This window comes from Prosopis cineraria, unplaced genomic scaffold (genome assembly GCF_029017545.1).
Source record: "Prosopis cineraria cultivar Desert tree isolate PC_DT_omini unplaced genomic scaffold, ASM2901754v1 PC4, whole genome shotgun sequence".
NCBI classification, from domain to species: domain Eukaryota; kingdom Viridiplantae; phylum Streptophyta; class Magnoliopsida; order Fabales; family Fabaceae; genus Prosopis; species Prosopis cineraria.
This window is the reverse complement of record NW_026555335.1, coordinates 40,227,855-40,298,336: the sequence shown is the minus strand read 5'-3', so window position 1 is coordinate 40,298,336 and position 70,482 is coordinate 40,227,855. Positions and strand designations below refer to the sequence as shown.

Here is a 70,482-nt window from a genome sequence, read left to right as displayed (position 1 = left end):
TAAATCAAATCCATTATTATTACTATGGTAAGCATTTACAAGTTGAATTTTGACTAATTACTTGTTTATAAGAGAAAAATCAATTTAAAAATTTAGAGCTTTACAATTAATGTATAGATCTTCTCATGTTATATATGGACATTTCATTATTCGTAAACCTAAAAAACTTGTATATTATATATTATTCAATTAAATTATATGGAATAGACATTATATTGTTAATGTATAGACCTTATCATATTATATATAGATATTCTCTTATTTATATACCTAGAGAGTTTGTATATTTCAAATGAGTCCTTATACCAATAAACGTATTTGCATATAAGGTTTTTGGACCTACAAAATAAATTTAGACTGTATTGGGCTTTAAATACAAATTATAAGTTTAGGTGCCAGTCTCTCTTAATTCAAAACAAAACATTTTCGTGACCCCTAATATAAGATATAGTCCTCTGCCAATTGAAAAGATTGTTCTCTCTCAAATTGTGGGAGATTTATAATGATCTTTGTCGAGATAAGTTTAATTTGTTCCATACACAAAAGCTGAATATAACATGTATTATGTTCAATTGACACAAGTTTATTTTTTGAAGTACAAAAAAACTTTACGTGATTCAACAATATCTATTGTTTTGTGTGTTTCAAAAGATTAATATATATATATATATATATATATATCAATATCACAGAGACAAGTTAGAACTTAATATTAATTGTCATTATGAATACTTAAGGGACCAAATTCAGTTGGGATACATAATGCAATGTCAATGACAAGTTATCTCAACGGCAAGGCCACTTCCCGGCAGCCGTGAGGTCTGAGATTCGAACTCTGCTTTGGCCCTTGAGGGCATGAGTTGTGTGCTTAAATTAATTACTTAAAAGAAGGGATACATAATACAAACATCAAAATTAACTAATAGGCTATATATAGCAATTTAAGATATAAACATAATTGAATGTGTTAGATATTAACTCTGTCTAAAATTTTATAAAATTTAATAAGTTTTTACCTTTACATTTATTATATACTTTTATTGTCAATACTTAATATGATATGCCAAATTCTTTAGATTAAATATGCTCAAGAATTGTCTACTTTACCAAAATAATTTAAACCATGTAATTAAACACATTTTAAATTTTATATATTTTTAATATATTTTTTGATTACTGGATGTGAAACTTCTTTATTTTTAATAAAAAATAAAAAAAATAAAATAAAAATTTAATAACTTGACTTATAAATAATATAAAAAAAATCTTTCCCTAGCTTACAGATGGACCTGGAGACTGGAGTGAGTAATTCTGAATTCTCAGTTTTATTTCATGTGATTCTATTAAGTTGAACAATAATCAAGGGAACATGTCAGGTGGGCATGGCTAATTGGTGTGCACAGAAAACTAGAAATGAAGTGTGTCCTTGTTGACGAGCCCAATGAGTATAGGTTTCCTTCATGAATTAGCGATCATTATCAGCATCACGTTGTACCTTCACTAAAGAATTGCAGAATCTGGAAAAGAAGTAGCGCACAAGCAATAGACAAGGGAGGGTATGTATCATGTGCTCAACCCTTATTAAGCTGTTTCCACACATTCTGGCTCAACGCAGGGATACATACCCGATTTAATTCATAATGGTTTCAGTAAATGCTCAATACTCCATGTAGCAGTATGTAATATTAATATTGCACCATGACACCATCTATTCTCTGCCACGCCTAGAATCTAAATTTGTATAACGTGGCCTTCCGTTTTCGCATTCCTCTCCGTGTGTCGTTCCATTCACCTCGTCTCTGACCAACCTTGCATTTCAAGATTCGAGAATGATTTTAAGAGATAGAAATGTGAGTTTTATTGAATTTATCTTCCTATTTTATTTAAATTTTTTATTGCATACATGTATTTTTTTATTAAAAACAGATTTATTATGAAGGTTAGAGTGCAGTTTCCAGAAAAGATCCCATCAAGAAAGAAATTGTAGAGGCCCATGATCAATTCCCATTCCCCAACGTACAAAGAGACAGCAAGTGAACAAGATATTTTCATGGGCCAGTGATACAATGACTCCTGTTATGGAAAACAATCCCAAGGGCGTGAAAGGGCCCGAGAGTGACTTCATATCTTGGGGTATGTTTCCTCTGGACTAGAGTTTTTTGTTTTGGTTGATAAAACCATGGGGCAAAGCCCAATAACTTTATTAATTAACTTTGGACTGGAGCTTTATCAGTTGTTGCTTCTGTTGTATCGAGGGGTTTCATCTAATTTTAATGCTTTGAAATGAAAACTTTGGGTAATGTAGAATATTTTATTCAGTTATATGTGCTGGGATATTTGGTGTGACAGGCGTAAGAAAATCTTTGATCCTGGTCAAAGAATACGGGGTCCGATATTGGTAGGCTTCAAAAAGCAAAGTCTGATCTCAACATATTACACATGCCCTACACTCTGAGTAAGCAGGATCAATGACGCTTAGATCGCTGGACCAGGACTAGATGCTGACGAGGTAACACTTGGATGTTGTGTTGACGGATCTGTTCGCGAAGGCTTTGGACGATGTGGAGGAGTTATAATCTGAGAGACCACAACGCAAAGTGGGTCTATGGTTTTAATACTTTTCCAGGTACATAACCTGTCGCTGTAATAACAAAACTACTTGGCATTTTCTATGGTCTTCATCTTTGCTGGGATAAAGGTTATCTCAGGTGAGGATATCCATTGATTATGCTGAAGCTCCAAACCTCGTTCACCAAAGAATTAGGGACTTGCATTCTTCGAAAGACTTGACTGATGAGATTAAATTGTTTTTTTTTTTTTTTTGGGTAGAGTTTGGGATATCAAAATGAGTTTCATGTTTAGGCAAGCTAATTTTTATGCTTATCTTCTTACTAATAATGTCTAGGATTACTTAGGTGTATGAACTATGAATTGTTTTTATATTAACCTCCACTTTATTGCATTAAGGAGGTGAATGATGAGAGGAATTTGTCTCTTGGTTTTTTTTTTTTTTTTTGATATAAACATTGGTGTTTTTGTAGTTCTTTGTATTTTTTTAAAAAAGAAATCTTTGGCCAAAAAAAAAAAAGGCTTGCAAATGAAATCCAAGGTAGTTCTCCTATTACAGACTCAAATTATTGTTCGGGAAACGAGGGAACGCAAAATAAAATTGACTAATACAAGGCTGCATTAAAAATTTTATAACTATAGTTATAATTAAAAACAATTAATTTTTAATTTTCAATTAATTTTTTGAACTCTAATTCAATACAATTTAGGGGTTTTAACAAATTTAACCAACGTTATATAGTTACATAAAACTAATAACTCACCTTTTTTTTTTAAATTAAGATAATGGCTGTTTTTTAATTTGCCTTTGATACAAAAGATAAAACTACCCTTTAACACCACAATATCCTAATTCTCCCTTTTCACATTGGTTTCACTTTCACCCACTTGAAGATGTGGAAATGACATTGCACTCTCAATTACAACGATGAAAAAATTGACAGTAAACAATGAAACAGCTCACACTGATGGATAAGCAGAGTTCGAGATTCAGTTAGGAGACTACGAGAACGCAAAGCACGACAGATTGGAAGCTACAAATTCGGGTTAAAAAATCATGAATCCAAGTTGAGGAAGTTTGAAACTGTAGCTTTTACACAAAGCCACACTAAAGCTGCAGATCTAGGGTAAGAAAGTTCGATCAGACTCTGTTACAAAAGTCAAAGTTCAAGCAATGGTTTCCTGAGATTTTATTTGATTTATTTTGAGAAAATAATTATGTGTTTTTCGTGTTACTGATCTGCGATACTATATCATTGATATACAACTGCATATCAATTATAAACAAGTTTATGTTTGATTGTCTGGTTATATTGATATGTTGATCTACAATAGTATATCAATGATATAAAATTATATATCACTAATATATAAGCCATATTAGTGATTTTAACTCACCAATTTATTTATCATTGATATACAACTGTATATCAATGATATAGTATTACATATTAGTAATGGAGTTTTTTTTTAATGTTTAATGCCCTCTTCATAATATCTAAAAAAATAAAGAGAGAGAGAAAAAGCTCTGCGATAAAGATGGTGATCTAAGAAAATTAGATAAAAAATTTTGATAAAAAAAAGCACTGTATAAAAGATGAATATGATGATAAAAAAAATCAGATTCAAAATATGATGAAAAAAATATTCAGAGATGATAAATCAAAGAGAGAACACGCACAATATGATTTTTGATGATAAAAATGACAAATCCAATCAGCTAAAGGTTAGTTAAATCAAATATATTTTATTTTAATAATAAATTTATTCTAAAGATAAAAAAGAAAAACACATCTAATTAATTTTATGAATGGATCATATTTTAAAATATTTAAAAATTTCATCTATAATTTATGGAGGTTGTATTTTTTGAAGTCATTGACTTAATTTTCCCTACAATTTAAGTTAAAGAATTGAAGGGAACGAAGTAAACAATTTCAGGCATTTGAGTTATAGGAACTATTTAAAATTATTTTTATTTTATTATTTTAAGAATTAATATTTTATAAAATATATTTTAAAAAAAAAGATGTTTTTTTATTCTTCTTTATTCTTCAGAATAATAATTTTAAAATACTTAAAAATTATTTTTATTTTTCTGTTATCTAAAATAATATTTTATTTTTATTTTTTAAAAATATATTATTAAATAAATTTTTTTATTTTCTCAGTTGGAAGAATAGAAAATTATTTTTAAAATAAGTTTTTAAACAGACCCATATTTTCCCTCATATTTACTACTATAACAAAACAAAATTTGTGACTGTGAGACCTACATGAAGCTGGCAGCAAATTGTCGTTTTCCCAATATATGATTCAAATGCAAAACGGCGGGCTATATGAAGTACCAAGGAGAGCTTGAAAGCCATTGCGGTCATTTTCTCGCTCTCATTTTTGCCCTTCTCTTCTCTGCTGCTGCTCGAGACCCGCTTGTACTTTTGCCCCATGTGCATCGATTTCGGTTTGGCCTTCTCCATGAAAGCCATTTCGGTTTAGCCCTCCCATTTCGTCGTTCTTCTCCTTTCATCTGTCCTTATTTGTTTGATTCAGCTATTTATCAAAGCATCTCTGCCACCTTCTCCGTTTTCCTTCTTCAAGCTTGCATTTCGCTTCGGTCGATTGTTTCCTCCTCTCTACGGTCAATAGAACTGCTCTGAACTTTTTTCAAGAGAACAAGGGAGGATTATACGAAAAAAGGGCGAAACTACACCGTTTTCGGCGTTTAGTTAGCTAGTGCAGATGGCAGAATCAGTGCGACAGAAGATGGAGTCTGGCCGCTTGATCTGCGATACAGAGATTCCGGTTCTACAGCACAAGATTGATGTTTTTTCTTCTTCTTATCTGAAATCCCTTGAATCACTAAGGGCAAGATCACAAGAAACGGCTCAATATCAAGGTGAGAGCTCCCGAATAATTTACTTTCAATTTATTGAACCCCTCCTTTCTCTGTATCTCCCGTGGAATTTGGGTTATGGTTATAATAAATTAGGGCGCTGAGCTTTCACATGTCTTCTGTGATTCAATCTTTTGTCCAGTAATTTATGCTTTAGAATTATCATTTATAATGCGAATTGTAGGTTTTGATTTATTCTATGGCTTTCCAGCTAAATCAGAAGAGGCTAAAGCTAAGTTGAGGGAGGTAGAGGATGATTTGGTTAAAGCACTGGGAGGTTCATCTTTACTCTCGCTTTACATCTACATATTGATGAATTTTAATTTTAATTTCTCTGGAGTAAACAGTGTAATATCATTGTCGCAAATATTTGAACGCGATAGCTTTTTGTTACCAAGCGTTAACTTGTTACTTCTCGCAACTCTTAATTGCATTTTCTCACAGTGAAGACTCGCAAAGAGGCTAAGCGTATGGCTCTGATGGATGCTGTTGCTTCCGCAAAGACTAGAGTTGAAGATCTGAAGAATAGTGTTCAGGAGCAAAGAACCAAGAATTGTGAATGTGCTGCAATTTTATCTCAGCATTCTCTTGGTAATAATCTGTTTGTGAATCTACGCTTTGCATTCACCTCATAGCAATCTTCTTAACGTTACTAAGCTTCCAGCTAGCTGTTGACTTGTGGGCATAGTCTTTACCCTGTTCAAATCTGTTTTCATATGCACTCTTGTCCCTGTTTGACGCTCGTTTTTTTTTATTGTGATCCTGTGGAAGAGGAAAGGTGAATAGCATTGCCTTTATTAGTTTGCCAGCACTTGAATTAATGATCATTATTGATATTTCCATTAGAATGAGACATGGATGTTGGAGACTTTACTCCCATTAGTCAGGCATATCTTTCATAATGATGCTTGCTTGCATGTATAGTTCTTTTTTTATTAATGACGCTTTAATATAAATTTAATATCATTATGTCTATAATACCCATTGGGGCAATTGGAGAGCCAGATCAGCTGTTGGTAAATTGGAAGCCAAGTTTAATAAATCGTGACATTAAGATGCCCACCATCTTTTGTGAGCTGCGAAATTACATATCTTTGAAAATTTTGTTTGAAACTAAAATTGTTGTTAAGAGCTAATTTGGCACAATACTCAGTATCCAGCACTCTATATTTAGTCACATGAAAGCAACAAATTTTTAAAGAGAAGGATTATGCGGTCTTATCAGTTGATTTGAAGTACCGGTATTTAGTTTTATAAATAAATACCTCATTTTATATGATGCTTATGGTGACAAACATTTGGGTGTATGTTTTACAATACTTTTTCCCCATTTATCCCTTGCTTCTACGAGGAAACATTTTGTAATGCTGGTGGTTTCTCTCACTCCCTTTTCCATTCCTCAAATTTGCATTCTGTTCATTGGATTTTTATGCTTTATGAGAAATACTGGTATATTCTAAACCCTTGGCAGCATCTGAAGGGACAATGGATGGAAGCTCTGAACAAAAAGATGAAATACTTGAGGCCATCTCGTGGTACAATACAGTCCTTGGCTTCCATGTTGAAGGTGGACATGGTAATTTATGTTGTTCATATTGACCAAGTTTTATCCTTCTTCATTCTTTGTTATCCTTACAAATTCTTCTGCACATTAGGGGTCAAGTTCACCTTCAAGAATATTAATGTGAACAATCCCAGCGAGGAGTGCTTTTTTACCATTCGTCATGAAAATGATACTTACACACGTAAGAGGCATTTTTGTTTTGTTCTTTTTTTTTTTTTAATAATCTCAAAACAATGTAATGATGTGCTTCATAAATCTGAATTTGTTTCTTTTCTTTCAGTATTGAACTGTAAACCCTCCCTCAACGGAACCAAAGAGTTTATCCATGAATTAAACAAGACAAATGGGCTATTTAAATATGTCAGAGTTATGAGGAGAAAGTTTCAAGAAGCAGTAGCACAGGGTATGACGGTGGCTTTCTATACTAACATCATCGTAGATGCATAAAATGGGGATGCTTTGTGTCCTGTAGCCTTAGTTCCCACACATCTATAGATTTGATTTCTGTCGTCCTGGAATTTTGCTTTGTAGCGGGAATTGGCATGATATGCTTATTGCAATGGAAATTTCCACTTATTTTCTGTACAGTGTAATGTTGTTGAGGTCATCTACTTATTATGTATGAGCAGATGTTGGTTTAATAATAATGAAATTTTTTACTTCATTAATATCATTTTCTATAATGTCAACTAAACAGGGAGTGTAGTATCCTTAAATAGTGAACATCAGGAGTCTGCTATTATCTCTACATCTGCTCCAGATTTATCTATGTCATCCTTTAGAAGTGATTCCCCGTCCATGAAAAGTGAGGATGAAGTTCAACCTACAAAAGGTGATAGACCTTCCAAGAAACAAACCCTCGGAAGACGAGTAATATCTGCTGCCATTTCTCCTGGATCTGCCTCATCAGTTCGCCAGTCTTCTCGTTTGAAGGTATGAATCTAATCAGTAACTGTGTGCCTTGGATTTAACTCTGTCAGCACTATCTGTTTTTATTGCAAGGTTGGAATTTTCCCAGAAGAAATTATTAGCATGTAATGATCACGAGGTTATTTTGTAGTATTTTCACCTTTTCCTTGTAATGAAACTATTATACAAATTTTAGGGTATGTAAACATTGTTCATGTTAGACATATTGCTTCTGAATTCAGATGAGCTTTTTCTATCTTTAATGTTGAGCCTAAGATGAGGTTGTATGAGTGGACAGTGGAAAATAATTTTCAGACTTAACTAATGACAAGCTTCTAGCTGAATAAATTTAGAGCCATTCTAAGACCATATTTCTCTGATAGACGTGCTATAGATGTTAGAGCCTAGAACTGGAAGTTGGTGGGAGTGAATTTTTTGTTTCTTTGTTTTTTTTTTCAAACATCATGTGGCAAAAATCAATATGTTGACTGAAGATCTAGTGGTTTGAAATTTGGCTTCTAGAGATTGTTAGTTTGCCTTGAACTTTTGGTACTGTTAAAAGAAGACATTCTGATGAACCTCTTCCTTGACCAGCTTAGCTTTGCCTTCTTTCAATTTTGTTAAGACCCTTCGTCACCTAACATGTGCGACCTGGTTCTTTGTTCTCCTCAGACTAGAGAGTCAACATTCTATGAGTTGTTGTAATTTGTGAATGCTGAAGCAGTTGCGGCAGTTTTCTTTCTGTAGTGAATGTTTCTCTTCTATTTGGACCATGGGTTACGAATTACTCCCTCCGCCATTTCTACCAACCTCATCAATACCAATACAACAAAGGTATAAAGAATAAAATTTTGTAAAATTGCAAATATAACCCTCAAAAAGTAAATAAATTATATAATATTATTTTTCTGTTTCTCTCTCTCATACTTTTTAAGGGTAGTTTAGGCATTTCATTTAAAATAAAACATCACTATCAATTCAATGACTTATAAAGTAAACCACTTTACCCTTCTAGAATGTGACCTATAAAGTGGACTGGAGGGAGTACACAAGATTTTCAGGGACTGAAACTAAAACATAAAACTGAATGATAATAGTGACTGGCAGTTTGTTGGCTGTGCTTAGTAAGTTAATGCTTCTGATATTAAAACGATAATAAGATTTGAAACAATACATTCTGTGATGATTTGTTCAAGGTTTGATGTATGTTGTATTCTGTCAGGGCATCAAATAAAGGGGAATCGTCATCTTTAATCTTTGTCTTGGTATAATATATTATTGTATAGAAATTCAAATGGCTGATTATTTATTTGGTCTTGATAGTAAGAATTGGAGCACAATGGCGTCATATAATCCATGTAGTCGACCTCACCTAGTGGGATGAGGCTTATTATTGTTGTTGTTGTTGTAGTAAGAATTGGTATGATTCTTGCGTGTATGTTTTTATGTTTTTGGTGACGCTAAAGCATTGGCATGGATGCAGTTGACAATTTTCTGCTCTTGATGTGCAAGGTCAATTGATTCTAAGATCTCTTGTATGACAGGCTAAGAAATCGAGTCAAGTGTAGGCTGTTTTGCTCCCATACGTTGTTGGATGAGAAATGCTGAGTCTCTGTATGACTCGGGGTCATAACTAATAACTGAGGCTGCTAAACAAGTTGACGCATGAATGAAGACATATCTGAGTTGTAGATGGCTGAACCTGTATCCAAGATATAAGAATGGCTTTACAAAACGTGTGTTTTAACTTGAGGTCGTATGGGAATGTAACTTGTGTGGGCCAGTGGGGGCGCGCGCGCGCGCGCACTTTTGAGGCTATTGTATTGTACTTTTCCATATATTTTGTGATGATTGTGTTTTCACGTTGCTTGTTTGGTTTATTAACAGCTCCTCAGTTGATCATGCTTGGGTTTGACGATGTAAATAAAGCAGCGGATATGTAATAAGTCCTCTTTTTACCCCTTGTTATAAACAAAATTTTGGATGATGACCAAAGTGCGTGCGGCATCTTTATGAAAGACATACGTTTTCCTACACATGGGAACCGAACTACACACTGGCAATTATTCTTTCCTGGCTCGTGTGGTTGTCCACAAGCTTATACATTGTTTTAGGTGTGCTTTGGGAGTGAATTGTCTTTATCTGCGAATAATTCTATTATTACTTGTGTTTCTTCTAAGTTATTCGTGTCTCATTTAGTATTGGTGAATTTATTTTGCAAACATTTTCTTTCTGGATCCAACTATTAATGTGAATGCCTAATGGTGATATTGTAATAATTGACACTTGAAAGGTGGTATTATTCCCGTGTATATTTTAGGATGCGAATAGCTTTTTCACGGGAAACTTCAAAGATAAGAATACCTTTTAGCCCAAAGAAAATAATTGAATATTTAAATTTGGCAAGAAATTATAGTCGGGAAAAAATTACAGTAATAATACACTTAAATTTGTATGCATGTTTATTTGTGAAATGAGTCAAAGTGAAGCTACATTTGGAAGGGGCTGCATTATAATATGCTAGGAGGGTTGAGATGTAATGTAATAGTCCCTAACGTAAACAGAAAATGTTGAAATATTTATATATGTTTACATACATGAGTGGGAGGGTTTGTAGGCCCAGGAAGGAGAAGATCAAGAACCGGCTTGACGTAGTCGTTTATGAAGCAAGGCTCGAGTGTTGTTCCACAGCTTCTGAGCTTCTAATTCGTCATTTGCTACACTTGAGCAGCTGCTCTCATTGCAATCTGCGAAGTATTTCCCACTCAGCCCTTGCGTTTGTGGACTCACTGCCACGTAACACGTTGTTGCCGCGCCCTTTACGTTTCATATAATTCACTGTCATTCTCTACTCATTTTCCTTCTAATTCTTTCAATACAAACACACAACTCTGACACTCTTTGTTGTTTTAATTTTTTTATTCATAAAAAAACAAACGTGCTTCTCTTCCTATAATTTCAAGAACTGACAGGGATACTTCTGAACAAACCTGAGATGTTGATTTGAGCAACTTGGACGCAATGAAGAACAGGGAATCTGCGTGCAAGATTTTAAGAATATTTAGTAATTCAGCTTCTAGCTATCTGATGAACCCAACACAACCTTTCCAACTTTAGGTTTTATGTAGATAATTTTTCCCCGGCATTCAAAACATAATAAATTATGATAATTTTTTAGTTTATATCGATAACTCCTATCGTTCATTAGTTTTCAAGTTTTTAAACGCTTGTTGTTACCTGTTATTAGGCCTTTATGAGCTCTGATAATTCCTGTCTTAACAATCCCCGGATGAACTGCATTGACCGTTACTCTTGCATTCCTCGCCTGACATTAAAAAAAAAAATGTTCATACAATGTTTTAACTCGTAGTAACATGACATTTTGCCAGAAACAATCTTGTCATGTGATTCCTGACCTTAAGTTGTCTGGCCAATTCCTTGGCATGCAAAATATTGGCCAATTTGGATTGAGAATATGCACGTGTCCCATTGTAACTGCGATTAGATTAAAGATGTAGAGGTGATCATTAGTGTATGGAAGCAAAGCCAAATGTGAATGCAAGCAATGAGATTAGAATCAAACGTAGAGTTAGGAATGTCGTGAGAATAACATTGTACGTACTTTGTTCCATCGAGCATTTGGTGGAAGCGAAAAGCATCTCTCTTCACCCAGCTATGGATCACAGAAGACACATTTATGATCCTTCCTTCAATTCCACTCTCCTCTGCCGTTTCTATCATTTTTTCTAGCAACATTTCTGTCACCAAAAAATGTCCTGCAAATGCAAAATCATTCCCAAACCTCATCAACAAATCATAATTATATGTCATTTTATGGTTTATTTGCGGTTTTTATAAAATATATATATATATATATATATAATGATTTGATTGAATTTGTATTTTTTTCTGGTTAGCTCGGACTACTAGAAAGAGTGACAGGTCAAAGCATCTTCAGCAAAAGCTTTGCACTTTAGAAACAGACTGCACAGTGCAGAAGCTTTAAACTTGCAGCCCTTAAAGAATAACGCATGCATGCCTGGTGGACCAAAATGAATGAACGATATATATATATCAAGTCAAGCCAATGCCCATTGACTCAAGTGAAGCACACATCATAAACTCCTATAAGACTAAATTTTAATATATCAATTATGCTCATTTTTTCACATAATTATATATATATTTCAAAATATAAGGATGGTGCACAGCGTATACTTAGTCTAATAATATTTCAAATTTTTTAAAATTTATTGAGAATTAAATTGCAAATAATGAATTAAAATTTAGGGAATTTATAAAGATAAAATGACTAATATTTTCTTCCAAATACCAGTCTGGACTTTAATTGGAACCCAATCCTAAGTGAATGAATATATCTGTAGGATGGGCAAGAACTTGAAAAGTACCCAAGAAATTGGTGGCAAATGTCATCTCAATTTTCTCTTCAGAGAACTCCAAGTTCTGAGAGAATATTCCAGCATTGTTTCTGTCAAAACTCAAAACATATTCTCTCTTTCAGAATGATTTTTTTTTTTAAAAAATAGTGGAATCAACAAGATCATTTCATATCAGAGTATAACAAACTTACATGAGGATATTGAGGGGAAGCTGTAGAGCCAAAAACTCAGAACAAAATCTCTGTACAGAAGCAAAAGAGCTGAGATCAATTTCCAACACTATAACCTCAGCGTTTGGACTTTCTTTCAAGATGTTCTGTCTCACTTCTCTCGCCTTCTTCAAGTCCCTCGCACCAATCACTACCCTCACTCCTCTCTTCGCCAACACTCTTGCTGTTTCAGCTCCAATCCCAGAAGTCCCACCTTCATATATTAATATTTACATAAATGCAAGATAATCCAACGTTAATAACATTTTCTCGAGATTCTGCAGTTAATCTTCAAAAGAAACAAAGTAAAGGAGGAGAAAGATCGATGAATATTGATAATGATCAGTCTTTCTTTTTCTGGCGTCGTGTTATAGTCTCAATTGTGAACCAAAGAAAGGAAAAGAATTGTACAAAACAGAAAAGAAAAAAATTGCACAGAAGGAGACAGAATCATGTCTTGCGTTGATGCTGCTATAAAGCTATCACCATTCTTCTTTATGGTACATTCACGGGTGCTATATACTGCCAGCCTAACTCCCACTCTCCTCAATCCCACAAAACACACTAACGACAAAAAATAAATCTTCATGCATACTCAATATCTTCATTCTTTCAACTGAGAGAGACCTATTCACTGTCAGATTTGGCTGATTCCTCAGCTAATAAGCCCCATTTACCACAAATACAAAACAAGACATGACTTGTGGGCAAAGGTGTGTCTATACACTGCATACTCATAAAAACAAAACATTTATGCAGCTAGCAAGTGCTTCATCATTCTAGTCTTTGAAGTGTGGGCACTTTACAGTTTTCTGAAGTTAGACCAGGAAAACAGATCTATCTAACTTTTCTGTCAAAAGGAGAGGAATAACAAAGCTGCAGACTGAAGTGAAGACGGAAGAGTGATGACAATCCGGCACTCATAAATCTCCTGAATCAAGTCATGGACACTCAAAGGGAGGAAAAAACGAATCAAACCAACCACAGATGGCCCTTATAATATTACCTGTGATGAGAGCAGTTAGATGAGAAGAGAGAAAGAAAGAGCAATCTTCAGTGACTTGCTCGGCTGTTGAATTTGAGCCATAACCACTGGGCCCTGCCATTCCTGCTAAGTATCTCAGTGTGGCCTTCATGCCTTTGCCTGCTTTCACTCTCTTACTACCACAAAGAAAGAGCATTTCAGAATTCAAACTCAAAGCCACACAACGAGATATATATTTATACATAGAGAGAGATAAAGTCTGAATAATGTTAATCACAAAAAGTCACTGTATATAAATATATGTTTAGAAAGAGTAAAGAATGTAGACAGGATGAGTAAGAACGGAGGGAGTGAACTCTATAAAGTTACATTTGTTTTGTGCCGTTCTTTCCCTGAAGATTTATTTTGGACGATGCTATGTTCAGCTAAATCATTGATCGAAACCACACTTACATCCGATGGTCCACAAACTACGTGATTAATTTAAACCTAACAGAACCGCTTGACATATATATGTAGTATGTGTTTTAAGATTTCTATTTGCGTTTTGAAGGACGCAACTTTTTCCAAATGTCTTCATTTCTAATAATTACCACCGCTATGTCCTTATTAAGTGGCTTGCATTTGCTCTAGTGGGCTGTGACCATTGTTGATTTTTTTTTTTTTTTGGTTCTCTTTGGGAAAGTTTTTTGAGTGCATAATTATGCTTATGTAGTAAGTAAAAAAAGTTCTTGATAAAGCTTGATTAAGTGTAACCATGAATCATTATATGAAGATTAACACTGAAGTTAAACCAAAATTCTTACGTGCTAATGATGTTTGACAGTTGCCTCCTTCCTTTTGTTCTTTTGTTTAGCTCACGGATTCTCTTTGCTTTCACCTTTTTTCTCCTTAGGGTTAATTTGTGCGGATCTAACTCATTGCAGTTTTGAGATTAAAATTTTCTCCTTGTCATCTTCCACCTTAAAAAGTAAAGGTATTTTGGGTTGCATTAAGAGGTAAACGATATATAAATTCTTAACCCCCACTGGACATGCCTGATCAGTGTGAGAAAAATAATGGGTGGTTGGTGACAGCAAAGTCGTCTCTCTAAACCTTTATCATAATTTTGGTAATTATTGCCACGAAAAATAACGAAAAGTTTCCATTATTTGATTAAGACATATATATCAACATATAGTATATATTATTAAATTCAATTAATAATATGTTCTCCCACTTGATTGAGTAACATATTTCTAACATTTGCACTGTGTATCTTATAATTTGTATACGTGGCTCTTAGATTCAAATAAAAGAAAAGAGAGGATGATAAATAAAAACCTTCTAAAAAAGTTAAAATTCAACTAGGATATTAAAAAAAAAATTCTATGCTGAAACATTGGAGGATGAATCTCAAATTTGAAAACTTAAATTATAATAAAATCCTGTGATTTTAGCTTTCTTATAATTAAGGTCCTTGATTGTCATTATTGAACTGATGAAAGTAATAACAGCATCAACACTTGAAAAATAGCCTACTTGTATGACTTGATTTTTGTTTCCACTATTTGTTGATGGAAAGTTCAATGGGAAAAGTAATATTCCTTCAGAGAACTTATTAACTTATGTCTGTTTCATGCAAGAGACAGGACAAAGACAAGATACTGATTTGCCTAACATCTTGTTTAAGTGCCGTATGGACACTTAAAAAATAATTTTTTAAAAACAAACAAAATCAAAAGGCAATCATACACGATCACATAATTCCCGCTAGTCATAAATATTGTGCTCTTTAATTTTTAGCCTCTTCCGATCGATCTCAATTATTATCGTCGAATTTTGACTAAAAGTAAGCATTTTTTACATTTGATTTTTGACTAATGTGATACGCACGAACTTAAACAAAAACAACTGGTCATATTAAAAAACTTGGATTAGATTGACCACATACGTACTAGACAAAAGTACTTCATCATGAGAATGCGCAGAATTTTTTTTTTAAAATATTAATCGTGATATATCTTATCATAATCTACGAGAGTTGTTTAAATAATTCAGACTAATATCTATCCATCAGTCTGCACCAAACTTCTGAGAGGAGAAAAAGTAGATTCCTCATTTAATTCCTTGACTGACTGGATCAATCTAGTTTCTTAACCACAAAGGCACAAAAGTTGATTGCCTTTGAAGCAGGAAAATCCGAGATTTGTCAGGTATTTGAGAACAAGAATTGGGAGCTAGACAATAACATAAAGAAATGAAAGGCGGGTAATTCATATTTAATATGATACTATAAGAAAAGAAGTGGTTGCGTTATGATTGAGTTAATGGGCGAAGTGCATGCATGAAGGAGCAATGAAAAAAGAGCAGGCACGTGTGGATGTAAGAGTCAATCATCGTAGGAGATGCATATGCAAATCATAATTACAATTAAAAATAACTCAAACACAAGTTTTTGTTAGGAGCATTCTACATTTAATTAAAATAATTTAATTGTTTAAAAAGTTTTTTTTTTATGGAAGCATTGCCACTAATATTGTCACACTTTCAAAATTTAAACTCAAGACATTTAGTCAAATCCATATGACTTCCTTACTGGTGAAACCCAAGACACTTGAATTTTTGAATTACAAGAGAAAGAAGCAAAGAAGAGAGAGAGCACCGCGGAATAGGGTGCATGAGAGCGCAGAGAATAATAACATTGAGTGAGGTGCTGGAAAGGGGTCGTTGGGAAATAATGGGAGTGTTGGGGGATTGGAGGGCTAAAAGACAAGCAATGAGGTTGACCCTTCAACCATGGCTCCCTGCATGTGGGTCCCATTCTGCTTCCCTCTTTCCTTACACTCTCTCTTTTCTCATCATCCCACTTCACTAAATTAAATAATAAAGTAATACATTATACTTTCTCCCATCATATTTATATTTATAAATTATTTTTATCAAACTCATCAATATTAATATAATAAAAATATAAAAAATAAAAATAAATAAAATTTTAAATATAACTCTTAAGTAGAAAGTAAGTCAATCATATAATATTATTTTTTTATTTTTTTCTTTAAATTTTTAAAGATAATTTAAAAATTTTAATTTAAAATAAAATAATTTCATCAACAAATAACTTATAAAATGAATCAAATTATATTTTAAAAAAGTAATTTATATATTGAATAGGAGGAGTATGCTTGAAGTTTTTGTATAAATTTTATAAGTTCATGAGAGAGCATATCATTAATTTTTACTGTCAATTGTACGTATAAATTAGATCCTTTTTATACAAATCTCATTCATTCATGTATATATAATTATTCATTTAGTTTAACGGCATAAATTTACTGACACTAAATTAAATATATCATTCATTTAATGATTATCATAAAAAAATGTTATAATTTTATTTTTAAAAGCATTTAAGTGATGATATAATAAATATATTATCAGTAAATCAAATAAATATTTAAATAAATATATATGAAATTAAATATAGAGAAATGTATTAAAAAAAAAAGTATGAAAATGATAGAAATTCATGTATAGGGTACAAAAATTTAGAGTTGATGCATAATTTAAATGATGCGCGTGTGACGTAGATACATCAACATGGTTGTAGGGAACAAAAAGGGTTGATTCCCATTGTTGAAAAGTGAAAAGCGAGTTGTCATTATGACTTTTGGCTTCTTGTTTTGCCAACAATATATGGGCAAAGTTGATGCGTTTGGACATAGGTCGGTCTGAATGTTTTCACTTTTTACTTTGCCATAAAGTTATATATTTCATACTATAAGTCTATAACCAAGTATGAAACTGTAGATATATGTGTTAGATATGTTCATCCACTTCCTTTTAAAATTATAAAATAATTTTAAAAATGATTTGATATTCAAAATATAAAACAATTTGATAAAAATAAATTTTTAATAAATATATTTTTTTAATAGTATCCTTCCCTTCTTGTTATTCTCTTCCTAATCATTAAAAGTTATATTAAATGAAATATATTTTTAAAAATTTATATTTTTATTTTATAAAAACAAGTATATTTAATGAACTTTGTATTTGACAAGTATAATTTTGTCTAAATTTATCTTATAAATTAGGACAGAGTGAGTAATTTTCTTGAAAATAATTCTGTCACTACTTTTATTAATTAATTATGATTATGATCATTGGTTGAGAATATTGTGCCTGAAAACATGGGGAACATACGCGCGGCATAATCCTCAAAGATCCAAACATGTTTTGAGTTTCTAACCCCTTGAGTGCATTTGAAGCGATCAATGAAACCACCCAAACTGGAAACTTTTCAGGTTAATTTAATCCCGTTTTAAAGGAAAGATACTAAAATTCTATCTTGTGTAAAAGTTTTTCATCATCGGTTAATCAGGAAAGGGTGGTTGTGATTAAATTGAACTCACATGTCATGTTGGCGGGTAAATTGTGACTTGATCCTCAAGCAAAGCCCTCAAAACTATGCCACCTACTTCTACTGTTTATATGTTTTTGCGACGTAATCATCTCATGATTAAGTGATTCGATAATTAATTGCCAAACCTGATCAAATGACATGAGAAAACACTCTCGTTTTTTGTTGGGACATGGAAATGTGGGATTTTTCGAGATCTTGATGATACCTAATTAGATCTCGAAAATTGAATTAATTATTATTAGGTGATGCGTTGCTTTTCTAGTTTTAAAATGTTTTCTCTTTTTATTCTTTTCAATGGGTAGATCAGACAAAATGAGAAGCCATTCACACTATTAGGTTTGTTGAACACTCTCACAAAAATATTACTTTAAAATTTCTTCGGGGACATCTGATCAAACTGGAACGATATAGAGAAAATAAATTAGCATGATCTTGTGGAAGGATGACATGTACAAATAGAAAAAAAAATACTACTTTAAATAAATTTTCTATTGTTTCAAATTTTATTGTTATCCTCTAATTTTATATAATGCCAATATATTATAATTTAACTAATAGTTAACAGAAAATCAAATGAAATTAATGGACCAAATTAAAGTAAAACCAGGCGATGTTAAATTTTACCAAGTCAAATAAGAAATTAAATTAGAATTAAATGGTGATAAGAGATAAACTTAACCTACGTAACCTAAGGCAACCAAAGAAGATCATGGTAATTTTCTTTAAGTAATCATGTTTTTTAAAAAATTGATTAAGATTAATATATAGAGTAATTACTGAAGGCTGAGAGACAAATCAAAATACAAGTCATGATGAGGAGGGGCAATTTTAGCTACGAGGAGCAGAACAATGAAATAACCCTAAACGACCTTAGGGCCCTCTTGTGTCCACCTTGTCCCCTCCATTGCACATAATTTCAACCTGAATCGATGCCTTCCATACACTTGTCATTAATTTCACACTGCCGACAAGCCCCACTTAAATTTCCATCCACTTATTCCTTTTAACCACATTTACATTTATTTAAATTTAAATGTGATGAATGGAGTGGCGGAGAGAACAAATGTGTAATAAGATGTGAAGATGTTACATATTAATTTAAAATTTTAAAATTTAAATTTATAAGTTCTTTCATATTATTATATATTTAAGCTTTATTCAATTCAATATAAGGTTTTTTACATTAATCCAAATCTATTGACACTTGAACATCCTAACATAACATTCCTCAAACCAAGCATGTATTACCTCATAGTTAGATGCATTTTTGCTCGTCTTTTATATACATAATAATCTAATTGTTGAATTAAATTTTAGCATCATTAACTTTTGAATAGTGGTAATTCTCAAGTCATGAATTTTCCGTGACTAGGTTTCACACTTCCACTCACTTCTTATATAACAAAAATCATGTTTAAACATTTTTATTCTTGATAAAAATAAAAAATTACTTTCCTTTTTTATACAGCAATTATTTTTTTTTAAAAAATTCTTCTGAGCTTGTAAATTGAAGCATGTAATTAAATATAATCAACAAGAATAAATTACTGAAACCATCAAGACATTATTGATCTACATGTAAAAGATCACTTTTTATTTAGTGCATATCTACAGCGTCAATCGACCAAGTGTGATCCCATATCCATGACATTTTTCATAGAAATTAGTGCAAGCTAGGGTGATACCTCTTAGGATGTCAAAAGAGGCCAATATAATCCTAAAAGTTAAACTTCAAGTAATTATTTTTAAACCAAAAAAAAAAAGGTTTACCATTAATTCAAACTCTTGAAAGAGACTTAAACCCATGCATGCTAAGAGTCATTATTATGGTAGTCTTGTCGAATTAGTTCGATTATGTGAGCCAACTCATGTCAACTATGAATGGGATAACTTAAACTAAATTGAGCCCTTCCCATAATTCACATTAAAAAAAAAAACCTTTCTGAGAAAAAAAAAGTAGAAAAAATACGATTAATAATTATGCATGAGGTATGATTTTGACTAGATGTAGCCCCACGTGTCAAAGGCCAATAACATGTCGACATATGGCCCTAAACATTCCGCACGAGCCAATCACGGAAGAAGTGGCGTGGGGCCCAGCCTAGACTAATTTTTCTGCTTTTAATTATACCTCCTCGATGGCATATGTACTTATCATTAACCACAAGACATAATTAACAAGATAATCTAAATTAAGTAATGACACGAATTCTAAACTCTTTGTTATAATTTTTTTTTTTGGCTTTAATAAGACTTGAAGAAAAAGTTGTCTGTCTTTATCATCTTCATGCAGCTACCAAGTATTACCAAAAAGAATATATACATAATCCAACAGCAAGAGTTCAATTGTTTTCAATTCATTCAGTGGCAGCACTTTAATGCCTTGATTGAGAATGATGGCCATACCCCCTTCATGCCAACACGACAATAAAAAATAATGTAATAATTAATTAATAGCATTTAATTGTTTAAACCTCGTGATTATTTCACTTGTTTGAATTTTTTAATTTAAAAAATTAGTGGTGGACAAACGATGCTTGTGAAACGAGGACAAACTTATTCGAAGACAATATTATATTTATGTTTGCCATTGTTGGGGAGTGGGTTTTCCTGTGGAGGTTGTATGAACAAATCATGCAAGATTGGGCTTTACTATTTTTTTATTAACTGTTAATTAGTATTAATATTTATTACTTTTTCACGTCTTTCTTGATCCTTTCTAATAAATTCAACTTTGTGAGATAGATATTTTATTTGAAGTTTGTCAGTGTATCAATTTATTCAATGATAAATCCAAGGATTCACACGTATCATCTTCAGGTAATTGTTTTTGTCTTTACCATTCCCCCAACTAAAACTTGAAATTAATATTTTTTTAGTAATGCATGCTATAAGAATTATGAACTATGCATTTGTTTCTATAAATTAAATATATATTTAAAAAGATTTCATTTTGATATGTTCTCTTATTTTAATCCCTTTTAATTTGTATTTCATTCACAAACCCTCTCCCCACTAATTGTGTCTCCCAAAGGATGCCTACACCAAATCCAAAAAATAAAGTCAAAATTGGTGGTAATGCTTTTTTATTATTATGCCTTTTAAAATGCCCAAAATAATGACAATTAGCTTTATCACCAATTGATTTGACTACATTCCTTTATTAACCTATATGCTATTTGCCAAAAACATGATTGAATCCTGGCTTGATGTTTTCCCCCTTCGAATGGTTTATTTCATATTCTAATATTCTTTTATACAAATATTTGGTAACAATGTAACTTTGTTAAATTTAAGCATTGTCATTTTTTTTTAGAAGCATTGTCATATTTAATTAGCGTCAACTCTTATGACATGATTTTTTTATTCATGAAATTTAAACTCCCAATCTTATTTAAATAATAGTATAGACTTTTTTATCTCGATTTGATGCATTCAGGTAGAAGAATGGAAAAATTATACGCGTTGAAGCCAAATTTTTTTTTTTTAATCTTTTTTTGGGTTTTTTACAAGTATCATTGTATTAGAGATATTGCCGGGTACTAAATTAGGCATTTCTTCTAAAAAAACTTTAAACTTTAATTCATTACATTATAAGGAACTAATCTCTTTTACTAAATTTAATAATTGTTAAAACCAAAATTGATGAGGCCTTAATCCTAACATTAGGCTATAAAATGTCCTTCTTCGAAGACTCCCATAACCTTAGGCCTAGGCATGTAATAACTAGCTAGTCATCAATAAACTTAATAGATAAAGCTCATTGTCAGAATCCTTTGAAAAAACTTGGTGAGATGGATAGGGAGTAGATTGGGAGTAGAATCAGGTGGCAAATAAGCTTGCTAAGGAAGGGCTATCTTATTCTTCTTTATTCAATATTGCTCCCATGTAATGTCTCCTTATTACCTTTGTAATTAGTCAAAATGCAAAGTCTCTCTTACTAATCACCAATTAACTCCAATTTTATGGTAATCAAGGGATTATTCCACAAATATTACTAAGTGTGTAAGTTCTATAAAACACGGATCCCAAGTTTTTTAAAATTAAAACGTTACAATAAACTTTTGTAATTCAAAATCAAAGTAATTTAATATATGCATAAGTGTAAGACCTCTCACAAGTTAAAGCACTTACATAAAATATGAAAACAATAAAAGTTGTGCAGAAAAGTAGACGTGCACCGTGGCTTATCATACACACAATGAGGTTTGTATGCCTCTATACCATGCGCCGTAGCTCAAGTGCCATACACCACGATGTATTGCACATATTTGACAGCATTGCTGATTGTCATTTGACAACAATAGGGGCAAACTTCCAACACATCTTATTTCTCATTTGATATCCTATTAAAGTGATCTAGGTGTCTAAAGAGAACTTTCTCCTAACTCTAACTAATGACACTGATTTCACAATCATAACACTTCTCAATCAAAATTTGGACACCCATTTTAAAAACCTACTCCTTTTCAATCTTACTGCACAACTTAAGTGTCTAATTTACATTTCAAGTGCCAGAAGCCAAAAACACACCTTAGATCTTACTTAAAAGACCAAAATGAATTTGTGCACTATATCGTGTCTCACAAATAATAATTTCAACATATTTTTAATGCTCAACCCCTTAATTTCACAAACAGAAGAAGGAGCCACAATCTCATAAATCATTGTACCATGTCAAAATAAATTGCATGTTTGATCATTTTTCACTTGTACTAGTATTTTAACCCTTTTATAAAACTCACAATGAATACATATATATCCTAGGGCTCAAAATACACAATATAATACCATAATCTCATAGTGCAAGTAAACCAAAAATATAAATTTTCCCTAGTTGGCAATATCACACAAAATTGTACACATTAATAGTAAAAAAAAAAGAGGCCTATGGATATATAGGATCGTAATCCTATGCCTCAAATTGTTTCCTTATGTCTTGTCTTGTTGAGTTAGCTCTTATAATAGTGAAGATAATGGGGTGAGTGTAACCACTCAATAACTAAAATTCCTTTAACTTATACTAATGCATGTCAATTAATTTAAATGTAAGTAGTAAAGATATCATTCTTAAATCATTTAGCATGTTTAAGAACACCATTTATATTTCTCATTTATAGTAGCATATAATCATGAGATAATAACTTAATGACACAATTTCATATAGACCTAGGACTAATCATATGGTTTTCATCTCTAGGATCATAATACAAACAATCATGTGTCCTTTTATCACTATATATATGATCATACCTCCCTTATATCCTCCTTATGCGTCTAACACAAAATCATGGGCTATAAGTGTCTATGAACTGAGACTATCCTAGCCATTCAAACATGAGAGGCTACTCGATTAAGGTTGTCAATCTCACTTGTGGTTCATAATTTCTCCCATGTCTCACATTATGGGGTGTCATTTTCCCTAGACTAACTTCATCATTGAACAAGTGAAAAACTGGTTAAGTTTGAATTCCTCATAGAATAAGTAGGACAATCTCTCATCGAACAAGTAGGATAATAAATATAATAAATTTAGGCAAACCATCGAGCTCTGATAGTAGTCTTACTACTTAGATTTTAACTCACTACTCCTCTTTCTAGGCAAACTCTCGCCTCTCATGATCATGCGATATATAATAATGCAACGTTTCATGGCATGCGATTACTTAAAGTACAGGCATGCAAAATATCATAATTGTACTCAATTTATAAATGAAGATCACAAAAACATGCATAACTAAGTCATTGAACTCCACTTTACTTCATATCATTGAACTCCTTACTATACACATTTGTTGAACTCCATAAATAACACATCATAGAACTCCATAAAATACTATTTCATTAAACCTTTCACATGTCAAGATATTAAACTCCATGTGACATGTAATCATTGAACTATATTAACAAACCACATCATTGAACTCTTAATAAACTATGTCATAGAACTTCACTAACACTTTTTCATAGAGTTTTGTATGTACCACGTCATTTAACTTTACAAATTTATAATAATTGTTTTTCAAGTAATTTATGCCACACTTACACTTATAACAATTTCACACACTTCAATTATAAGGTATAAATCAATAAATCAATTAACAAATAAGAGCAAAAGAAAGATTCCCTTAATTACCTCAAATCTTTAACAAATTAAAGGTTTACCCATCAAATTTATACTTTCAAAACTTGAATGGTGCCAACAGGTAATGGGTCTATAATGCATCATGATGTAATAGTCAATATCCTCTTTGAGGATAATTTCTAACACCTAGTTCAACACTTTAACACTCTTAAAACTTAATCTCCTTAATTACAAAGATACTCATAAGGTTTATGAGCTTTCTTTAACTTCTATTAACTTCATTGAACCCCTAAATTATCATTAATGGAGCCATATTGCTCTAACTACCTCATCTATGGTGGATTCTTGGGTATTTATTACCCTACACCCACCAAAACTCATAACACCATAAAATGCTAGGTTTAAATAATTTAAACAACTCCCATTAGCTTTATTTAAGTCAATGAATTCGGACTCATAGGTCCTATAGACTGAAAATTATCATATTCAACCAAACCCTAACTCCCAACGTCAAGAAAGATAGAAGAGAAAGAGAGATTCAAGCTTATAGAACTTATCCTTAGTATTTAGAAGCTTCAAAATATTAATAATACTTTCAAACCCCAAGCCGTAGCAGAGTTCCTTACATTCCTTTCATTCACTCTTTTATTTCTCTTCTCTTTTGCATCAGCTTCGTGTTCTTATTTTTGTAAATTTTGTACCATGTGCCGCGGCGCTTGTCTCCATGCGCCATGGCATGTGGCACATACTCTTTATTTTTCTTACTTTTTCATGCCTAAATGACTCGACCTTACTTTAGACTCAATTCTAGATCTGAAACCACAACCCAAAACACCTTTTACTCTATATAACCACACACCACATTAATTTACATAACTAATCTCATTTATCTAGCTAATTAGTAGTTAGATTTTCCTCTATATTACATAAAACTTTTATAGGAAGTATGGATTAAACATATGATTGCCAAACGATGATTATAGACTTTAATCAATTATCAAAAGACTAATTAACTTTAGTAGGAAGGGAAAAAAAATCAAAGGTCTACTATAATTTAAAAGGTTTCAAAACAAGTACTAAAATATTCACTTCACATTTCAACAACTTTATTTGAAAATATAAAGCTTTCAAAATTGGAATCCCAAGTTTAATAACTTAAACTTTGAAACCATATATAAACTAATTTAAAATAGATTATAAACATATACGAAAGAGTGAAAATCATACCACATAAGGTAACAAATCAAGTTAAAGTCAAAAGAGTCAAAATTGACATAATTTGCCGTAACATAACATTTTATGCTGCAATATAAAATGTAAAACCCATGACATGCTGTCATGGTAAACTTTCTAACCAAACTTTTGATGTACCTCAAATCTTCATTTGATTTCTAATTTAGGTGATCTAGGTGTTCATAAAAAGTTCTTTCAAAATTCTAACTAATGGCAGTGATTTCATTTCCAAACTCTAATTCAATCACAAATTAGAGTCCCAAATGCAAACTAACATATTTTCACTCTTAAACTACAAGCCATGTGTCCAAATTTCACACAAGTGACAAAAGCACAACCCAACACCTAGACTATACTCTATAGACTTGAGACAATCTATATAGCACACCACAATAACTAGATATCACATATTTCACAAATTTAACCCTTAACCTCGAACTCATCAAAAGTAAAGAGGGAAGCATTTTAACATCAAATCTTGCAATCTTCAATTGTAATCATCTTAAACTCAAAGGCCATACTTGCACCAATATTTTGAGCCTTGTTTAAAAGTAAACATAAACAATGAAATGGTGCAAGAAATATCAAAATATGTATTTTTCTAGTTAGCATTATTAAATTAGTTATGCACACACATAGAGATAAAGAGGCCTACATTTCTACCAAAAAAATAAATAAAGAGGCATGCATTAAAAAACAAGATTCTTAAGCCTTTAGTGCTTTCCTTTTGTTTTGACCGAAGCTAATGCTTGTAAAATGTTAAACGAAGGGTAAGTATAATCACTTAATAACCAAAGTATATCAAACCTATACTAATGCATTTTAATTAATCATAATGATATAAATGATATATTCAAATGAAACATATTCATATATTAAACCACCCAATTCATATTATTAAAAAATTAACAATTATATAATATTAGATTATTTAGCATGGAAGGGTCATAACACTAACAATCATGTTCTCTTTATAAAACGTGTAAGATCACAAAAGTAACAACCATGTACCATATAATGATATGCATGATTAATGACAACCTTACACCCTCTGAATACCTCCAACATGAAATTGGTGGCTATTTAGTAGGCTACATTCATGAATTTGAACTATCTAAGCCTTCCACTGGTGAGGAGCTTCTTATCCAAGGCTATTATTCTCACTTGTAAATCATTATTTTCCCCAATACTAATAATTGTAATGTGTCGTAACCCTAAGCTAGTCTCATCATAAACTAGTGAAAACTAGTTAGGTTTAAGTCTCTCGAAAAATAAGTGGGACAGTCCTTATACAATAATGTGATAAAGACTACCTCTTGATTCTAATGATTGACAGTCTAGCTAGCTTTTGATTCCAACGATAAGCCACCAACACCATATGGATTTATCACTATTTCTCTCCCTAGGCAAACTCCCACAATAAATTATAATTTCATGCATAAAATCATCATAATTAGTATGCAATTTATCATCATCATTTTCATCATAATAACACAATCATCATATGTTTCTCGCATCACAAATTAGCACATAATTTCACACTTACTTATAATTTTCTTTACATAACTTCACATAACTCATCAATTTACCATCATCTTGTATGACTCATTTGAGACATGAAACAACTATAAGTTTTGCTTTAATTTGTCTATATCACAACAACTATTCCATTTGCAAGTTCATACACATTTATTTTTAATATCTCATAAATTATAATATATGATTTTTAGATATTTCATGCCACACTTGCATGAAAATACATTCACATATCTTGACAATAGTTTATAAAAACTAAGTAACTAATTAACACGTAAAAGTAAAAGTAAAATTTCCTCCTGCTACTTCAAACTTTTGAAAGGTCAAAAGTTATCCCTTAATCACAACTTGTTTTTTAAGCTAAATTCAAGCTCACCAGTACTTTATGAGATTAGTCTATAGTTAGCATTAATATCCATCACTAATAATTATTAAAATAATCATACCTCCAACATCTGATGAGTTCATTAGCTCTTATTAATTTTATTTAGCTCTCAACAACATAAATAATTGTCAATATATCATCTAACAATCCAAAATTATCATCAATGTCACAAATTACTCATTTTAAACTCTTAAATTTAAACACTTTAATCACCTAAAGCTTTCAACTCCTGAGTTTAATCATCACATTAGATTTATTAATTTCTATTAACTTTAACTAATTTCATTAAACCCATCTACCACTATTAGTGGCTTCAAACAACCTAAACTTTCATAACTAATAGCATTTTAATGCACAAATTCATCCATAATTGAAAGCCCATTCTTATAGGCATATAAAACCACTATTTATAAGCATAGATACTTCTAACATCTCCCATTAACTTCATTTAAGTCAATGGACTTGGACCCAAAGTTCTCGAGGTCTAAAAATATCCTCTAACTACAAATTGTAACTTAAAAATGGTGTTGAGAGGAAGAGGAATGGTAAGAAAGGCTTACCTTAGTGATTAGAATATTTAAATCTCCCCAAAACACTAGCAAAATCATGAGCCCTTCATTCTCACCTTTTTCTTTTTGTTTTCTCAAATGTACATGCTTTATTGAGTATGATTTTCAATATATGCACAATAAGTTAAATTTTGATTCTCCCTTCAATTTAAGCTCGAATGGTCCAATTCATTTTTAAACTCAATCTAATAGTAAAAGTTAAATCCAATAAGCTTACTAACCGTCTCTAACCATCTTCAAACTTAATTATATTTAAATTTAAATAATTATCCTTCATTAGCTTAATTAATTAATGAAATAATTTTTAAAGTGTTACATCCTATATTTGTACGAGCCTAGTGTCTTTTTATAGTTTGAGACCTCAATCCCCTTTTTTGTAATTCTTACTTAAACATTTGGGCCCTGCCCTCTCTTTTACCATTTTTTTTTAAACTTGTTGAGATGGAGAACTTGTTTTGAGTTTGTTTAAAAGTTTATTCAATGATAAATATAAGTATTTGTTATTGTTATTTTAATTTATATACAATGTGAGCTACGTGGGTTACGTGTCTTTTAAAATCTTCTTCTATTGTAAATGGCGTCCACGGCTATTATAGAACTTTAGTGATAAGAACTTGTTTGATTTTGTATTCATTTTTTATTTTTAAAAATATTTTCTAAGCTACTTTTTTAAAATTGTTTTTAAATCAAAACAAAACAAAAATCTGTTTGATCATGTTAATTTGAAGATAATTTTAGAGTAAAAAAAATTGGACAAATAGTGGTAGTAGTGACCAATGATTAATGATTATGGCTTATAATAATGATTGGCTTTGACAATAGCTTGTGTTAGTTATGATTTAAAAATTTAAAAAGGATCAATATTTTGATTGACTTTTTATAAATATGTTTATATAACTTGTACTAAAATATGCTAGAATACTAAAACATAATATATTTTACCTCTATCTTAAAATAAACTATAAAAAAATTTGTATTCCACAAACCATGCTGTATTGCAATTTGTATGTGATAACTATATATTGGTGGTGCTTTTTGGAATTCATATACTTGTATGTAAAGGCTCCAAGAATGATTTACTCCAATTTTATGAAATTCGTTCAATTTTTCCACATTTTACGGTAATCTTTTTAAAAATAAGATCAATATAGTAATCTATGTTACGTTATATATATATATATATATATATATATGTTGTTGTTGTTGTTGTTCCATAGGTGTCCTGAGTAGTCGGGCAATAATGCTATTTCATTTGAGACAAATTTGCCTGTCCTGGTCCTAATTAACATGACGACCCTCCACAATAATTAGTTAATGTACATTTTTTTGGGCAAAAAAGAATTCATTTACTCATTAACCTAGGTGCTGCTTTGCAAAGCAAAACTCATGATTCAAATCAGTTGATCGCGTGATGCTTGCGGCGCAAAGGAATCGCAATATTCAGTTTGTTTGAGCCTGAATGCATATGGGGTATGGGCTGTACTTTAGGCCCAAAGCATTAGGCCCATTTTCAGAGAAGCATGGAATTGGATGGACATTTCCGATCCCTCTCCAAACTACACTCCCTTTACATTGTGAATTGTCGCGGGAAAGATGTGTCATTATAATGCTTGCATTTAAGGTAATTATTTTTTAATAAATATATTGAATTTAATGTTAATATATTGTGAATATATCTTTCAAAAAAAATAGTAATTAAGAACCTTATAAAATTATTAATTATAGTTAAAGACTTTAAATTATTAAAATCTCAGTAATGAATTATAATCTTAATTTAAAATAAAAAATATATATGAGTTTAACTCATAAAAAACACATACCAGTTTACAAATTTACCATCACTTGAAAAATAAAAAAAATACTATTAAAATTATTATGATAAATTATAATTATTGTTAATATTAATTTTAATTGAGAAAATCATGATTTACACTAAAAAATGAGTTATTTTTTAATATAAAACTAAAATTTATTTATAAAACTTTTAAAAGACACTTATAAATATAGGGTAGTAATTAAAAAATTTACTAAAATTAATTTTAAATATAAAATTAATTATTTGTGAATTTTTTTACTTGTCAATGTTAATATATAGATAATTACTTAAAAAATTTAAAAAAAACTATTAAAATTATTATTATGAATTAAAATTTTTGTTCATTCTATTTTTAAATATGAATTTTAATTTTTTTAATTGAAATTAATAATAGTTTCAAATCTCGACACATGATAATAATAATTTTTGCATTAGAAAACAATTTTATAAACTCATATGTATTTTTTAATTTTAAATAATGACTATAATTTATTATTAAAATTTTAATAATTTAGAATTTTTAATTATAATGAATGGTGTTATAAGATTTTTAATTGTCATTTTCCCTGTCTTTTATTCCAAATGATAATTAACGTTCAAATTTTCTCACCTAACGTAAAAATGTTGTATCTCATTCAACTTCAATGTTGAAAGGAGCTGAATGCTAACGACCGCGGGTGATTATCAGTCCTTTTCCCTCCCAGAACAACGCATTTCCAGCTTCTTCAATTCGCTTGCATCACTGCTCTCTCAGTGTCTCTGGGATTTCTAGGGTTGCAGTTCATGGCTTCTTCTGCTCATTTCGACGATGTAAGTCTAAGAATTCGCCATTGCTCTTACTGAATCTCTCGTATGGTTTGTTCATCCATGTTCTTCCAACTTAATGTTTGCTTTTCTCAAGCGTAGGAGTTTGATTTTGAAGGCGGATTTGGAAGGCACTCAGGTTTTTCGTCTTTGTCAGACACTTTTTGAAAATTTAATTGTATTTTCCTATCGTATCGTTCTATGGAAGTGTAGGTGATAAGAGGTCATCTCCGGACTACGACCATGAAGATTATGACGGTGATCCTTTTGCTCCTAAGAAGGTTATCGTCACTACTACTGTTTATATATGCAGCGGACATTTATCTTGATCGGTTTTTTTCGGTGCAAGACATTTATCTTATTTTTCACTAAATAATATGGATATAAGCAAATTTGAGGCGAAAATAGAACAATAAGAACATGTATGGTTTCCATGGAAGGTGGAAAGGATGATGCGCGCTGTTCTTCCCTGATATGAGTACTTGCTAATGAGAGGTGTATAAATTGTATTTGAAACACAGAATTTGTTTTCCTTCAATGCAGGCCAAATCAAAAGCTGAAGAAGCTGCTCCGGGTGTCACTACAGGAATGATTTTGTCTCTTCGTGAGAGGTATGTTATAGCATTGTTGATGTGGAACATATTGCTGTGCTAAGGTTGTAGTAAATTATTTTAGTCTAAAGTTTATTTTGCCACTGTTTTTTTGGCAGTCTTCAGAGTTGTAAGGACACGCTTGCAAAATGCCAAGTAAGGTTTCCTTCTAACAAGTCCATGACATTATTTTCTTGTGTTTGTTGTATTTTTTTAAGAAAGATTCTCACTTTTGATCTTTGAGATAAGTGGATTACTGTCTTATTTCATTGATCGGATGCTGATCGGTGCCCTTTATAAAAGCTTCATTGTAATTTTTTGACGTCAACAGTACAAATTATTTTGGAATATGTTCAAGTTTGTGCAGGATTGAGAGTTGTCTATGTGTAATGGCTTAAAGTTCATATGATAGTCATATTTGATGCTAAAATATACCTTTTTGGCCTTTTCATTTCTTCAAAATGTTTACCTGGTCATTTCATTTTCCAGAATGAATATGAGACAGCAAAATCTGAGATTCAGAATTGGCATTCTTCATTGCAAAATGAACCTTTCTTACCCACTGGGACCACTCCAGGTCAGTTTGTACCTGTTTTGTTTTAACTATGTGACATGTATTTATTGTTCAAACAGAAGCTCTTTTGTTCTCTATTTTAATATGTAGCTGAACTATTATTTTGTCTTTCTTCTCTCTAGAACCCAAGATGGTGATTAATTATCTTCAGGCCCTGAAATCATCTGAAGAGTCTCTGAGAGAGCAGGTTTAGATTCTAGTACTTGTGGTGCTTTAATATAAATAAACATCTATTTCCAAGGTTCCATTGACCCCATTTATTTTGTTGTTGGTTATCAGCTTGAAAAGGCAAAGAAAAAGGAAGCTGCTTTCATTGTAACATTTGCAAAACGTGAACAAGAGATAGCAGAGTTGAAGGTAATGTTTTTGAGATATTGCTTTTGTTCTTGGTAGCGTGAGCACTCATATTATCTTTTGGATCAATCTCAAATGCTGATGGAATCGTCTGCCCTCTTCCACTAAATCAAGATAAATTATGAAGTGAATAAGACGAAAGGGAGACTGGGATCATGCCTCCTCTCTTATTGTCCTTTACATGCATCTAAAGTAATAAAAAAAAAAAAAACATTGAGTCACCGTCTGCATGAGCTTCATTTTATTATTGGAATCATCAATGCTTTCCTTAAATGGAATTCTCATAAAATTTCATTATCATAAATCAAGAGTTCCTTTTCAGTTGTTATATCTCTTTTGCTGGCTAGTAGTTAAAAAGTGTTTGCATTGCTGACAAGTGGCTTGCCTGCAGAAAAGTTGAGCCTGGGTTTATTCTGTTTAGTAGTTAAAAAAGAAAGAAAGAAAGAACAGTCATGGTTAACGAGGCCTGAAATGACTCCTTAATTGTTCATAAGAGTCAATTCAGTTAGTGAATAGTGTAACAATATGAACTTATGATATATATATATATATATATCTTATATATCTTTAACTCCTTGTAATCTTGAGTTTCTCCTTCTGTTAAACTAGATATGCCCCTTCAACTTCTGCTGGGGTGCTAGCTATTAAAAAGTAACGGCAAAAGGTTAGAGGTGAGGGTTTTGAAAATAATTAGCTAGATAGAGCCCTGAATAGCTTTCTGAGTTGCAAATATATGGCGTGATTTAACAAAAGTTGTGTGAAATTCAGAAAACTTTCTGTTACTTGGTTTTTGCCATTTTAACCTTGCCCATATCAGTGTCACAAGCCTTATCTGGACCTGAAAGCTCAAGACAGCTAGCACTTTAATGAAATCAATCACTGATTTTCATGTTTTTTTCATTTTGGTGGTTGTAATGATAATGAGTGTCTTAAGATTTCAATATTTTTTCAGTCTACTGTACGGGATTTGAAAGCACAACTAAAGCCGCCATCACTGCAGGTATACTGTGTGTTTTCTAGTAATATATTTTTTAGCCTTGTAGAGATTTAATGTTCTTACTTGCATATATTTCACTGTTTCCATTCATTGTATATCACTGCATCGTTACTTTTGAAGAACTTGTGTGCTATGCTATGTGATTCAGTAACAAATCAAATTCTCAGCATGGATGTAAGCTGCATCATTTACCAGTCCTCAATCAGCTTGAGTTCTGCTTATTATCATCTTTGGTAAACAAATGTTGAAGGTTTTTCATTGGAAAGAGTGGGATTATTTTTTGGAGTGGAGGGTAGGGACGCTAGCTCCCATTTGTGTGGCATCTGATGAATTGAAACAGAAGAGTGCAAAATCTTTTTTCTGTATTTACCTCTTTATCTTATCTTATTTCTTTGTGATTTAAACCAATTGCTTCTTGTTTATCACTCTGGTTTCTTACAGTCAGTTTTATAATGATAAAAATGCTAACTTATATGTATCAGTCTTCTTGCATGGTATCTTTTACTCTATCTCTTTCTTTTACTTATCCTAGCTCCCTAGACTTCAATGCTTTGGTTGTGGGTTTAATTTCCTTGATATTTGTTTTGCAGGGAAGGAAGTTGTTACTAGATCCAGCTGTACATGAAGAGTTCACTCGATTAAAGGTTTGTTATTAAAGTTGATAATGACTTATGCTTAATCAACTCTACTCTCTCTCACTAAGACATGCTTGCATTGGGATGTGGAGTTTATTAACTGTATTAATTTTGGCCCTAATAGAAAACGGTTAGTCTAAGCTATTTCTTTGGTTTCTTTTGTCCTAGTGATGCCTAAGAGTAATAGATTGTTACTTGATGAAGAATACTCCATTTACTGCAAAGCTCTAGTTTTATTCCTTTGTTAAGTATTGTTAGTTGTTACAAGAACCTGCTATTTTGGAGGTTAGAATATCAAGTGGAACCTCATTTAGACATAATGAAAAAAAGTGGCCAAGCTTCTTAGTGGGGAATTGTGATACAATGTTGGGGACAAAGGATGTTTGGTTAATTGTCTGCTACTAAGAACCGGAGCCAGAAAGGATGACTAACGGTGGCGCAGAGGGTGCTCAGATACATAAATGAGAATTTTAAAATAACATTTATGAGAATTGATTTGTGCCTTCAAATTCCAGAGACATATCCGTGTGCTTCGATATTCATGCTGTGTCCAAGATGTGCTTGTCATTTTACATGCATCACCATCTGATTGCGATGTCTTAGAGCCCATGTTTAACATTATCTTGATTTATTTTTCATGTTGGTTGAGGCAGGTTATCCATTGGTTTTAGTTTGGTTTTAACTTTATGTATGCATTGTTGATTACTTTTGAAAGGAAGTTCTTTCAAGAATTCTAATTTGATGGCAGAATTTAGTTGAGGAAAAGGACAAAAGGGTAAAGGAGTTGCAAGATAACATTGCTGCTGTAAACTTCACTCCTCAGAGTAAGATGGGGAAGATGCTGATGGCTAAATGTAGAACACTACAGGAGGAAAATGAGGAGATTGGGAATCAAGCTTCTGAGGGAAAGGTGCTGCTATATGATTTGCTTTTTGTTTCTGTTGTTTTATTTATTTTTTGGGAGTTTAATTTCTTTTTATTGAGCTGTTGGACATGAAAGGGACTAAATGGTCATCACAAGTATTTTGACCTGAATGTTTATGCATTATGGACATATATTAATGAATGCCCTTGATAGCATTATATGAAAATGCGTGTTCTGCCAATGAAAAAGTTGGGTGCGTAAGGGAAGAGTGTGATAGGAAAATAAGAAAAGTCATGTATTATTTAGGTAGTTGGTGGTTATTAAGGGTAGTTAAGTCATTTGTTATTTTTGTTTGACTGCTCTACTTAAAGCCTATAAATACTAGGTTCCTCTTAATTATAATTAGGCTGATAATCATAATGAAAGTGCATTATTTGGAAAACCCCCTAATTCTCTCTCAATTCCTCTCTGTTTCTCCCTTCTTCCTGAATTCTCCTTCTTCTCTCTTCAAATTCTATCTTACTCCCTCCGTTTCTATATATAAGGGAAAAAAAAACTATATTACACAGTTTAAGAAAATTGGTTAACCATAATGATCATGTTTGAAAATAAAAGAATTAGACTAAAATGTTCTATATTAATCAACGTAAGCATGTGTTAATTATTTCTCATTAATGTAAATTATGAGAAGTGATTTAGGAGATGTGTAATAAATACTTATTGAAATAGGTGATTTTGCTTATATAAAAAAAGTAAGTAAAAAGTGATAGTTTCTTCTATAAATAAAAACGGAGGGAGTATCTCTCTTCTATTCTACTTCTACCTTTTTCATATTAGTGGTACTAGAGCCTTTGTTCCTTGGCCACCCTCTTTTCTTCTTTTTATCATCTTGATGGTACATGGTGAAGACCCATAATCAAACCCAACAAGAGATGGAAGAAAGACTATATGAGATGGAAAGAAGACTTATGAAACTTGATTTAGTGGATACACTTGGCGAACAAGTTACGGGTTTGTCACAATAGATGGAAGCGATGATGCAAGACAGAGAAGAGTTGACCAATCACGGTTGATGCATTAGAGATGGCAGAAATGGGCATCATCGTTTCCATGAAGAGGATGTGAGACATAGAGAAGAGTATCGACGGCCCACCCAATCGACAAAAATGGAATTTCCCAAGTTCTCTCAGTCCGATGTGTTGGGATGGATCATGCGATGTGAGAGATACTTTGAACTTGATAACGCGCTTGAAGAAGAAACAGTGAAGATGGCATCAATCTGTCTGGATGAAGAAGCATGGTCTTGGCATACGGCGATGGAAAAGATCTACTTCGGCGTTACCCCACCTTGGGAGGTGTACGTCATCCTTTTTAAAGAAAGGTTTAGACCCACACACGAGATGCCAATGGGTGATCTGATGCAGCTGAGATAAAAGGGTTCTTTGGCCTAGTTTAATGATACTTTCGACTTCATCCCTTGTAAGCTGGATCTTTCACAAGAATATTTAGTCAAAGTTTTTATGGAGGGACTAATGGAAGAACTTACGGGTGCTGTAAGACTTTTCAAACCAAGGACTCTTCAAGAGGAATGTCTTTAGCTCGTATGTAAGAAATAACAATACAACATTTGGTAGAAAAGAAAACTAGTGGGAAGAATAGTGCACAAGTGTCTACATCTTCCAACACCCCCTTGTAGGTTCTATAGAACACTTGGGCACCTTACAAAAATGCCCTCCTAAATGGTGGGACCTAATAGAAAGGGAAGTTGACACTTGTAACCTAAAATAATCTTAATAATGTTGCTAAAAACAGCTCTAACTCTTCTAAAATCTTATCTGCAAAAGAGGAAGCAGAACACAGAAGCAAAAACTTGTGTTTTTATTGTCATGAAAGGTTCTCGCATAATCACAAGTGCCTGCAAAGGCAAAAGATGCAGCTTCACTTCATTAAATTGCTAGAAAGCCAAGAAGACCCACCGGTTACAAAATCTGAAAGTGATGAAGTTCTAGGGGAAGAAACACCCCTAATTTCACTTTATGCCATTGAAAGAATTGAAGGGGCTTCATCAACGAGGGTTGTAGGGCACTGTGGTGAGAGGCAGATTCAGATTTTGATAGATAATGGTAGTACACATGATTTCTTGGATCTGGAATTGGCTAAGATGCTTGGTTGGAAGTTTGATTGTTTAGTGTTATCTTGGGTAGAAGTGGTTGGATGAAAAAAATTACAAATCCATGGCATATAGAAAAATTTTAAGTGGAGAATGCAAGGGTTGGTGTTTGTTTTTTATTTCAGAATACTTGATTTGAAAACTTATGACATGGTTTTGGGTCTCAACTGGTTAAAAAGCATCAAAAATGCCTTTTGGAATTATAAGACCCTCACAATGTATTTTGGGCAAGGAGACCAACTATGCAAGTTACAAGCCACACCACCTAATTTGTGGATGGTGGTGCAGCCTAAGAGAATTGAAATAAAAGGGGAGAGAGATGAGCAAAGGTTTCTATTGCAATTGTTGAAATCCACAAAAGAGGAGGCCAATTGTTTCGCTGTTTTAGAGGCATTAGAAGGGGCACACAAAGGAATTCAACAAGTTCTAAAGGCTTTTCCTAATGTTTTTGAAGAGCCAAAAGGGGTGCCACCCATGTGAGAAAGTCATAACCATGCCATAGTCCTTCAAAAGAGGACTGACCCTATTAGTTTAAAAGCCCTATTCCTATCCTTCAACTCAAAAGGATTTGATTGAGAAGCTAGTGGGAGAACATCTACAATCTGGAATTATTCAAGAAAGTTCTTCTTTTTAAGCTCCAATAGTGTTAATAAAGAAGGATGGTTCGTGGCAGGTGTATTGATTACAGAGAGCTAAACAAAAGGAATATTAAAAATCAGTACTATATCCCTCTTTTGGAGGATACATTTGATGAACTAAGTGCTGCAAAGTGGTTTACTAAGTTGGATTTAAGAGCTGGATATCATCAACTTTGCATGGTACTTGGAGATGCTTACAAAATAGCATTTAAAACACATTTTGGGCACTATGAGTGGCTAGTTATGCCTTTTAGCTTGACCAATGTTCCTACCACGTTTCAGGGAGCAATTAATTCTATCTTTAGACCCTTTTTAAGGAAGTTTATTCTTGTTTTCTTTGATGATATCCTAATATACTTTTCTTCTCTTACAGATCATGTGGAGCATTTAACAAAGGTGTTGGAAATCCTAAGAAAAAATCAATATTTTGTCCAAAGGGGGAAGTGTACTTTTGCAGCAACCATCGTTGAGTATTTGGGTCATATCTTGGGAAATGGGACCATTTCTACAGACCCTAAAAAAGTGGCAGCAGTCCTTGAATGGTCAGAACCAGCCAACATCAAGCAATTAAGAGCTTTACTTGGCTTGGCAGGATATTATAGGAGCTTTATCTAGCATTATGGAGAGATTATAAGGCCTCTCACTGATTTGTTAAAAAAAAAAAAAACAGGGAATTCCTTGGTCTGATATAGTGACAAAAGCTTTTACAAAATTGAAGGAAGTATTGGTTTCAACTCCCGTGCTTGCTTTACCCAACTTTAATAAAGTTTTTGTTGTTGAAACAGATGCATGTGGTTTTGAGATTGGTACTGTATTGATACAAGAAAGTAGACCTGTTACTTTCTTCAGCAAGGCTTTGGCTCGTCGACACTTGAAATTATCTGTCTGCGAAAGAGTTGATGGCAGTGGTTTAGGCAGTTGAATATTGGCATCAGTATTTGGAGAGGAAGAAGTTTATTATCAAAATTGATCAACAAAGCTTGAAGTACTTATTGGGGCAGAAATTAAAAAGTCCTTTTCAAATGTATTGGATAGCTCATTTGATGGGCTATGAGTATGAGATTTGCTACAAAAAAGGAAAGGAAAATGCTGTTGTGAATGCTTTATCACAATTGCATGGACTTCAATTGTTGCAAATGGCACTTGACGCCACTTCTCCTGAGTTACTTCAGCAAATTAGGGAGAGTTGGGATGCAGATGTAGATTTGAAGGCCATAATTTCTGAATTGCAGAAAAAAGGAGGTGATATTGGCAAGTATGTTTGGGATGGACAATTGTCAAAATGGAAAGGGAAGCTAGTGGTTGGTTATGTTGCAGCTGTTAGGCAACAAATCCTTGAATGGTTACATGCTAGTCCACAAGGAGGCCACATCGGGGTGCATGCTATCAAAGGGTTAGAGGGTTGTTTTGGTGGAAGGGGATGCATAAGGATATGCAAGACTTTGTAAGAGAATGTGATACTTGTGCTCGTTGCAAGCATGAGACAACAACTATCCCTGGTTTATTGCAACCATTGCCTATTCCTAATAGAGTATGGGAGAGCATAGCAATGGATTTTATAGAAGGGCTGCCCAAATCTGGGGGTAAAGAAGTAATATGGGTTATTGTAGATAGAACGGGCAAATATGCTCACTTTTTGGCTCTTTCCCATCCCTTCTAAGCAGTTACCTTGAGTCAACATTTTGTGGATCATATTTACAAGTTATATAAGGCTCCTAATGAGATTATTAGTGATCAGGATCCAATTTTTATCAGTAATTTATGGAGGGAATTTTTGAAGGTGATCAAGGTTGAGAAGCTTACTTCTTCTTACCATCCTCGAAGTGATGGGCAATCTTAGGTGTTGAATCTTTGCTTGGAAACATATGTTAGCTGTATGTGTTGGGAAACTCCTAAGGAATGGAGCAAATGGTTACCCTTGGTGGAATGGTGGTACAATACAATTTTCCACACTTCAACCAAGACAGCACCCTATGAAATACTTTATGGACAAAAACCACCAATATATGCTCCCTATATACCTAAAGAAGCTGTGGTTGAAGCTTTAGATAGGAGTTTTGCAGCAAGAGAGCATATGATAAATGTTTTAAAGCATCATCTCAATAGGGCAGCCAACCGTGTGAAGCAAAAAGCTGATTTAAGAAGGTCTGATCATGAATTTGAGGTTGGTCAATGGGTTTATCTAAAGCTGTGACCTTATAGACAGATTTCAGCAGCATCTATAAGTTCTCAAAAGTTGGCATCAAGGTATTTTGGACCTATAGGGTGTGGAAAGGATAGGGAAGGTTGCATACAAGTTAGAACTTCCCTCTGCATCTAGAATTCATTCAACTTTCCATTTTTTTTGGTTAAAATTATGTCCAGATCTCTTGGTTAAGCAAAGGCATCCTCCTCAAAATTGGCCAGAAGTTCCAGCTACCCTTGTTCCAGGGGTGATCTTGAATAAGAGAGTAGGGAGACATAGGGGAAGGGTTATTCCTGAAGCTTTAGTACAATGGAAGGGCAAACCTAATGAGGAAGCAAGCTGGATGTCTTTGTTTAACTTCCAGGAACAATTTCCAGATTTTTAAGTTCCAAACCCTTGAGGACAAGGGCTGTTAAGGGGGGTTATTGATATGAAAATAATAAAAGTCATGTGTTATTTAGGTAGTTGGTAGTTATTAAGGGTAATTAAGTCATTTGCTATTTTTGTTGACTACTCTGCCTAAAGCCTGTAAATACTAGGATCCTGTAATTGTAATTAGGCTAATAATCATAGTGAAAGTGCATTATTCAGAAAACCACCTGATTCTCTCTCTCGAATCCTCTCTGTTTTTCTGTGCTTCCTGAATTCTCCTCCTTCTCTCTTCAAATTCTATCTTATCTCTCTTCTATTCTACTTCTTTTGCCTTTTTCATATCATAATGATCTTTCTGTTTTTCATTGCAGGAGAAAGATATATGATATTTATTACACCTCTATAATTATTATTCAAGGGCAACTGTATTTTTTGTTATTTTTATTTGGGAGCACAGAGATTTTCAAACTACAAAATCACTTTTCTCTTTCTATTTCCTTTTAAATCATATTTTATTTTGCATAACAGCATTATATGGTATTCACGTATTTGAAAGTGATGTCGAGGTAGAAACACATTAGCACAACTTTAATTTTTAATCTTCCTCATGGTTACTGCTTAAGTGTTGTTTGAAAGTTTTTGTTCTCTTTTCCTCCCCCTTTGGTTACACAGATGCATGAACTAGCAATGAAACTTGCACTGCAGAAATCCCAGAATGCTGAACTCAGAAGTCAATTTGAAGGTAAGTTTGTTGGGTGAATCTTGTACAATTAAACCATACCAATGTTTTGGCTGCAGTGTGTGGCTAGTTTGCTGTGTGACCTTTCTAAGATTCATTAAGCAAGTTATTCACAAATCTGATAATCCTTTGAAAATAGATGTGCATAATCAATTTTATTATTTTTACACCATCTAATCATTTGAAGCAGTGTTTGTCAATAACAGCTGCAATGGCTGTCCCAGTTATCATCCGTGGTGATTTTTGGCATTGCTGCCACAAATCATTGACAACTGTGATTTTTTTTTTTTGGACTGACATTGACAACTGTGATTTGATGTATGCAATTTTTTAATGAATATTGTCGTGCACGAAGTGTTGATCTTGGGACATTTTTAAGGAGTACAAAATTACCAAGGGAGGAATTTTAGACTGTAGGATGGAATGAACACTTGGAGATTTATATTATGTTCATCCATAATCTGTTATTAATGTTTTTCATTATGTTTGCAATGTATGTAATATTAATCTTAAACATTGGTTACAGGATTGAGGAAATTTATGGAGGGGCTGACAAATGATGTGGAAAGATCCAATGAAATGGTTTCACTTCTTCCTACTGTCATATTTTGATTTTAATCAAGGATTGCTACTCATAATTTCAGTTATGCGTTAGGCAGCCATTATTTGGCACTGAAAAATGTTTTCTGAAGGAAATTTTATCTGAAAAAAAATATTTTACTTTGAAGCAGGAAAAGAAGTGTTTTTCTCTTACGCATTATGCTTTATCGATTAGTATATCTGCCAACACAAGTAGCAGCAGGATCTTTCTGTTAGGTTTTATGAAGTATATGATTAGGTTGTTAGATTAACCGGTGGTAGAGCCATAAATGCTTTTGATGAAGTCTCTTATTTTTCTCAATATTGTTTTACTTCGTCAGGACACAAGCTGAATGGATTTTTCCTGCAGGTTGTTATGATGCAAGAAAAATTAGAAGAGAAGGATAAGGAGATCCAAAGACTGAAACGCGAACTGCAACAAAAGAGCTCAATAGAGGATGAGAAAACAGACGCGGCATCTGAGAAGAAAGACAGTTGCGAGAAGATATCTGACGAAATTATCAACTAATTCAAGCTTTAGATTTAAAACGGTTTTGGAGGAAACGATCGTTTTTCTTCGCTGTCAACGCTAATCGTATATTTTGTATGTTCAATTTTTTTTTTTTGGCAGGCAGCAAGGCCCAAGGTCCTATTTTGGTGAAACTCTAGGGAGTGATGCCCTTGGGCCTTGGGGTACTGGAGATAAAACATAAATTTTTCCTTAGTTTGCTCCACATAAAGGTTTTGAATTGAATTTGGCTCCCGACCATTTGCTTGGGAATGAGAACTTTTCCTATTTACGCTAATTTGAGTTTTTCTTTTTTTGAACATGCAAGTGAAATAATTTGACTTGTGATCTGAACCCAGTAAATCACCTCATTACGGCCACATGAAATTAATAAGAATTTCTGAAAATTGAAAGCTATCATTTTAATATGGAATCGACGCAAGAAGTGTCAGGCACGATTATGCATCATTGTAGCCGGTGATGGTGGATGGTGTTATACTTTGGCAAGATAGCCACTTCCTATGATCACAACTCACAAGTCACCCAGAATCGTGCTTTTTACTCGAGTTTTGATTTAAAATGGGAAATATCTGAAGCCTTCTACTTTTTCCTTAGATCATTCAAATTTAAGATGTTTGATTCATTACTTTCCCAAAATCTTCACCTTCGGCATCTCTTGAAATACTGCCAAAAGAGGGGATCTCTGAGGTTACAAGCAGTATAAATTAATACCATGTTCATCAAATTCTTCAAATGGAAGGCAGCACATTTTCTTCGTCATTGGACCCTCTGACCATTGAATTGTGTTACTACCTGCTAGTCTGATGCGATTCAGTGAGCACCACGTGCTATTACTTATCATGCACAATACTATTTCCCTTCGATTTTTTGGTTTGTGGTCCTCTTTGTTTCTGTTTTTGCTGTTCTCATGGGAAAACTTGCGAGAAACATCAACGAATCTAACGTCTGCAATACATTCAAAGATTACTATTTGGATTACATATCAATTTGAAGTCAAGCAAATGTAGGCCTAAAGCAAATTTTAGATTTCAACCTCCTCTAATTTGAAGTTGGAGCCCTAAACAAAAATCCCTATTTCATGAAACTCCTCAATGGTGGTAAAAAGTATGAGACTTGAAACTCTAAACAAAAATTAATTTATTTGATATGAATTTAACTCATAACTAAAGTTGAAGATTCAAATCTCACTACCTATATAAAGATCTTTTTTATAGACAATCTATAAATATATCTATAAACTATATGTGCCTTTTGAATATAAAGATACCTCTTAACTTTAACGAGTAAGTAGAACTTAACTCATATAAACTTTTAATTATTAAAAAAAACTCAGAACTGTAGATGGCTGTTTCAAGACCCTTCCATCAATACATTTGGATGTTTTAGTTTTATGGTTCAGCCTCATCTGTCAATGCAATTTGCCGTCATGGTTTTCCAGTTCAACCTCCTCCATTGAAGCTACATATAAAGCTATGGGGCACAAGGTGATAGCAGCGAGGCATTTGGGAGAGAGAAACGACGCAGCATGACCAGAGATGCGAAAAGCTAATCCCCATCCCTCTAAGCTTTATTTCTCCTCTATTTTTTTTTCCTTCTCAAATCAGGAGCTTTACTTCATAGGATCTTATTTTCTGAGAGAACGGGTACTAATCCAAATAAACCATCAAATATTTTCCCCCCAGCCAATTTCTCTGACCTTTTCCTCTCGACACCTGATCAATGTCCCGCTGCTGAATTACTTGCCCAGGACACATGTAAAACTAGCCGTGGACCAAGAGAATACCCAATGCTCATTCTGACCCAGAATTACTCTATTCTGATTTCCATATTTCTGATGAGAATATTGATCATTTTGAATGAAGCCCGCCTCAGCTTGATACGGATTTTGGTCTTGACCAAGAAATTCACGATGTCGAAGACGTGCATGTTAGAACCCCGTAATAGGATGTATAGATGGTGCCATTCCTTTCTTATTTCACTTCTGCACACTCTTCTTCCTGCCAACCATATCCATCTAGCCTTCGTGCATCAGATATTGCTCTAACAGATTCCCATGTCATTATAAGAAAACTATCCGAGTACCGAAGTTTGAACGGCAGCAATACCAAACACAAACAGTTAATAATAGTACAGTATGGCTAGCGTTTTTTCCCACGGTGAGACCACCCCAAACCTGCATTGCCAATGTTTCCAACAGGTTGAATAGGTTCCAACAAGCCTTTTGTGGAGCTGCCAAGCCTTTCTCCCTGAAACAATCAAAGGTATAAATGAATGAGAAAATAAGAAACGAAAGGAAACGCAATGTGAACCTTATAAAGGGCCAAATGGCAGTCAATAATCAAAACGCTGCAAGATTTTGAGAACTTTGGATTTACCTCCTTCCAACCCATGCTTTTCAAAATTTTTCTAGCATAACTACCGGACCCAAATGATATCTCCAGAGCCTCAGCTGCAGCTTCTTGTGGACAATTACCAACGGGTGATGATGGGGTATCATTGTCACTGTCAACTGGATTCTTCTGTCCTGGACCCACACTAAATACACCATGCAACATTCTTCTTTCAGCAGCTCTATCTCTGTACTGACAGCTTCTTTGCTGGCACAGCAGTGAAAATGCAAACAACTTAAATAAGCTTTAGAACTCATAAGTCTATTTCTGGCACGACCTTTTTAGTTGGCACTGACATCTATATCATCAACTAAGTTATGAGTTTGGCACACTTTTCTATATAGTCGAATGGAATGCAAGGATTTATCAAGTTTTTAAATCAAAACACACACCTTAGATGCAGCTAACTGATTCGGCAACACAGGCAGACCTTTTTCATTGCATACTCCACCAGAAACTGATGCAGAACTTTCACTGGATTTAGATATATGGGTGATTTTCCAATCAGATGATAATGGAGGGAATCCCCATTCTTTTGTAGGATTGGCAGAATCATATGTTGATAGTGAAGCTAAATAACTTGCATTAGGATTTCGCAGTTTGTATACTTGTCCTGGTGAAAAGCAGCCATGTTTAATCCCAATATTTCAGACTACAAGAAATCCCAATATTTAAATTTTGCCACATAAGCTGTCATTCTTGACTGTTGATTCCAGCTCAACCATGATAAAGAAATTCATACAACAAATTCTAAATAAATACTTAGCTTTCAGTAGGATATTAGAATTGGAACTTTGTTATTGCAGACAGAGCTTGAGCATATGCGTGGAAAAGAGTGTAAGAGAATTTCAAATTAAATGCTCATCACCTCTTGTATATAACATACTAATAATTATTTCTTGTTTAACATGGTAGTGTATAAAATTATTTATCCATAAAATTATTTATCCAAGATCAAAATGCAGACCTGTTTTGACTCGTACCAGATCGAGATGAGCTTCACATATAGGAGCAGATCTTAATTTTCCACCACCTGAAGGCATAGAAGGGTGAAGCTTAATGGACCGTTTTACTAATCTTCCAACCAACCTTGCCACCTCATCTTTTCCATCTTTTCGGGATCCTCGAACCATTTCCCATTCCCACACGTCCACAGCTGGAAACTCTGAAACCACCTCTTTTCCTGAATCAATGACTTGACCGTACTGAGCACGCCATTTCTCTTCATCTGTTGAAACATTTGTAATGATCCATACCAACTAAATGAAAATAAATATATGCATTTTCAACCACGATTTAGCCATAGCCGTGAAGTCCTAAACTGTAATGAAAAATTGTTACACTTCCAAAGCCAAAGTGCTTTTGTTCACTTACAAAAGCTTCACCAAACAGGCAACTAATTGCCAGATATACAAGTGATAAATAAAGACAGAAAACATCTCTGCTGCATTCAGAGGTTTGTGTATGTGTGTGCACTTGTATATGAAAGAAGAGAGTACCTTCATCTATGATAGTATTAGCTATACCATTTTCATCCTCTGGGATCCATTCACCTTCTTCCAATTCATAAGTATTGTTATTGTGTGTACCTAGGTGAAACAGGTCCATTAGTAGCTTTCTAGATATCACATTTTTCCTGTATTTTTCTAACAAGACTATGGAGATTGGAGAATGCGAACAAACCATCAGATGCTAACTTAGCTTCATCATCTGTTTCCAAGGGCATTACTGCTGTATCAGCTTCACTTATAGCAGGGTTATTGTAGCCAGACAAGTAAAGATCAATTAATGTGTCCTCTAACCTGCACTTAGTGAATGGACAATATTTGGTGCAGAACAATACAAGGGGAAAAATGAACAAGAAGGATGTAGAAGATGCATACCACTCAGATGGTGGTGGAGGAGGTTTCTCAGAAGTTGGACTCCTCATGCAATCCCTGGGATCTGTTAAAAAGATAACTACTTAATTAACTTGGGCTACTCACTTCAATGAGAGCCGCATGTCTGGACCAAAAATGTAGATTCACCAAGGGTAGAAGAAATGAAATTTTCTATGTGCATTAAAAGAGCAAAGTGCAGATGTCAGGGACATGACTGGGAGGCACTTTGCAGGGGTATTTGACCCTGGCTATTGCAGAATCAGTTTCATCCCATCAACGTACAGTACTACTGTTGCCAGAACATATTCCAAAGCTATCATAGATAGAATTAATAAATAGCTTCATTTCCAAATAAAGTAAAACAGTTGTATTTCTCACCATGAGAAACTTCATCAGCCGTTCCCATCTGTTGATGACATTCTGATATACTTTCAGCAAAGGTAGAATAACACTCGCCATTCTCACCATATATTTGTTGACAAGAACCATCTGGTAGAGTAGGGTCTTTTGGTGCAACATCATTGGAAGGGAATGTTCCTCCATCATCAGCCTGGGTGGGACAATATGCAAGATAACTTAAATCATGAAATTAAAATGATCATAATTTAAGATTTGTTTTAAGAAAACATTAACTGAAGAACATTTATAACAAGCATGAATTACCTCATTAGAACTCAGAAGTACGTAATTGCCGTCCTCAAATTTATAATAAAGACCATCCTTGCTGCTATAGTACCAGCCAGCACTAGGGTCATGGTAAAAGCCACTACTGCAGGAAATTAGTCATTCCCCAAACAACAGAAAAAAGTTAGTTACCATAAATTTATAAGAGAAAAACAGTCAACAAATAGCATGAAATTAAGTGAATGAGACATTGATTGTTAAGCCAGAATGATTTTTTTTTTTTTGGTGTTTAGACTCTTAATTTTATCGAAATTTTGAAAATAGCTGAATTAATAGCTCAACAGAATAAAACACTAGTACGAATCAAACAATTGTTCTGCAATTGTGAATCACCACATAAATAACTAAAGCGTCCTAAACGGCGTTTCAAACGAGTTCTACCAAACCTAAACATCCTTGTGCTTGCGAGATAACTAGGAATAAACATAATACCGAATCAAAAAAAGAAAAATCATAGTAGACAAATATTGTTCGAAATTCAGAGAAAACCTGGCGTGGAAGTAAAGCTGAGAATTCTCATCCCAAACAAAGACAGAATCATTATCGTTTTGAAGATTCTCAGGATGATCTGACTCCATGACTTGGGCTATTTATTTGCTGCTTCCTATATCCGAATTCTTCAATGTTTCATCACAACGACGTTCTGTTTCTGTGACCGCGAGACAACAGGCTTCGCGGCCGATGCCTATAGGCGCCAACGGCGAACACGACCCCCATCGTTCTTCTACCCAGCCCAAATAGTCTAGGATTGCTTTTCTTCCATTTTGTGTCTTCGGTGAAAATTCCAGGATTACATACTCAGAAGCATGTGGTAAAAAAAAAAAAAAAAAATATATATATATATACAAAGAATTATGTTTGGTCCTGGGCTTGGCCCTCTTAGTTACCAAAATCTGTAGTGTGATCCCGAAAGCATGCCTTATTTTAATGAGCCTCAAGGACCAAACTTGATAAGGTAAAACAAATAAATTTTGCTATGATATGCAATTAAATAGGAATGCATTTTTGTTTAAATTTTTCACAAAATAAAGATACTAAAAATAAATATATAATGTAAAAGATAGGTGAAATTAATTGTGTACGATACAATTTACAAAAAAACAGATATAAAATGAGAAAATTCGACCAATGTATTAGCAAGAAAATGAATCTTATCTTGTTATCCATTATTGTACATTTTGTGTCACTGACTCTCTTGTAACTGATTGTGAAATTAAAACAGTGTAACAACTTATTACTTGCCCCATATTGTGAAATTAAAACAGCAACTTTCCAACTAGGGGGTACCAAGGCATTAGAACCGGATGGTTTTCGTAATAGATTTTATTAGAATTCTTAGGATGTGGTGGCAGAGGTAGTTACTAGTATGGCAAGAGAATTCTTTTCGAGGAAGAAGTGGTGACATTAGCAAACTGAACAAGACAAACTAGTCTTGATTCCTAAAGTTGAAAAGTTAGAGATGGTAAGTCAATTTCGACCTATTGAGCTTTGCAACTTTTCCTACAGGATTATTTCTATGATTCTTGCAAATAGACTCAAGCCATTGCTTGATAGGTGTATCTCAGCTAATCAAAGCGCCTATCTTCCAGGTTGGCTAATTCATGACAACATAATTATAGCCCATGAAATATTCCATTATCTTAGAAGGAACCAGGGGGTAAATATGAATTTGCCTTGAAGGTGGATATGAGAAAAGCCTATGACAAAATAGAATGGGATTCTTGCAAATAGACTCAAGCGTGGCTTGATAGGTGCATCTCAACTAATCAAAGCGCCTTGATTCCAGGTAAGCTAATTCACGACAACATAATTATAGCCCATGTAATATTCCATTATCTTAGAATTAGCAAGCGCGGGGTGAGGGGTAAATATGAATTTTCCTTGAAGATGGATATGAGAAAAGCCTACAACAAGATAGAATCGGACTTCTTACAAGATACTTTATTGAAGCTGGGATTCTGTGCTGCATTGGTAAACTTAATTATGAATTGCTTTTCTTTTGTACAATTGAATCTGCGTATATCAAGAAGGAAGGTGGCCACTTTGACTCTGGGTAGAGGTTTTAGACAAGGAGATCCTCTTTTCCTGTACCTATGAATTCAACTAGTTGAAGTCTTATCATGCATCATTAATAAAATCATTGATAGTGGAGCCCCGAAAGGGTTAAATTCTCAAATTCCTGCCCAATTCTATCTCATATTGCAGATGATGCCCTCTTGTTCATGAATGCAGATGTCAATAATTGTAGAACATTTCACAATTTGAACTTACACTGCAAAGCCTCAGGACAACAGACCAATCTCCAAAAATCTGGGCTAATTTTTTTCCTAGAAGTACACCTGGGGAGATCAAATTGGCAATCAGTGAAATCTTGAGTATCCTTGACGTCCATGAACCTGGAAAGTATTTAGGAATTCCCAATGTTTGGGATAAATATAAGCAATAGGCATTGGTTTATATCAAAGAACAAGTTGCTAAGAAAGTTCAAGGTTGGCAAAGAAACCTTTTATCTTTTGCAGGAAGAGAATTCATGATTAAATCGGTGGACAATACCATTCCTATCTACCCAATGAGCTGTATCAAGTTTGCTAAAAAAACTTGTAAAGACCTTAATCGACTTATATCTAATTTTTAGTGGGATGGCAGTGTAAAAGGAAGGAGTATTCATAGATAATTTGGTGAAACCAAAGAAGGATGGGGGCTTGGGCTTTCGTGATTTTGAGATTCTCAATGATTCTTTGTTAGCCAAAATTGCATGGTGTCTAATCCAAACCTTGAGGCACTCTGGTGCAGAGTAATAAAAAGTATTTACTTCCAAAAAAACCTTATTTATGACTCCTGAATAAGGTTACAAAGCCTCTTGAATTTGGTCTAGCCTACTAATTAGAAGAGAGTTGCCGAAAAAAGTTTGGGCCTGGATGATTGGCAACGAAGCTTCTATTAATGTTTGGAAAGACAATTGGATTCCAGATATGAAAAATATTACCTTACAGCAACTTATGTAGGTAGATAATGTCTCTAATATTACTGTTGATTCTTTAATTTATAATGGCTTGTGGGATTTATCATTATTACCTCAATATATTCCTAAAGAGGTGATCATGTCAATTAGAGACATTAAACTTGATAATCTCTCCCCTGTGGACAAATTAGTTTGGACTGGTGCTAAAAATGTTGACTTTAATGTGAGAGCTGGATACACGATAGAGTTTAGCACAAGTAGAAAGCTTTCTTATAGGCCTAACACGTCCTTTAGTTTTGATTGCAATTTATGGACTAAGATTTGGAAGGTTAAAACTCGTCCTATAATACAACATTTTATTTGGCACAGCTATTCTAAAACTATTCCCACTAATGATGTACTGTTTTGTAGATATTGTGCCATTATACCATTGTGTCTGATTTGTATTGGTGAACCAAAAACACTTGAACATTTGTTTTTCTTCTATTCATGGGTTAAACGTCGTTGGTTTGGCTGTCAACTATCTCTTAGAATTGATAGACTAGGTATCCCGTCCTTTGAGGCATGGTTTTCAGAAGTGTTAGCTAATAGATTTGCTATTGACAATATTGAGTTGTCTTTGTTGGTTTGGCTTTTACAGCTCATTTGGAAGGAAAGCAATGAAGTTGTGTTCAATTTAGAGATCCTAATCCTATTTCTGTCGTACGTCCTCACTAGAGCCACAATCGGGTGAAGGATTTTTGGACAGCTTGGCAAAGAGAAGAACCTATTGGTGATACGACTACTAGTGTTCAAAATCACCATTGGCGAGCCCCACTTGCAGGTTTTATTAAGATAAATTGTGATGGCTCTTTCAGTATTGTTGATGTCTTGTCTAGTATTGGGTTGGTTTGTAGAGATGGTACTGGTAATTTCTTGTGAGCTTTCGGGGAGAATGTTTTCTGAAGTTCAGCTTTCTCGAGTGAATTATTGCTTGTCCGTAAAGCTCTTCCGTTGATTGTGGAGCTTAATTTTAGTGTTATTATTTTTGAAAAAGATAATGCTAATTTATATGCGTATTTACAAAATGCTTCTACTGATAGATGTGAATGGCAAAGTTACTATATCCTCCAAGATGTCTTGGATTTGGTTGCATTACGTGTTGGTCTCTCTTTCTCTTTTACTAAAAGAGAAGGGTAAGTTTTCTACTGATTATATAGCAGTTTCCATTCGTAAGAAGTTTTGCTCCGTGGATAGATGGACTCACGAACACTTTCTCTTGATCTCATTTTAGATCATGATGTTGCTGAATCAAACTCATCTTCTGGTTAGCGAGAAGGCATTAGCCAATGGATTCCTATAGGCTCTTTAGTTAAAGCCTTGTTCTTTTGCTGTATTTGTGTTTCTGTTGTTAGATTCTTGCTTCGGTGTTTTGAACTGTTCTTTATTGCTTTGTAGTGTTGGGTTTTGCTTCAGTTATCATAAAAATATCTTTCAGGTAAAAAGAAAAAAAGACTCTCCTGTACATGACAATCTAACTTTTTGCTGAGTATTTTTTTACCTTAAGTTAAACTTGAAGTAATAGCATTTAAAAATATAAGAAATTGTACGTAAAATGAAACCAATCTACAAAAGGCTTTTAACACTAGCGAGTTCAGAATTTTCAACTCTCACGTATTATATGGATCTCGCCATATATTACTAGCGAGACTGATAAGTAAAGTTTAATTTGTTGCACAGCACTCATATTTCCGTCATTCTCCTTGTGACGAAGAATAAGTTCCAAAATCAACAAGCTTGAAGTGAAACCTCTTTATAAGATACATTTTCACTTTACATTCAAATTCAAATATACTCTTCTTGTGAAGCACGCCTTCCACATCTCGCTAGATGTTTCCGGGGTGAGAGTATACGCCACTCACTCTCTTAATTTAATCATTTAATATATATATCTGTGCGTGTATTGGAAAATTGCAAAGATCTAGAGCATAAAGAATTGGAAAAAGAGTTGTGCCTTAAAAAAATAATATTCTCTCTGTCTTAATTTATATGATTCTTTTAGACAAAATTATAAATACATATAAAATTTATTAAATACATTTCACAATTTTATTTTTTTAAAAATAAAAATATAAATTTTTAAAAATAATCTTCATTTAATACTCTATGTATGAAAAAAAAATAGGAAAGAGAAATATTTTCCAATGGACCTAAAAAAAAGTCTGAAAATTTGCCACAAGATTTATGGACTGAATTAAAATAAAATGAGTGGCTGAAAAGATTGAAATGCTTTTTTACAAAGGGAAAAAAAAAAGATCGACAACTGATATTGATAAATTAATAAGTAAAATTAAAAAATTAATAACTAATAATTTTGTATTTAGAACAAAATGATTGAATTGACAAGTCTTATAATTTACAATTGATATTAGAAAATTAACAAGTAAAAATAATTAACAACTAATTTTAGCATGATTATTGACCAATGAAGTCACGTAATTTACAACTAATATTGATAAATTAATAACTAATAATGATGTTTTTAAATCAAATTGAGTGAACAAATCTTGTAAAAGATTTATAAGTCAAGTAGTTAATAAGTGATATTGACAAATTAACTGATAATGTTGACAAAATAACAAGTAATGTTCTCACGATTATTGAGTCACAGAATTAACTAATTAACTATTTAACAAGTACTATTAAAGAATTAACAAATACAAGTAAGAAATTAACTAGTAAAGTTAGGTAATAACTAAGTACTTATTAATTTTGTGAAAAGACATTTTGATCTTTTTAGCTACCCATTTTATTTCAATTCAATTTAGAAATCCTACAGCAAATTTTCATATTTTTTTTAGGATCCATTGGTAAACATTTCTCTTTCCTAATCCTCAGTTAAAATTCTTCCAAAAAATTATTAAAGAGAGAGAATACATGTGAAGAGTAATATTAAAAAAATATTATTAATAAAATTTTATTTTTATTAAAGTGTCTTATATTTTATAAACTTAAATATCTCTTAAAAATGTCATATAATCTAAAAGAAAAAATACTACAATTTTAAATGCTTGGGGGTTTAGAGCTCTGCCTTGCTTTAAAATGACAATAAAGTCATAGAACTTAAAATTTATGATAATTAAGCTCTCGATAAAATTTTCTAAAAAATAAGTTAAAAGTATTAATTCAAATAATTATAAAATGAAATATGAATTGCAAGTTAAGAGTTATATTTAAAATTTAAATGTATTATTTTCATTAAGAACTCTTAAATTTATAACTATCTAAATTTTAAATTAATATTTATAATTAATTTTTTAAAAAAATTGAAAACCTAATTATCATAAATTCATTATTTTAGAACTTTAATATCATTCTTCCAATTAATTTAGATCTCGATATAAGGAAAATGTTATCAACTATAGAGGAGTTGTTAGAGATTACAATACTGATTGAATATGTAGCTTTGATGTGAATATAGGTAACTACCTTCTTACTATTTTTAAAATGATCAGTATTATTTATGGTCCTCAATTATGTTGGGAAAAAAACTTTTGTAATATACAAATTTATATGGATTATATAAATAATTAAAAGTGATGTTACTTGTAACTTGTTGAGAGAGATTATCATCCAAGCTAGAACGAAACATTTATTTAATTTTCATGTTTAAGGAGGCTAACTCCTACACTCATTTGTTGGCTACCAAGATCAAAATGAGTTTGTATATTATATCTTTATCAACCTTCACCTTAACTGTGTCAAGATACTGCCGGAAAATATGAGTAGCTTGTACTCTCGTTTGATTAAGGATCTATTTTTCATTTAAAAAATGTGGCATAAAAGAGATATTGCCCTGAGTCAGGAACAAGGAAAATGAAAAGAAAGACAATTACTGGCGGAAAAAAAGAAAGAAAGACAATTGGTGGAGGTCAGAAAAAGCTGGCCATGCATTGCCCTATAAAATAAAAAAAAATGAAATTGTTAAACAACAAGAGCTGGCCCCCTCCCCATGGGCTGCGCACCAGACAAAGCTGAGGAAACATCTAGAAAAGCCACGATACATTCAGAACAGAAACCTCCCTCTGTTTTGAAAATTGGGCCAAAAGTTTTACTTGTCTCTTGAGAATCACCTACTACTTTCTGGTTTTTTTTCTGAAGAAAAAAAAAAATCTTGTTCACGCATCTACAGAAATATGAAAGAATAAAGTAATCTCATAGTTCCATACAAATCACAACGTCACATCATATTTTTTTTTCCGCTTGACATTTGAAAATCATGTCGGATTATAACTAGTGGTGGAGCGATGAGAGAGATAAAGCCTGGCTTTAATCTGAGATCACTAATTAAATGGATACAATTTTGTCAGTTAATATTGTCATTTATATTCTACATGCGTGGTAAATAAGCCGTATATGACTCATATGCCCTCATTTATTTTAGTTATGGCTGTCGCTAGAATGTCCCAATGAGCATCGTGCCAGTAAGGACTCCACCCACGCCAAAAACGAGCTACTAAACTGCTCCCCCTTCCCTATATAAGCCGCTCACTTGACAGACCACAATTCCTCGCCAACTATAATATAAGCTTACCTGAGCATCGAAACTCTTGAATTCCCTTTCTCTTTCTGTGGCTGAGTTTTCTGTCATGGCCCCAAGAGCAAGTAAAATTGCTGCACTAGACGTATTGAGCCTCACTGATGGTAATTCTGCTGAAACTGAAACACGGCCTTTATCCATAACCTTGGAAGGATCAAGTTTTCTCGCCAATGGCCACCCATTTCTCACCCACGTCCCTGCCAACATAATAGCCACACCTTCTCCTTCTTTCTCCTCCGACAAGACCACCAACGCCACCGTCGGTTGTTTCGTGGGCTTCGACGTCCCCGATGAGCCCCGCAGCCGACACGTCGTTCCTATTGGCAAGCTCAGAGGCATTCCATTCATGAGTCTATTCAGATTCAAGGTGTGGTGGACCACCCACTGGGTCGGAACCAACGGAAACGACGTGGAGCACGAGACCCAAATGATGATCCTAGATAAAAACGACACCGGTCGCCCTTACGTCTTGCTCTTACCGATCATTGAAGGTCCTTTCCGAGCTTCACTCCAACCAGGGTTAAACGACAACGTGGACATCTGCGTGGAGAGCGGGTCCACGCGTGTCCGTGGGTCGACCTTCAGAAGCTGTCTCTACATGCATGTCGGCGAAGACCCTTACCGTTTAATCAAAGGAGCCATGAAAGTGATCAAGGTCCATTTAGGGACATTCAAGCTGCTAGAAGAGAAAACCCCACCGGGTATTGTAGACAAGTTTGGTTGGTGTACATGGGATGCGTTTTATTTGAAGGTACACCCGAAAGGTGTGTGGGAAGGAGTGAAGGGCCTCGTGGAGGGAGGGTGCCCTCCAGGTCTGGTCCTGATCGACGATGGCTGGCAATCAATCTGTCACGATGACGACGACCCTATAACGGACCAAGAAGGTATGAATCGGACGGCGGCGGGTGAGCAAATGCCATGTAGGCTAATTAAGTTCCTGGAGAATTACAAGTTTAGAGACTATCGTAGTCGTAGGGTACCCTACGAGACGGGGATGGGAGCGTTTGTGAGGGACCTGAAGGAGGAGTTTAAGAGCGTAGAGCATGTGTACGTATGGCACGCGCTTTGTGGCTACTGGGGTGGGATAAGACCCAACGTGCCGGGGATGCCGGAGGTTGAGGTGGTTGCTCCGAGGTTGTCGGAAGGATTGAAGAAGACGATGGAGGATCTGGCGGTGGATAAGATCGTGAACAACGGCGTCGGGCTGGTCCCACCAAAGCTCGTCCATCGCATGTACGAAGGGTTACACGGTCATTTGGAATCGGCGGGAATTGACGGCGTCAAAGTTGACGTTATACATGTAAGTCTTCTGGAATATTCTTCCCGCTTCCTATTGCCAATTTCAATTTTTTATACATCACGCGTGATCATATATTCTCTTTATTTAAAAATATAAAATATTTTTTAAAAAATTAAATATTTAAAAATAATCACGGATGATCATATGCTCTCTTTATTTAAAAATATAAAATATTTTTAAAAAAATTAAATATTTAAAAATATAAAATATTTTTAATTTTTTAAAATATAATTATTATCTTTTTTTAAGTATTCTATTAATAATAACTTTATATTTATTATGAGTTATTTAACAGGATTAAATATAAAAAAATAAAATTAATTAAAAAATAAGTAATTATTTTATTAAAAAATAAAATTTAATTAAAAATATTTTATATTTTTAGATAAAAAAATATATAATTCACATTTTTAATATTATTACTGAAATAGCTTTGGGCCTCCATATTATTTTAAACTTTTTTAGAGATACCATTCTCTTTAGTTTTGCTCTTAGCCTATGTTAAATGTTGGTGTCCTAGGGAGAACACTAGAAGCGAATAGGTATGGAGAGAAGCCTCCTCTATCTTTTTTTTGAGGTAGAGAAAAATTTAAATCATTTAAATTTAATTTAAATGATCTAAATTTAATAATTTTATTTTTATTTTTTATTTATATTTTTAAATTAAAAAATATAAATAAATTATAAAAAAATTTAAGAAATATATTGATTAATCTGACAGTCCATATTTAATATAGATGCTTCAAATTTAATATAAAATTTTAAATTAACTTTTTAGATATATTCTGAACAGTGTAAATATATTCTGAATAAAATAGTAAATTTATTAAAAATTTTAATATTAATTTTAGACCATCTATATTAAATTAGATTCATAAATATATTTATTAAAAAATTTATAATTTTATATATTTTTTACTTTAAAAATATAAATAAAAAATAAAAAAAATTAAATATGAACCCTCCAAATTAAATTTGGGCGGTTCAAATTAAACCTTTACCTCAAAAGAGAGGCAGAGGATTGGAGAGAAGTCGAGTCCAAATAGATATATATGAAAATTGAAAGCACTACAATACTCCCTCCAACTTTATTTATAAATTATTTTTATTAATTTTATTAATATTAATATAACAAAAATATAAAGAATAAAATTTAATGAAATTACAAACATAACCCTCAAAAATAAGTAAATCATATAAATTTTTTTGTTTCTTTTTTTTACAAGAATAGTTTAAATATTTTATTTAAAATAAAACATTACTATTAATTTAATAATTTATAAAATAAGCTATCTTATTTTTTTAAAGAGTGACTAATAAAATGGACCTGAGCGAGCATGGTTTATCACTAGAGTGCCCCCTTCTTTTGCCATGTGTCCCTCTTTGAAAGCAATGCCTGTTGAGTACGTAGAAGCCGGCCCTCTTCAGTTGCCATATCCTATCATATTAGTATCCAGATTCAGCACTCCAGTCCAATGGCTCACCACCGTTGATACTAATCGGCATTGATGTTTAGGGCTTTCGCTGTTATTTTCTTTCTTTCTTTCTTTTAACTAGTTAGAAATTATTTTTGGATCATTTTCAAATCTGGTTGCTTCTCCTGGAATGATTGGGCCCATGAACTGATCAGAGTTTGGACTCTTTCTCATACAAATTAAATTAGCAAAAGAACTGATTGTGAGATACATATGCAATTTAATCAATTAATTTGCAGTTGCTTGAGATGCTATCAGAGGATTATGGGGGACGGGTTGAGCTAGCGAAAGCATATTACAAAGCTCTTACAGCTTCAGTGAAGAAGCATTTCAAAGGGAACGGAGTAATAGCGAGCATGGAGCACTGTAATGACTTCTTCCTCCTCGGGACAGAAGCCATATCACTCGCCCGCGTTGGTAATTAAGCCATTCAAAACCTGGATTTCCTCTTTTTGTGGATACTTTTCATTGTGACTCACAATTGCATTGAACGACGTCGCAGGGGATGATTTCTGGTGCACAGACCCGTCGGGGGATCCAAACGGTACGTATTGGCTGCAAGGTTGTCACATGGTGCACTGCGCGTACAACAGCTTGTGGATGGGGAACTTTGTGCAGCCTGATTGGGACATGTTTCAGTCCACTCATCCCTGTGCTGAGTTCCACGCTGCTTCTCGAGCAATCTCTGGTGGGCCCATTTATGTGAGCGATTGTGTGGGCAAGCACAACTTCAAGTTGTTGAAGACTCTAGTCTTGCCTGACGGCTCCATTTTGCGATGCCAGCACTATGCCCTCCCCACCAGAGACTGCTTGTTCAAGGACCCTCTTCATGATGGCAAAACCATGCTCAAGATTTGGAATCTCAACAAGGTAAGTAATATATGTCACATATTTCATATCAGTAAAAATATATACCTCAACATTGTAACTGACATAGTGATTGGTGTTAAATTACAGTGTACGGGAGTTCTGGGTTTGTTTAACTGCCAAGGGGGAGGGTGGTGTCCGAAAACAAGGCGAAATCAGAGTGCCTCTGAGTATTCGCAGAGAGTGACATGCTTGGCAAGTCCTAAAGATATTGAATGGAGCAATGGAAAATGGTCTATAGCTGCTAATTCTGAAGGAAGCGATGTGTTTTTTGTTGTTTATAAGTTGAAGGAAGATAAAGTGAAGCTTTTGAAGTATTCAGAGGAGTTTGAAGTTTCACTTGACCCATTTAACTTTGAGCTTGTCACTGTTTCTCCTGTCAAAGTTTTGCCTCAAACATTGGTTCAATTTGCCCCAATTGGATTGGTGAACATGCTTAATTCTGGGGGTGCTGTTCAATCCGTGGAATTTGAGGAACACCAGAGGTTGGTGAAAATAGGGTCAAGAGGTTGTGGGGAAATGAGAATGTTTGCATCAGAGAAGCCAATTAGGTGTAAAATAAACGGAAAAGATACAAATTTTGAATATGAAGACAATATGATACGGGTTTCTATTCCTTGGTTTGATGGTTCTTTAGGGTTGTCTATTATAGAATACTTGTTTTAATCCCAAATAACCTCAAATTGAAAACTTTATGAGTTATTATTGACTCTATTGTATAAACTCTTTTGCTAAATGTATGAAATCATGCGAATCTCTTAAAAATTTCACTTTTCTTTTAACCCCTTTGTTAATAATGTAATCGTGCGCCAATTCTTTTGATCTTCTTGACCATTGACTAATGCCTTACTAACTAGTGTTGACTTGCTATTAATTATATAATTAGTTGTTAGTCATTGTCGAAGAAAAGAAAATCAAGTTTCATGGAATTATAAAAATAAATAAATAAATCAAACCTCAAGATGTATAAGTCAACCCATCATATGTATTTATAATTTCAATTTCTCATTAATTCTATAGTTATTTACTAGTATTTATTCATTATTTACAGGTTGAATCAAATCATTTACAATTTATGATCAGTGTTTTTTGGCACAAGTTTTGACTTAATAGAAGATCTTTTTTGTAACATCAGAATAAAAGATTAGTGATATTATAAAAACACGTTAATTTTTAAAATCATGTCAAGTTTCATCTGAATTAAGTAGTAAATATATTTTCAAAGCCAAGTTTTAAATATATCCTCATTTTCACTCCCACTTGCATGTAGATGTTCAGCTATTGCCTTGTATCCAAAAAAAAAAGCCCAACTATTTCTAAATTACTATCTATTGCCTCTATGACTTGTCTTTTGGGCTGTGAATTGTTCTTAGAAGTCAGAATTTTTCTTTCTAACAGGGAAAAATTTTAGTTAAGGCTCTCAAAAACAAAATAAATATAATAAAAATTCAAAAAAAAAAAATTCTTTGCAAGCTCAAAGGTTCAAAGACCTTTTAACAATTTCAAAATATATGCAAATGCATTTGTTGGGGCTGTACAAAGATCAAGTTAAGCATCAAATTAAGGTATGATCTGAAAGTCTTTTGAGTTAGATATTTTAGTTTGAGCTCTAGTCCAATTTGATAAAACTCAAGACCAAGATTGGGTGAACTTGGTCTACAGGTTACTAAACCAGTCCACCAATATTTTTGGCTAGTAACTCCTTCATCCCTTTCTTCGCATCTCATCCCTACCAACAGTATCACTCTTTCCTTCTTCATTCTTCTTCCTTCTCTCCCCTTTCAATTGAAATCAAATAACTAAATTAGCTTGGCAAGAACCATAAATTAAAAAAAGAGAAGAAGACCCTCTGACCCACAAATCAGATTAGAACCATAATTTAAAAAGAAAATAGAATAATGGGAAGCTCTAGAGGGAGCACAATGGAAAAAAAAAAATAGATCTACCACCATAAATAAATACAAAAGTTTGAGGAGTTGTAGATTTGGGAAAAGGAGAATAGAGCTAGAGACGCGACGGGGGAGAGAAAAAAAATTTGGGAATGGCTAAAAGAGTGTAGCAATAATGAAGGGTTGTAACGATGCGCCAATGTCAAAGTGAGAGTGGAGAGGAGCGATGACTGAAGCTCAAATGGAGGTGGAACACTATTAGTCATTGGATGGATGTAGCTTGAAGACAATTGGAGGTGAGCAGTGCCCAAAAGTCAAAGTTGAAGGAGGATGGGAGAACGTCAAGCAAAATGAAGAAAACACAAAAGAAGGAAAGGCAATGTTTTCTAATAACTTACATATTTTTTTTTTTAAAAAAATAACTACCTGAACTAGGCCAATTCAAGTGGTCTCAAATATCAATCAATGTTATCTAATAATTTAATCTGACTTGATTAGTCTTTTTTTTTTTGGCTATTTATTCTGGGACTGGGTTTTGTTAGGTTGGACCTGGCAAACCCAGGTTTTAGATTTGTTTGCACAGCCCTACTATTTATTTGTGTCATTTCAACAAAACATTCTGGTATATATGTACACGCACATATGAAAGGCCTTTGAGTTTGCAAAAAAAAGAAAAAGCATAAAGAATATTGGGCCTTTGATGTATATATTTTGCCTTAAGAGTGTTCAACTGAAATTCTCTCAAATTATATGCGAAAGAATTTTCTTGAAGGATGGTTTTGGAACAAAAGGCAAAAATTGCTGGTGCGCACTAATCAGTCCACTCCGTCGTTGATTGGGGCATCATGGAGAAGAAGGTGATTGATTTTGCTCGCTCCGAATCTAACAGCTCCTTTGATACCGACAGCCCCGGAGCTGCAAAAGGAGATGCCGATGACGCCGACGGGTATGAAAGCGATGAATACGTTGCGTTTAAGGATCACTTGCGCTCCGGTGTTGACTTCCGGCCAGTTCCGCCCCTCCGATCTTCCCTCTCACTCGCTTCCTCTTTCCCTCCCAAAGTATCTATGTAGATTTCACTCCCTTCTTATCTCAATTGCTAAATTTGGTTATTTTATCTTCTTTTCCCTCTTTTTTTTTTTTTAATGCACTTCCATTTTTGCGTTCGGACAGAGCAGCAGTGGTGTTACAGGAAGACGCAGTGATACTGGTAGGAAGGGAGATCGAGCTTCTTATGCTGCTGTTATCGTTTCTATGATTGATCGGAAAATGAAAGGGCATGTTGGTCATCTGCTACGAGCTGCACATGTTATCAGTGCGCAAATAAATCAGCTGGAGAATAGGAGTAATCAATTGGAGGGGTTGATTGATAACTTGAAGGATTCAACAGAGTTCTACTACAAGAAAACAGAAAGAAGGCTGAGGGAAGTGGAGGATATGATGACAGAGGTACTGAGCGTATAGAATGCAGTATTTTTCTTCTTCCTCTTGCTTTTTTAACCAGTGAGTTGGCTGGCCGCTTGTTCCTCCTATAATTGGCGTTTGTATAATATGAGAATCTTCAAATTTAAATGTCAAAATACCGTGCGTGTAATTGTGGAAGATGGGCCTGTATTTAACGGATTGAACTGTGCATTGGATTCATTGAACAGAGAACCTCGAAATAGTGTTTTACTGCTTACAAAGAATAGAAATTCCATGAGTGTGGTCTTTCAGTGACTATCATAGTGAGAGCATTATGCAGGGACGGGGCTAGTTACGAGGGTTGGGATTGAAAATCATACATATAGTACGTTTGCATTAATATTGGGGGGGTAGAAAATATATGGCACTGTAATACTAGGAAAAAAATTAGAACTTGGGGGTCATGGCCATGTTCTCCCCTCCCTTTGCCATTAGTGTTATGTAGCATCAATGTTTAAGTTTCTACTTCATAAGTTATCCTTGCTTGGTTGCTCCAAACAGAAGAGGTTTACAATTTTTTCCCTTCCATTGTTTATGTCACTGTAGAAGTTCTGTTGACCTTAATAGTGAGATAATATTGGGGGTTCCTGGATAAGGAGTTTTGGGTTGGTGCTTATCAAACCACGACTTCATCTTCAGCTGTGATTTTTGTGTGCCACAAAGTATGCATTCATGGTCACGTTCTATGCTTATGAAATAATTACTGAGCCTATAACAGCTGTGATTCCCAGGGGATGCCCAAATGTGTCTCTGGGTTGAACAACCTTGAGTGCTTATTCTTTTTGGGACTTTAGAATTTGGAAGAATTGCATTGATGTGCTGTTCAAGGGAAAAAGGCAAAAAATAAAACAGAAAAAGAAAGAAAAATAAATGTTTCAGCTATCTCAACTGGGTGTTACATTGTGTCTAACATCCTTGCTGTCTGTTTTCTTGTTTCTACTCCTTCCCTTGACATCTGTATTTTAATTGCTCTCTTTGTATGAATGCTATACCTCAACATATTTTGAATTATAAAATGGATGCTAACATACAGTCTTACTGTAATCCGGTGAAGTTGCCTTGAATTAGTTTAGTCATGTTGTTATATCAGATTGGCCACTCGGTTAAAATATTTTGATGCTTTTGATTGGAGAACTAGACCCTTGTGTCAGATTATTCTGAAGTATTGATTCCTCTTTTCTTTTTGCACTTCTCTGTTCCATCTGTGATGATAACTTGTAGAGGAATATTTCTCCCAAAATAATGTAAAAAACTCATTACAATTATTCACCTTGTTGTTTCTTTGTAAAAACATTTACAACAACAAGAAGTTTTATTCCATTAGGCGGGGTTGGGTATATGAATTATATGATGCTATTGTGATTTATCATATACCAAACTTTTAGAAATGTTGTTAACTAAAAGATCTTGGTTAACAACTTCCAAAATTGTTTTTTTTTGGCCTTTCTCTACCCCTCTTAATGGGGATAATCGACTCTCCACACCAGTGCCTCCCGCGATCTTTTTTATACATGTTCAAAACATCTCTAATGATTTTCTACTATTTTTTTTTTTATAGATGCTATGCCAACTTTTTCACATATATATTCATTTCGGATTTTATCTTTACGTGTATGTCCACACATACATGTCAACATTCTCATCTTTGCTACTCTAACTTTGTACTCTTGTTGTCCCATTAAAATTTAACATTTACTATCATATAACATAGTTAGTCTTCTAGCAGTTTGATAAAACTTTTCTTTAAGTTTATTAGGTATCTTATGATCACCAATAACTCCTTTGGTTTTTTTCCAATTAAAACTTGAAGTATAATCTAATCTTTCAATTTCACTTCTAAATTACTACTGATTGATCTTTTATCAAAATTATAATATAAATATTTTGTTTTACTCCTATTTAGGTGAAAACTTTTTGACATCAATGTCCTTCTTCATAACTCAAGTTTATATTTAATTTCTTCTTGTCTTTGCAATAAGAACTATATTATTTATAAAAAACTTGCATTTAGATATTTTTTCTTGAATATGCTTAGTCAAAACATCTAGGACCAGGTCAAACAAATAAGAGCTCAAAAATGATCTCTAATGTAGTTCAATCGTTATAGGAAAGCCCTTTGTTTTACTATTAGATGTTCTTATACTAGTTGTTGCTTCCTCATATATATCTTGTATAGCTGTAATATAGGGAACTCGGACTTCATTCTTTTCTAATGCTTTTCAAAGTACTTCTCTCGGTATATGGTCATAAATTTTTTCCAAATCAATGAAAATTATATGTAAATCTTTACCTTGACATCAATATTTTTCTATAATCCTCTTAGTAGATAAATCACTTTTGTAGTTGCCCTACTTGGCATAAAGCCAAATTGATTATCTAAAATACCAATCTCTAATCTTAACCTATGTTCAATCATTTTTTCTCACAATTTCATTTTATGACTCATAAGTTTAATCCTTATGTACTTAGCACAATTCTAAATAGCCTTTTTATTTTTGTAAATAGGAATTAAAGTGCTTCTCTTCCAATTGTTAAGCATTTTTTTAGACTATAAGATTTCATTAAATAACTTAGTTAGTCATTGCATCCCTTTTTCATCTAAACATTTCTACACTTCAATAAGGATTCATTAGCTCTACCATTTCTCATTTTTTTGAAGAGCTTTATTTATCTCTCTATTGCGTATTCTTCAATAGAATGACAAATTTTGTTTTCCTTCACAAGTTACTAAATCTTCCAAGTTATTAGACAAACCTCCTCCATCGTTGAACAATTTGAAAAAGTAGGTCTCCCATCTGTCTTTAATATCACTATCTATGATTAAAACTCTTCCCTCTTCATCCTTTATACACCTTACTTGTTCTAAATCTTAAAAAAAAAAAAAAATTCTTTACTCTTCACAATCTTATAAATTTTTCATTCTCCATCCTTTGTCTTAAAACCATTGTAAAAATCTTCATATGTTTTAAAACGAGCTTCACTTATAACTTTCTTAGTTTCCTTCTTAGTCATACTAAATCTTTTCCAATTTTCATTATTATTGCACAAATAGATGGTTTTAAGACACTCCTTCTTATGTTTTATTTTTTCTTGTACACTATCATTCCACCACCAAGACTATTGATCTCTTGGACCAAAACTTTTTTATTCTTCCAAAACTTCTTTAGCAATCTTCCTTAACTTCTTGGTCATGTCCTCCCACAAGATGGTAACACTTTCTTGAGATTTTCAAATTCCTTCAGCCAAAAGATTTCGCATGAAAATTTCTCACTTCTCACCTTGTTATTGCCACCACCTAATTCCCGGAGTCACCACTTCTCTGTAGAAACATTTATTTCTTCCAATTGCAGATCTTTTGGTAAAGTGAGATTGAGTTGTAGGCAAAGGATATTGTGGCACTTTTACATGGAGATTAAGATTTCTTTGCAAACGAAGTTTCCTTGCTAAGTTACCATGACTGGAGATTTCAAAATGAGTCTTAGCTTTTTCTTTCAGCAATTTAAGACCTTGCACTGTTCTAAATTTGAGTTCAAAATAAATAGATGTTACTTCATTGCAGGTTCAAGACGGCATTCAAGACTTGAGAGATAAACAAAAGATAGCGGAAGTTCAGCTTCAGCTAGCAATGGTTCAACAAATTAGAGTTGATTTACAATCAAAACAACCGAACAGGAATATTCAGAATAAATTGGTTCAGCAACAAGTGTCATATGGCCATTCACAGAACCAACACCCACATCCAAGTCCTGCAGCTTGCCAGCAGAAACTCTCTGATCTACCTTCTTACGGTCCTCCTAGCTTCCCTCAAAATCCGTTGCAAATGCCTGCAGATACAGCAAGAGTAATTCCTCAACAACTGGGGCATAGCCAATCCAATTTTGTTCAACAATATCAAACATGCACCCGACAACTGCTGCCAACTCTTGATTCTGCTACTCAGCAACACCCTGTGATCCCAGCTCAATCATCAGTGACACTATATCGGCCTCACATGCACTCATCATGTTTGGAATCATCTCAGTTGCCTCATCCACAAACAACCTACAGTACCCTCCACACTTGTGTCAATCAAGTGAATCGCCAAGCCCCAGAGAGACCTTACATGCCATCTGAATATCCTCGCCTTCCCACCCCTGAATTATCATCTGCTACTGGTAAGACCTCACTCCATCAACAATTTAACGTGGATTCTACCCAGAGAATAAATAATCAGTCGTTAGGAAGTTCAATGGCAACTCGGGGACATTCAAAACAACCTGGAAATATGAATGTGAGTGATTATGGTGCAAGATCTTCTCCCCATTACGGGGGTTCAACCACGGGAAGTTCACAAGTTCTGCCCCCGTTCTCGCCAGCACCAAGAGTTCTGCCTCGTGCATTACCAGTGGCCTTGGATGTGAATGAGGCATCTAGTTCTGGTGGAACTGAGAGCAGTGTATCAATTGAAGAAATTGTTGAAAATGCTGTAGCAATGGGATTCCGGAGGAATGCTGTGAAAGCAGCAGTTGGAAAACTGACCGAGAATGAGCAATCTGTGGACCTTAATCTGGTATTAGATAAGCTGATACATAGTGGGGAACCTCGGTAATGGGATGCCATTTAATCCACTGTATACATGATATTGTACAGTACTCCGTACATATATGCTGGATTTGTGCACGAGATTCTTTAATATCTAGATTCACTGTCGCTATCTCTGCTAATAATGAGGCTCAGGGCGGGGTATACAGCTAATGCCTTAGCTCGGAAGTGTCATGTATCAGAAAATGATCTCTTAGATCTTTGATCAAAAACCACCATTTATCCGATGGTGGTAATTGATGAAGGATTCCTGGCTTTGTTTTGCTCGCATCTGTAACTCTTAGTAATATATTATCACTTTTCTATTTAAAAAAAAAGAAGTTCAAGTGACCAGTTGAGAAGATCTTAATCGTGACATGCAAGGTAATCAAATAAAAATTGTTGACCAAGCGTAACTTGTTTAAAAATGCTCCTGCTACTCGTGCGAAGCATGGGGTCTGTGGCATAGTTCTGCAACTACTGGAATCATAGAGCTTGCTTTTTTGTCATAGAATGGAAAGAATAAAAACTAATTTAAAAACGAAATTAATCTTTGGATCTCTACTTTCAAAATTATAAAATAAATATTATTAAATAATAATTACAAAAGCATAACCAATGTTAAGCAAAACAAATATGATAAAAATTAAAAGTTCTCATTCTGCAATTGGTTGAAATGTGATTTATTTTATATTTATTCTATGATTAACTATTGATTAGTAATATATTAAAGCGTTGTGCGTGCGTTTGTTTTATTATTATTTTAAAAACAAAAACCTAAAAAAAAAGAGGAAGACACGGAGTGTTATCTTATTATGATATGATCAACTTTTAGGATAATTTTGATTATAATATTTGTTTTATTCAATTACATCTTTCGGTTTTATATAATACTAGATTACTAGTAAATAACACTCAAAAACTCAAAAGTGGAAGCCTCCTGCTTAACGTGGGAGATTGCAACCAGGGACTTGTTGCTGGCAAGAATAGACTTTTTTTTTTTTAATGCATATTCTATTTAGACAAAAGAAAAATGAAGAGACAGCTTATTGCAGTGTTGTTGCGGTGTTATAGGGCCGACCTTTGCAGCCCAAAACCTTTGAAACGACACTTGTCTAAAAGAACGCAGATGTGTGTTTTTTTTCCCCCTCCCTTTTTCTTCTTTATTGTTGGATTTTTTTTTATACAAATAAAAGTTTAAATGAGGTGGTTTATGTAACTCACCAAGCCCGTGCATGCTTACAAAGGCACTTATAAATCGCTTATAAAAAAGGTTTTCTATGCTTGATGAATGAATTAAGAATGGTAGGAATGATAGGGAAGGGCTGATTGCAGAGGAAGGAAATGGAGAAATAGTTGGCATTGATGGAAGGTTGGGATAGTTTTATGAAAAGGAGGATTGTGTTGACTGTTGAGAAAAGAATGAATCATCAAAAGCGGGAGAAGATTGGGGAGCCAACTTTTGGGGCTAGAGATGATCATTCCGGCATGTTCTGGAAATGTCACCTTTTAACCCACCTGCGTGCTTCAATCATATTTATTCCTCAGCCCTCACAGTGTCATTTCAATTCTTGGCATTTAAGTGATGGCCCCACCCAACACAGAATTTTGGTGGCTTTTCTGTCTCGGCCTCGTTGTACAACCACTCCTGAAAACCCCCCGTATTCCCAAATTCAACGCTACTCCCCATTCTTGTCTACTTAGGCATGCCTTCCTGTACCGATTTAGACATGAGTGTTTCACCCAAATAAAATTAAATTTAATAATTATTATTTTATAAAAACTTTTTAAAAGAATTTTTTTTTTTGCATGGGTACTAGGTATTTTAGAACAAATCATCTCTCAAATATATCAACAATTTCAAACTAATTTAAATCAAGACATGATATAAAATTATTAAAGTTGGCACCCTTGGCCTCTAGAGTGATATATACTTATAATTTGAACTCGAGATTTATGATTAAACTAGAACAATTCCAACCAACTGATCTAACCCCGCAAGGTTTTTTAAAAGAATTCTTTAATCTTAATATATACTACACGAGAGTAATTTATTACTGTTTTATAATTTTACAGTTATTGTAAATTTTATTTTATTTTTCATTGTATATTGTGTATTTCTTTCTCTCTTTTTTTAATAAAAAAAATTAAAAAAAATTCATTTTAAGACATATTTAGGGCTTGTTTGTTTAATTTTTTTTAAATAATCACTTTTACCAAATTTTTAAGTGTTTGTTTAAATAAAAATAATCAGAATATTAAAAAAATAAATATATGATTATTTGAAAAAACTAATCAGGACATGCGATGGAAGTGAGAGAAGAAGGTAGAAACGCGTCTATTTTTGCATAGGCTAACGTTGAACCTTATCAATATTCTGTCTTCCTCTGTGTTTCGTTTTTCTCGTCAGTCACTCTGTATCTCATATATTATTCGCTTGTGTGTATTTAAAAACTCTACAAATTACAAAATTTCCATTGCTGGAAGTCTTGGGGCTATGTATCTGCCATCCTAGTTAACTTGCTGTTCATTTCTCTTCTTCTTCTTCTTCTTCTTTTTTTATTTCCTTCTTCTTCTTTTTTTGTGTCTTTAACGTGTGGCTATTTTTTTTATTTTTTTTAAATGTCAAAATGAGTGAATGACACCAGAAATAGATGAGAAGTTTTGAGGGAGGTGAAAGAAATAAAGAAAAATGAGATATTAAAAAAACTAAAATATATTTAAAAATATTTGTTTGAGAGATAGAATAAATCAAATACATATTTCAGTAACGATGGGTGGATGAATCTCATAAAAAAAAAAAAGCAATTTTTTATGAATTTAACCAAACACAAAATAATTGCTGATTTTTTTTTCAAAATCTCCAGAAAATAATTTTTTTTAAAAATCTCTAAACTATATAAAAAATATTTATTTTTTAATGTTAAACAAATTGGTCCTTAATGAGATAACTATCATTTCTTGATTCCAACAATAACTAAAAGTATCTTATAATAAGGATAGAAAGAAGTAATATACTCTCCTAGTCCTATCTATAGGGTAAAAAAAATGATTAATTTTAATCATATTTATAAAAAATTTCACTATTTTCTACCCTTATAAAATACAAGGAAAAAATTATTACAAATAGCTCTTTTTGTCTTTATTTGAGAATATAAGTAAAAACTTATTAAATTTTAAGATATAATTAACGAAGTTTAAGATTTTTTTTAATTTGGATGAAACATGCTATAAGTAATTTATAAATAAGATCGAAGAAAGTATAAGAAAATAAAAGGACTAATAAACTTAAGTTTTGAAATTTTGAATTAAGATTTAATGTCATTTTACAGCACGTCATCTATTTATTTTCTCTTCTAATTTATTGGCTTTGATCCTTATTCTTGACTCCAAGTAGAATAGCCCTTCCAAAAGAAAGTCTTTTATTTTCATATGAGCTCTAACTTGAGAATTTTTGTTTAAGTGATGATAATTACTTTCATTATAACTAAGGTTAAGCAATCGGCCTCACAAGCACGAGATCAACGCAGTAACAAATTTGGAGTATTTTCGGGTCAAATCCAGATGAAAATAGTGATATTTGTTATTTAAGAAAACAAATAAAGATTTATGAAAAATATTTAATAATTAAATAAATCAAATAAACAAGAAAATCAGCAAAATCACGAACCAACCAATCATATGGGTGTCAAGGGTCATGATTCACCTATCAAGATAGACTGTCCTAATTTAGTTAATTATTTTCTTTTTTAGAGTGACAATCATTTTTAAAATATCCTAATTACTTTTTAATATATCAAGATTATATTTAATTAGAATTAAATCTAGCTCTCACTAAATTCTATTCTCTAACTAAATCATGAAGCTATGATTTAAGTCTCCACAAACTCCTAAATTATTTCTAGTCTAATTATTTGTGCATATCTTTCTATGTTCAGGTAAGTTCTTTATTTTTTAGTTCATCAAATCACCCACAAACAAATCATATGCTGGCCACATATATAAAATGTAATTAAAATAAGAGAGATAAATATAAAAGAAAAAATAAATTTCATAGACAAAATTTAATATTCAATAAAAAAATAATTAAAACTAAATAAAGAATAAAATACATTTTAATTAGGCAACTCTCTACTTTGAGTTAGACAGAGAAAGCTTCTAATTTAAAAGACTCTTTTAAATTTTACAATATGTCTCTTAACTTTTAGATTTGAGATTAAATATATTGAGAAGCTTTTGAGAGACTTATTTATAATAAATTTAATCGCTATAGGTTTATAATCTGTCTAAATCACACGTTATCTTATTTGATATTATGATATCTGATTTGAAATATTTTAAAATATTTAAATGATATTTTTTCCGTTTTTCCTCTCGTCCACACGCGGTCATGTTGAGCGCACTCTTATCCACGTGCGGACAAAAGGCAACGTGTCCCTTTCCAGTTGTGTTTCATCTACGCGTGGATGAATTTCTTCTTGGTATGACCGCACGCGAACACAAGTAAGAGCAAGAGTTCTACTTTAGTTCTTGCTCCTCCACCTGTGGTTGAGCCTTTAGGTGCTTCATTCGCCGCTGGTCGAAGGTTTTCGGACCTTTTTCATGTTATTTTATCTCTCTTTTTTTAAATATACCAAAATCTTTATATCAGATATTTTATCTTATTTAATCTTTAATTCATACATTAAATAGTTAATATAAGAATAAAAATTATATATAAATATGCATAAAATATCCTTTTATCATTAAAATATAAATCTACGTTTGAAATTTTCACGATATCAAGTTATTTTTTGGTTCAATTTTATTCTAATATTTTTTTGAATTTGGTATAATGTCCC

General features: G+C 33.2%; 6 protein-coding genes and 1 non-coding gene across 14 annotated transcripts; 5 read left to right on the top strand and 2 right to left on the bottom strand.

Moving 5' to 3' along the window:
• The first annotated feature begins 4,932 nt into the window (after positions 1-4,932).
• LOC129308163 (kinetochore protein SPC25 homolog) lies at positions 4,933-10,117 on the top strand. Of its 3 annotated transcripts, none has more exons than XM_054949204.1 (8): positions 4,933-5,464; positions 5,673-5,738; positions 5,906-6,052; positions 6,933-7,037; positions 7,117-7,206; positions 7,306-7,428; positions 7,723-7,958; positions 9,479-10,117. In XM_054949204.1, exons 1-8 carry the CDS (start codon positions 5,308-5,310, stop codon positions 9,500-9,502), a joined length of 948 nt encoding a protein of 315 aa, XP_054805179.1. In that variant the 5' UTR covers positions 4,933-5,307; the 3' UTR covers positions 9,503-10,117. The 3 variants fall into 3 exon arrangements, with proteins under 3 accessions (XP_054805179.1, XP_054805178.1, XP_054805177.1); XM_054949203.1 differs by having other exon boundaries at positions 5,646-5,738; positions 6,933-7,028; XM_054949202.1 differs by having other exon boundaries at positions 5,646-5,738.
• A 244-nt stretch (positions 10,118-10,361) lies between these two features.
• LOC129309518 (short-chain dehydrogenase TIC 32 B, chloroplastic-like) lies at positions 10,362-13,998 on the bottom strand. 3 transcript variants are annotated; one of them, XM_054951123.1, is made up of 9 exons: positions 13,898-13,998; positions 13,550-13,704; positions 12,526-12,757; positions 12,344-12,423; positions 11,557-11,710; positions 11,351-11,429; positions 11,172-11,259; positions 10,925-10,971; positions 10,362-10,751 (listed from the first exon to the last, which is right to left on the bottom strand). In XM_054951123.1, the coding sequence occupies exons 2-9, from the start codon at positions 13,677-13,679 to the stop codon at positions 10,569-10,571; spliced, it is 993 nt and encodes a 330-aa protein (XP_054807098.1). In that variant the 5' UTR covers positions 13,680-13,704; positions 13,898-13,998; the 3' UTR covers positions 10,362-10,568. The 3 variants fall into 3 exon arrangements, with proteins under 3 accessions (XP_054807098.1, XP_054807099.1, XP_054807096.1); XM_054951124.1 differs by lacking the exon at positions 13,898-13,998 and having other exon boundaries at positions 10,362-10,681; positions 13,550-13,844; XM_054951121.1 differs by lacking the exon at positions 13,898-13,998 and having other exon boundaries at positions 13,550-13,843.
• Positions 13,999-18,308: 4,310 nt separating this feature from the next.
• On the top strand, positions 18,309-18,414 carry LOC129310193 (U6 spliceosomal RNA). The gene has a single exon (XR_008593033.1). It is a non-coding gene; the product is annotated as a U6 spliceosomal RNA (small nuclear RNA).
• An 11,777-nt stretch (positions 18,415-30,191) lies between these two features.
• Positions 30,192-41,868, top strand: LOC129309096 (FKBP12-interacting protein of 37 kDa-like). The gene is made up of 14 exons (XM_054950472.1): positions 30,192-30,370; positions 30,467-30,503; positions 30,578-30,645; positions 30,908-30,975; positions 31,074-31,110; positions 31,444-31,531; positions 31,651-31,715; positions 31,808-31,885; positions 32,835-32,882; positions 33,470-33,523; positions 34,263-34,424; positions 40,417-40,486; positions 41,010-41,065; positions 41,433-41,868. The coding sequence occupies exons 1-14, from the start codon at positions 30,344-30,346 to the stop codon at positions 41,589-41,591; spliced, it is 1,017 nt and encodes a 338-aa protein (XP_054806447.1). The 5' UTR covers positions 30,192-30,343; the 3' UTR covers positions 41,592-41,868.
• Positions 41,869-42,214: 346 nt separating this feature from the next.
• LOC129309659 (uncharacterized) lies at positions 42,215-47,348 on the bottom strand. 2 transcript variants are annotated; one of them, XR_008592938.1, is made up of 11 exons: positions 47,035-47,348; positions 46,525-46,630; positions 46,240-46,411; positions 45,865-45,925; positions 45,665-45,783; positions 45,481-45,570; positions 44,949-45,209; positions 44,374-44,594; positions 43,967-44,188; positions 42,928-43,837; positions 42,215-42,536 (listed from the first exon to the last, which is right to left on the bottom strand). XR_008592938.1 is itself a non-coding variant. In XM_054951316.1 (10 exons), exons 1-10 carry the CDS (start codon positions 47,121-47,123, stop codon positions 43,730-43,732), a joined length of 1,449 nt encoding a protein of 482 aa, XP_054807291.1. In that variant the 5' UTR covers positions 47,124-47,348; the 3' UTR covers positions 42,880-43,729. The 2 variants fall into 2 exon arrangements, 1 of the variants encoding a protein (XP_054807291.1); XM_054951316.1 differs by lacking the exon at positions 42,215-42,536 and having other exon boundaries at positions 42,880-43,837.
• Positions 47,349-54,069: 6,721 nt separating this feature from the next.
• Positions 54,070-58,487, top strand: LOC129309506 (galactinol--sucrose galactosyltransferase-like). The gene is made up of 4 exons (XM_054951103.1): positions 54,070-55,386; positions 57,101-57,278; positions 57,364-57,731; positions 57,819-58,487. Exons 1-4 carry the CDS (start codon positions 54,136-54,138, stop codon positions 58,392-58,394), a joined length of 2,373 nt encoding a protein of 790 aa, XP_054807078.1. The 5' UTR covers positions 54,070-54,135; the 3' UTR covers positions 58,395-58,487.
• A 1,811-nt stretch (positions 58,488-60,298) lies between these two features.
• LOC129307714 (uncharacterized) lies at positions 60,299-65,925 on the top strand. Of its 3 annotated transcripts, none has more exons than XM_054948580.1 (3): positions 60,299-60,686; positions 60,796-61,066; positions 64,641-65,925. In XM_054948580.1, exons 1-3 carry the CDS (start codon positions 60,463-60,465, stop codon positions 65,667-65,669), a joined length of 1,524 nt encoding a protein of 507 aa, XP_054804555.1. In that variant the 5' UTR covers positions 60,299-60,462; the 3' UTR covers positions 65,670-65,925. The 3 variants fall into 3 exon arrangements, with proteins under 3 accessions (XP_054804555.1, XP_054804556.1, XP_054804557.1); XM_054948581.1 differs by having other exon boundaries at positions 60,302-60,678; positions 60,791-61,066; XM_054948582.1 differs by having other exon boundaries at positions 60,546-60,686; positions 60,791-61,066.
• The last annotated feature ends 4,557 nt before the right edge of the window (positions 65,926-70,482 follow it).

What these genes read in the sequence shown, in the direction of transcription:
- LOC129309506 (XM_054951103.1), top strand. Translation starts at nt 54,136, where the DNA reads ATGGCCCCAAGAGCAAGTAAAATTGCTGCACTAGACGTATTGAGCCTC. An exon ending in CATATCACTCGCCCGCGTTG is followed by an intron (nt 57,279 to 57,363) that starts GTAATTAAGCCA and finishes ACGACGTCGCAG; the next exon opens with GGGATGATTTCTGGTGCACA. An exon ending in AGATTTGGAATCTCAACAAG is followed by an intron (nt 57,732 to 57,818) that starts GTAAGTAATATA and finishes GTTAAATTACAG; the next exon opens with TGTACGGGAGTTCTGGGTTT.
- LOC129309518 (XM_054951121.1), bottom strand. Translation starts at nt 13,772, where the DNA reads ATGTATAAATATATATCTCGTTGTGTGGCTTTGAGTTTGAATTCTGAA. An exon ending in CTTCCCCTCAATATCCTCAT is followed by an intron (nt 12,424 to 12,525) that starts GTAAGTTTGTTA and finishes GAGTTTTGACAG; the next exon opens with AAACAATGCTGGAATATTCT. An exon ending in TCATAAAGGCCTAATAACAG is followed by an intron (nt 10,972 to 11,171) that starts GTAACAACAAGC and finishes TCTTGCACGCAG; the next exon opens with ATTCCCTGTTCTTCATTGCG.
- LOC129308163 (XM_054949202.1), top strand. Translation starts at nt 5,308, where the DNA reads ATGGCAGAATCAGTGCGACAGAAGATGGAGTCTGGCCGCTTGATCTGC. An exon ending in TGAAAATGATACTTACACAC is followed by an intron (nt 7,207 to 7,305) that starts GTAAGAGGCATT and finishes CTTTTCTTTCAG; the next exon opens with TATTGAACTGTAAACCCTCC. An exon ending in GCCAGTCTTCTCGTTTGAAG is followed by an intron (nt 7,959 to 9,478) that starts GTATGAATCTAA and finishes CTTGTATGACAG; the next exon opens with GCTAAGAAATCGAGTCAAGT.
- LOC129309659 (XM_054951316.1), bottom strand. Translation starts at nt 47,123, where the DNA reads ATGGAGTCAGATCATCCTGAGAATCTTCAAAACGATAATGATTCTGTC. An exon ending in CAGCTTTACTTCCACGCCAG is followed by an intron (nt 46,631 to 47,034) that starts GTTTTCTCTGAA and finishes AATTTCCTGCAG; the next exon opens with TAGTGGCTTTTACCATGACC. An exon ending in TCTGGTACGAGTCAAAACAG is followed by an intron (nt 44,595 to 44,948) that starts GTCTGCATTTTG and finishes GCTTTTCACCAG; the next exon opens with GACAAGTATACAAACTGCGA.
- LOC129307714 (XM_054948580.1), top strand. Translation starts at nt 60,463, where the DNA reads ATGGAGAAGAAGGTGATTGATTTTGCTCGCTCCGAATCTAACAGCTCC. An exon ending in TTCCCTCCCAAAGTATCTAT is followed by an intron (nt 60,687 to 60,795) that starts GTAGATTTCACT and finishes CGGACAGAGCAG; the next exon opens with CAGTGGTGTTACAGGAAGAC. An exon ending in TGGAGGATATGATGACAGAG is followed by an intron (nt 61,067 to 64,640) that starts GTACTGAGCGTA and finishes ACTTCATTGCAG; the next exon opens with GTTCAAGACGGCATTCAAGA.
- LOC129309096 (XM_054950472.1), top strand. Translation starts at nt 30,344, where the DNA reads ATGGCTTCTTCTGCTCATTTCGACGAT. An exon ending in AAGAGATAGCAGAGTTGAAG is followed by an intron (nt 31,886 to 32,834) that starts GTAATGTTTTTG and finishes ATATTTTTTCAG; the next exon opens with TCTACTGTACGGGATTTGAA. An exon ending in AAGAGTTCACTCGATTAAAG is followed by an intron (nt 33,524 to 34,262) that starts GTTTGTTATTAA and finishes ATTTGATGGCAG; the next exon opens with AATTTAGTTGAGGAAAAGGA.